Source organism: Spea bombifrons, chromosome 2, assembly GCF_027358695.1.
Source record: "Spea bombifrons isolate aSpeBom1 chromosome 2, aSpeBom1.2.pri, whole genome shotgun sequence".
NCBI lineage: Eukaryota > Metazoa > Chordata > Amphibia > Anura > Pelobatidae > Spea > Spea bombifrons.
Genome location: NC_071088.1, coordinates 133,913,630 through 133,970,211, shown reverse-complemented (window position 1 = coordinate 133,970,211; position 56,582 = coordinate 133,913,630). Strand labels below are relative to the sequence as shown.

The 56,582-nt window shown below is 40.5% G+C and overlaps 1 protein-coding gene across 1 annotated transcript; it reads left to right on the top strand.

Annotated features, from left to right (window-relative positions):
• Positions 1–22,405: 22,405 nt before the first annotated feature.
• Positions 22,406–35,418, top strand: PRSS23 (serine protease 23). Its single transcript, XM_053456568.1, has 2 exons — positions 22,406–22,775; positions 34,125–35,418. Exon 2 carries the CDS (start codon positions 34,138–34,140, stop codon positions 35,266–35,268), a length of 1,131 nt encoding a protein of 376 aa, XP_053312543.1. The 5' UTR covers positions 22,406–22,775; positions 34,125–34,137; the 3' UTR covers positions 35,269–35,418.
• The last annotated feature ends 21,164 nt before the right edge of the window (positions 35,419–56,582 follow it).

Here is a 56,582-nt window from a genome sequence, read left to right as displayed (position 1 = left end):
AGCAGCTCCTTGAAATTTAAGTTCTTTTCACTTTCCCTAACACAAACCCATTTAAAGAATAATTTACACATTTATTTCTTTTCTCAAAATGCGTAACTTTATATTTATCAACATTTAATCTCATGTGCCAAGTGGCTGCCCAATCCTCCAATTTAACCAGATCAGGGAAATTACTATACTATATTATCTTAACCAATTATCTAAGTATCTTAATTAACTATTTTGTGCTATTCGCATTCTATTGGAGAGTTTCAGTTTCATAATGTTACCCTTGCTAGATTGAGATAGAAAATCCCTATTATTATTATTATCCCTATAGTCTACTATTTAGTTTCAAAGTTTTACCACACCTGCTCCTGCATATGATGAGGTTGTGTGATCTTATGGATGTTGAATAATAGCGAGGCAGTGTAGTTATGAGTACAATTTACTAGATTTAAGATCTGGTGGGTAGTTTTAAAAAAAATGGGGGAAAAATGACATGAGACTCTTAGAATAAATTAAATAGATCAAAGACACTGTGTCCTTTGATCTATTTAAAAAACATGATATTAAGACCAGTGATTGAGTCTCCGTAAAATTTATATATGAGATTAAAAATAAAACTCAATGAAAAATATCATTGAGATATGTCAGTGAGCCATGACTCCCATGACACTCAGCCATGAATATAAAGCAGTAGCAAGAAATTGATTGGCTGTCCGTTGATCACATACCTTAAAATAAGAGCTTGAGACATTCTCGTAGAATGTACAGTTTTCTTCTGAAAAGACAAACTTAATTATGTATGATTTAAGAATGCAGACAAGACAGGATAAAGAGTTTAGATTTTCTGGCACTATTAACTGTTAAATGTAAAGCAAAAAAAAAGAAATGATTCACTGACTTGTTGTGGAGAAAATTAAAAAATTAGTCTGCAATGCACCAAATGTAATATAAGGACATTTTTTATGCAATTTAAAATTTTTTAGCCATTTTTGTTTCATAAAACCAATCCATATTTAAATGTGATCACATTGTAAGGTTTTTGTTATTACATTTTCCTGGCCTAATCCTATTTTTTTTTTACGTGTATATGTATTTGTTTTCTGTTATATTTTTCATGCCTCATTTAGGTAATTTAAAAGTTATTTCCATCTGGGCTTCCCAAATTACTTTGTTTATTAAGGGAAATTGCTGACATTTGACTACAAGTGCCGCCATATTGCCCTCAGTTAAAGTGAGGACAAAATGACGGAGGATAGGGGAGAGGAATCACCGCAAACACTGTCATTTTGGTGGGTTATGTCCGCAGAGGCGTGGATGAATATAGAAGATATCAGATTGAAGATAGAAGAGGAGAAGCGGAAGAGAAAGTGGTCGGCAGCGAAGGAAGGGAAACCTTTAGAGAGCGAACTAGAATGAGAGTGTGAGAGATTGAGAGTGTGAGTGAATTTGGAGCTTTTTCCCTCATTTTTGTGGGGATCTGGTCTAATTTTGCAATTCGTAAAAATCCGAATGCACAAGTCTACTTTCTATATAGGAAGGAATAAAAGGTGATCTTACACCTTAGCTTTTTATGTGCTGTCACTCAGTATGTTCTTACACAGAATCTGCACTGAGAAGTCCATGGATCCTCCCCATAGTATACAAATCTCCAGCACATGCGCACACCAGTACTGCAACTCTACCTGTGCATCACTGCAAGCAAATATGGAGTACCAACTATCTCCCACCTTATGCCGAGCACTGTCTCTACCTCCGCATGTGTTTTGTGCACATTTCAGGCCCCAGCTTCGTGTGAAGAGAGTAATCAGATCAGATGTACGTTCTATGAACCTAACTTTCGTACATTACTAGCCATATTGGCTCAGCGGGAACACTTTTGTCTGATTTATTGTCATAATTATGTATTATTCATTATATTGAAATGTATTGAGAAACAGGCAGTAATGGGTTTTTTGTGTATTTTAACATTTATATTTAATGATCTTTAGGTATTCATGTAGAAAATCACGGAAATTGTTTCAGTTATAACACATAATAGAGTTACTCTTACATAAAATTGAAAGTAAAATCTGTTCTCTACACAGAAATGTTCATTGTTCAGAAGGAAGTATATTGTATTCACTATTGTATTTCACTTTGAAGGTGGTCATGAACAACTGACATGGGAAGGACCCTAAAGCTCGGCTTGATTTTGACGGGTAGGACAACGGGCAAAAAGATCAGGGCTTCACTGAAAATGAAAAGGAGCCCTAGGACTTAAAGGCTAGGAGCCTTGTGTACTTGTGTACTGCGTGTTATGCTTTACGGCCATATATTGAAGCACCAGATCTGCTTCTCGAATGGCGGTAAAGGCAAGTGTGTGGCTCTATTGGCCACCAGCCCATCAAGCATCTGCTGGCTAGGTATAGCCCTTCCTAGTGTTACTCAACAAGGTCATCTGCCCTCGGTTTTGTTGGCAGAGTGGCTGTCATTGGCCACCAGCCCATCAAGCATCCGCCGGCTAGGTACAGCCCTTCCTAGTGTTACTCAACAAGGTCATCTGCCCTTGGTTTGATGGCAGAGTCATCCCCTGGACATCTCTCCCCGAACACACATCTGCATATAAGCGGTTCTTAAAGGTCTTCCACAGTAGAGGAATATAATGCATTATACTAAACTTCTCAAGGGGTTTAGCTTGGACACATTTTCTCAATCATAATGATAAAATATGGCCAACAGACTATTAGGAATCTCGCTGATGTTAGAAAGTTGTAATCGTCAACCATCGCAGTTATGCTAAAGTTCCATATTCCAGGCAGACACCTGAAACCTAGTGTATTGTATTGAGAAGTAATTGAACCTGAACGTTTCGTTTGGATGGCTGTCTTTGTTTTCATGGCTCCTGGGCAAATCAAATAAAAATCCCACGCTATGTACTTTAAGGATTCTTTCTTTAACCGGAAGATTTCTAGCCAACGACTGCATCAATGTAAAGCTCTTGACGGGAGATATCCAGGTTACATGGCGTGAAATGTAAGTACAATTCAACATCAAAGGACAGAAATATTACTGGTGGTATTTAACAAAAAAAGTTAAGGATGAAGCATATCACCTGTCTGTTCTTTTTTGTTGGGATAGAGCCTTAAGGAAAGCAAAGATATAGCGAATAAGGCATTTCTTTTGTTATCCTAATAATTGTAATTTCTATATTTCAAGGGGGTGTTCACCTACTGAGCTAAATGATGCAAAGTATTCTAGATGGCAAGTAAGATATCTACATATATGATAAAAGATCAGAGATGGAGGATCTTTAAGCAGGTTCATCTTAGTATCCGGTGGTGCTGCTACTATGTAAGCAGACTAAGCAGCTACTTAGAACCTCCACTTGGTCAAGTGACCCCCTAGTAGCCACTACGGCTAATCCATGAGTAGTTGTCAAATCCATTCTCACCCCCTGGCCCTTCCTTCCCCATTCCAAGGTTTTAATATACACTTTCAGTGCTTCGGCCACAGCCATTGCTAACAGGTGTATAAACCCAAGCCCATAGGCACCCATCTCTATTGACAATCATTGGAAGTAGAATGTCTAAAAACCCTGAGCTCAGTACAGCCCGCACTGAAGAGCTCAGTGATTTTAACCGTGGCGCTCTCATAGGATGCCACAATCAGTCCTAGAAACTTCTGCTCTGCTAGGTCTGCCCCAGTCCACTCCACTGGGTCCACTCCACTGGGCTCCTTTGGGATGAATGGGAATGTTGACTGCAACCCAAGCATGCTCATCCGACATCATAGGCTGACCTCACAAATGCTCTTTTGGCTGACGTCCCAATAAGATAGTCTTTGCTGGGACAACCGACAGCAGGGACACGTTTTGGTTGTCAGGACTGCCCTGGTGAATTCAGGACTGCTGTCAGCGAAGGGAAACAAAGTATACTTTTTTAACAGAGCTAAATAAACACAAATACATTCAAAATTTGTTACAGAAATATTATGTCAACCAATAGAGCATAACCTGTTTTGTAAAATGTTTTTAATTTAAATGTTTTTCATTTAGCTTTAATAATCAGTTTCTGGCTTTAATAATTAAATCGTAGCAAATGTTCAGCATGCGCTCACCCCTACCTTCACTGATAAGATCTGCATCATTTATCAAACCAATTACAAACATGAAAAAACAATCACAGAAGAAAGAAGGTCAGATAGATGCAGCCGCTAGACAATGTTAGTTTAAAAAAGACAGCTTGTAAAAATACCAGACTGAGACTGAGCAACCTTTGAAAAATGTATAACAAAATAAAACAATCCCTGCATTAAAAAAAATAACATAAATAAGAATTCAAAAAGTGCCTAACAGAAAAATCAGAGCAAAACAGAAAACATAAATAATTGAAAGAAAAATGTAACACAAACCCAGACCAAAGTAACCTAAAATATAAAAATAATATAACTACATCAAAAAAAAATGCAAGACCCCTAAAAGTCACAATATTCTTTATAAAAGTCACAATATTCTTTATATAAAATATATAATTTTCCCCTTTCACAGCTTACCTTTATGGCCATACTCTCTGATAAGTTTCTTCTCAGAAAGGCGCTGCTAAGGAAGGTTACTATACAATCTGTGTTGGCTAGGCCCCCCACCATCGCCGTGCCCTAGGAGCAAGCCTGGGAGCTCTCCAGCTACCCGGAGCCCCCACTAGAAGGATGCGGTAAGAGGTGCTGTTGAAGTCAGTGGGTGGTCCCACTGATGTCGGTGGGTGATCTTGCTAACATTGCGGGACAAACGCCATTGTTGGAGGGGACATGGGAGGGGAGTGAGATGTTTTGCAATGGCACTCCTACGACCCCGGGCAAAAGCTGGAACGTTCCCAGGTATCCCTAGGAGGTTCCCTAGTTTGTCTATATGCAGTGACGTATACTGGCCTAGGCCACTAGGACGGTGGCAGTCTTGGGCAATCAGCCCTCATACTGTCTTACTGCTCAGTGGGTCGGTTGCAGGGGAGATAGGCCAAAATTGTCTTATCTGACGTCAAATTCTGTGTTTCTATAATGGTGGCATAGGGACTCAGAGAAGGCAAGGAGGGCAATTACTGGCCACTTTCACAGATCTGCTCCATGGGCTAAATAATGCTTGCCATCCCCTGTATATGGTATATATAAGGTGGACATATCTCCAAATATCTCTCTTTTGACATCTGATTTACATGCAGAAGCTACAGGCTACACAAATCACACAATTCTCCACATCCAATTCGAGTTATGTGTTCCCTATTAGAGCAGGAAGCTACTAAACAGCAGAGCAGGAAGTTAAGAGTGCAGCGGGAAAAAGCTTCCCCCAATCTGTAGGATAACTATATCCAGAAGTTCAAATATTTCCTGTTTAAATATTTCTGTTAAAGTAGGACATATTCACACGTGTGTTTCTAAATATTCATAATTGGCTCCTTTCAAAATAGAAATCTTGTTTTGAACTATAATTAGTAAAATTTACCAGATGAAATGACAAGTAACTACTTCCATCTCGAATATGCAGAGGAGGATAATTTTGCATTAAAATCCCCTAAACTTTTCATAACCCTTCTCACAACTATTCTTTCTCATCAGTCTTTTATTTCCTCCTGCTATTACGTTACAATAATGATCTCCCTTGAGTTGGGAAATAAAATGTAATAACCTTTTATAATTAAAAAAAAAAAAATATATAAAATACTTATCTGTTATCTGGAAACAGCTGGAATTATAAATATTTTTGGCTTATTACTTGAGAAATATTCTGGGAACGTCTTCTTATTATCCACAAGGCAGGATATGTGATTCTTCCCAGAGCCGTTATGGGTTTGTGGGTGTGGGACTGATGAGTAAATTATACATAGAACAAAAATTTGATAAACCGTCATCATTGTAAGTATAAAAGGGGATTTAAATGGAACCACCATGTATTTTTTTGGAACATTTATTAAAAGTTCTTGTTTTCCTTTAAAAAAAATAAATAATTGGCCTCCTTAATAGTTTAACCAAATAAACGTAAGCAAGTATGGCATTCCATTCTTTCCTCTAACTTGTTAACCACATAAAAATAACACAGACAATATTATTATATTATTTATATAGCGCCATCATATTCTGTAGCGCTGTACAATGGGTAAATAGGACATGACAATTAGTACATCACATAACATTTTGGATTTAAAGAAACAAAAGGCCCTGCTCAAATGAGCTTACAATCCACAAGGGAATTTTTTTCCGGTTTCTATAGCAATGGCTTATCTGTGATTGACATAACTGGGAACTCTCTGGGTCCTCAGGGTCGCGGGAGCGGGGTCCCCGCCCAGTTCACCATTAAATGGGGGTATTTCCCATGATGTCACCGGGACCGCCCACCAACATCAGCGGGACCGCCCACCAACATCAGCGGGACCGCCCACTGACGTCATTGGGCAGTCCAGGCCGTTTTCCACAAGGGAAGACCCCGAGTAGCTGGAGCTCAGAAGTTCCCAGGTATGGTCATAATATATAATGTGACCACATATATACGTCAGCGGGCAGTCCAGCTGAAGTTGGTGGGCGGTCCCACTGATGTTGGTGGGTGGTCCCCCTGACATCATGGGAAATACACCCATTCAATGGGGAACTGGGTGGGGACCCCCGCGACCCTGAGGACCCAGAGAGTTCCCAGTTATGTCAATCGCAGATAGGCAATTGCTATAGAAACCGAAAAAATTCTCTTGTGGGCGGTCCCGGTGACAGTGGGCGTTCCCACTGACATCAGGGGTGTTCCCGCTGACGTCCGGGAGAGTTCTGGCTGATGTCGGGGGGCATTCCAATTTAAAGGAAAAATGAGAGGGGATCGAGGCGTGTCAAGACCCCGTTCCTGCGACCCGAAGGATTCGGTTCTTGACCCGGTGCACCAGAGGATCGGCGCTCACCCGACAATCTCCGTGTCAAACCCGGAGAGTTACCAGGTATGATTATGACCTCATGGCCAACCGTCTCTGTGGCACTCAGCTATGTCGAGGAGGCTGCAGTACCCAGTCCAGCCCTGGCTACGTCTATATATATGTATATATGTTGATGTACAAATCATTTTGGTTAAAGCACGCAGGGCAGACTCTGCTAATGTAACATCTAACATCATGGTATATATTGCACTTGCCAATATCTATCCACTGAATTATTGCCAAAACATTCTTGTGTTTTATAGAAAAAAAAATCTACAATAAGCCTTTATAACATTCTCAACAATACAATTACTGTTTGGCAAAATGAAGTGTGGAATCAGCAAAGTGCCCGGTACATTCAGGGGGCCAAAAACAGAGACATTTCCTGCTGCGGTCTACACTCCTGCCAAATAAACTCCCATTTAATAGTAAGTTCACCAGCCCTCTGCAAACCTCCCGACATTTCAAATGGACAAACTGGGGCACCGGGGCCGTCTTCCATATTGATTGGACCCCCGTACTTCCTAGCAGCATGGATGCTTTTCTCCCCATCTCTCTCATTTGTTCTAATGATCTCTCTCCTTTTTCTCTTCTCCACGCTATGTCTATCGCTGTTCTTTCTCTTTATTTCTCCCTTTTGCCCAATCTCTCCCCTTATTAATTTTCTCTCCTCTTTCTTTCTATCTCTCTCCCTTTCCACCATTTGTCTCCTTTCTCATTCTTTCAACCTTCTCACTATCTCTCCCTTTTCTCCCCATCTCTCATTTGTTCTAATGATCTCTCTCTCCTTTCTCTTTATCTAATATCTCCATTTTCTTTTTATCTCTCTTCTTTCACTCTCTTCTCCACGCTATGTCTGTCTCTGTTCTTTCTCTTTCTTCCTCCCTTTTGCCCAATCTCTCCCCTTCATTTTCTCTCTTCTTTCTTTCTATCTCCCACCCTTTCCACCATCTTTCACCTTTCTCATTATCTCCCCTTCTCTCTATCTCTCCCCAGGAGGGGATTCAACTCTTCAAATTGTTTTTTTACTTTTGTCATAATTTGGCAATAGCCCCTAATTTCCATGTGGGTCATTTTCAAAATTAGGACTATGATTAAAATATCTATTGACCATTACTACAATTTAGGCTTAGTTTTATACCCGGTAAGCTCACAGACCTGCCTAAAAACATCAATTTATGGACAATTATCCCTTCTATCCCCTCCAATTACATTTAGAGATAAAAGAGAAGATTTACGTTTCTGATCCCAAAATTTCTCGCAGTGTAATTGTGGGCTTTGAAATTGTAAAATAACCTGAAAGAACTGAAAGGTGACTCAGTCAGCTTCATCAGGGACAGAAACATAATCGGGACTGATACTCACAAAAGATTCTGGCTCCTAAAAAAAAAAAAAAAACATATATAAGGAAGACCAGAAACAGAGGTATTTATGCCCAAAGAGCAACCATCTCTCATAGAGTGACATCAGCGGAAAAACAGGGGAATTTGGGACTCAAAGATGCTCTTAAAGATAGATCTTTTTTATTGATATTTAATATTTATTATTATTTTATTATAGATTATATACAAATAAGGAATGCTGGTGCAAAATGGAATTTTTTTTTTGGTCCTTGAATTATTTTTGTATCTCTACTGAAAATACAATAATAAAGCTTGTTGATCTTTCCGCACATGATGCGTCTTATTCTTGCAGGTGTGGGGTTTACATGGAAGTACCTTCACTGGAGCGAGTTTGGGACTCGCTTTTCACTTTTGCTTTGATTTTGTGTTTCTTTGGATTGCCTTGCATTTAGGTAAATATTAAAAAAAAAAAACCTTTGATGGCCTTACCATAAAGTTTCAGGGTTTGTTAAAACATGACCGGCACTCGTTTCAAACTCCTGAATAGAACTAAAAGAATATAGAATTTGGGAACAAGATGAATTAAAAGTAGTTTGCATAATTTAGAGTAAGACCAGTCATTTTACTCACGGAGTAGTTGACCGGAACCTCTCAAAAATGCATATTAGAATAATATTTATTGGCGAGGACCTCTGTGTGCCCCATAGGTACAAAACACATTCTAAGCTCATGGGAAAAATAGAAATTTGGTATAAATATGGACTGTCCCATGAAAATATGTATTTTGGGATGGTACCGGTATCTGAAATAAAGTAATTTTTTTTTTAACAGCTACCGGGGTCAAAAAACATTGTAAGCCTTTAAATCTCTGGACCCAGAGGTCATAGATCTCACAATACACAATCCCGCTCGGGACACTTTCCCAAATCCATGGAAATGGATTCATTCCAAATAGTTTGCTTGAGCAAAAATCCAATTCTTTCTTTGACCTTTTACATGAATAAGAGTTCAATCAGTTTTAGCAGGCAAGTTCCACGTCGTGCAAGGAGATACTTTTTCCTTTGTGATACAGAGAACTATGGGGAAAATCCTTTAAAAAATATAAAATGGTATCAAAGACGAGATGGATCGCATCATGTTATAAAATAACAAGTCACGGATGTGATTTTAGAAGTAGTTAGATAACATATTTGTAAGTTTTTCTTACAGAATTACAGAAAGTTACATCATATAATTAATAACATCTGTGACATTAGGGAGGCATTTACTAACCACAGCAGAGCATTTTAGCTTTCAAAAATGGCCAACCCCAGGGAGCTTACGCACGAAGGTCCCTGTATTATTCATAGTAAGTGAGGGGAGAACATCATCTCAATGATTAAACTATTCATTGCACAGGGTCAGCCCAGCCCTTATACCAGACGAAACTCATTGGGGTTGGTGATTATCCGCAGCATACCCGCTCCAGCGCAGTTGTATGTTCGGTCTGTGTGTCCTCCGATGACGCACTGCTGTCTGTACCACACATAAGTGAGTGCTCAGGTTGTATTTTCTACCTGTTCTTTGCCTAGTTTCACCAGTCCTGCCCTACTGCTCGTTTCCCTACGTGCCCTGACCTGCCTAGAGCCCTCTTGGACTGACTGGTTTCCCCTTTCGCCAAAATTTTATAGAACGTTGGATGTCCTGTCACATGGAAACCTCTGTGCTACAGTCATGTTGTCGCATTGTAGGGTCACGGGTTCCATGACATCACGTGACCTCATGTGGCAGCTTGGGACATCATGGCACAAAACATTTGCAAACTGTAATGTTCTTGGGGAACAATCACAGAAGCAGGTGAAACTTTCCCCCACTGATTCCAAACGTACTATGGAAATTTGGCCATTAACCACACGAGAAGATGATCGCCAAAACATTCTAGAATTTAATGGAATGAGATGCCATGTCATATCTTAAGGGCACTTGGTTATTTAAGAGGGTCTGAACCTGAACTCTCCAATGCCCTACTGCCCTTCCTTCTGACTCTGTTACCTCTACCTGCTCCTGCTGCCCCTTTCCATCAGGCCTGGCCAGTGTTCTCCCATGGATTGGTTAACATTGCTCTAGATCCTACTCCAGTCAATTTAGAACTTGGCTTGTTAACTCTTGTTTGGACTAATTTTCTGTTTTTTTCACCTACTCCAAGTCTCAACCTTTGGCACCTCTTTCTCTATAATGCCTTCCTCCCATCCTCTGAGTTCTTCTGCCTGTCTCTCTAGCCCCAAGTTTTGTGCCTGTATTTCAGCTACTCTGTCTAGTTCAGAGTTGCGTTCCAATATACACTTCATCTGCTCGTATCTGAGTCCTGCTCCAGTACTTCTACACCCCTTCTACTCTCTACCTACACACCTACTTTGTGCATGAGTCAAGTGGACGATGGCCACCAGAAATAAGCCGGGGGGGTGAAAGTTGTGGTGATTCGGGCAATCGTCCACTCCAGTCATCGACAATGTTTTTTGTTTCATTCTTGACAGCCTCCTAGAGGGATGAGTGCAGCTTCAAGGTACCACAAGAAGAAGTAGTCTTGCAGCTCAGACCAGGTAGGTCCGTAACAAGTCCTTCAACCTCCACATACTTACTGATTGCTGATGCTTTGGTTTTTTTCCCGCACTGTTAAAGCTCGAGACACCAGACAATCACTTCTATATGTTTACTTAGCTGATTAAACCCTGCGCAATGTATTAATATTAAGGAGACATCGTTACCAATGTATTTCTGCCTCTCTCTAATCACAATTCTTCCATGTAAAGGGTTAAAGTTACAAAATATCAGCAATTTATTCACAAGGATAGGATTGTGAGGATTACTTAGATGTAGTGTAAGTATGCGAGTTGGTCTAGTCTTTGTATGACTTCGGTTGTGTCTGGGCACGCTGTTAAGCTGCTTTGTTGATTCAGAGATTAATGAACATCTGGAGATTTTTTTTGATTCTCGTTTTATTCTTTAGTCTGTAGACCAGCAGATACTTCGTAAGTGGAAAGACCTCATCGTGAGAAGTCTTTCTTTACAGGGAATTATTCCTGGAACACGTCTGTCTAAAACCAAGAGATAAAGGTTCCGAGCATCGAGAGGTTGGAGAGAGCCATGGAGTTCTCCTCTACCCACCCACAGCGACTACTCAAAAGTACGGTGACTCTTTAAAGAGCTTGGAGGTCTTGCCAAGTGAGCAGATACCTTTCACCCCCTGGCCATCAACGACAATCCTTGTGAACAGCGAAATAACTGACTTCAAGGGAATTTATCTTAAATTATTAGCTAACAAATCTCATCAGAACAATAACATGTGGACCTATATATAGGGGTACAATAGCAGATCATCCCATTTCCTAAGAACCGGTGACCAATGGACCAGATACAGGGTGTCCCATATTGCCCCTAGCCTGGATTCCATTCCATGACTTTAGTTCTTGTCGTCCAAAGCTTTGGTAAAGACAAAAATGATAACCTAACTCTAGCGCAATATAACCATTGAAGCACACGAAGCGGTGTTCTGGGACGTCTATGAACGATCCTGCCAAACCAAACATACACTTTAAATGCTAAAAAGGTTTTGTACCTGGAAGAGACCTAGCAACTTGGCCCGCAATTATACTCTCAGTTAGCCAATAAATGGTATCGTTTTAACTATACTTTTCTCATACTTTAAATGCAAAAATGGATAAATTTACCTTGGTTTAAGGAAACTAAAATCACTCCTGTATGTCATTAGGTTGGGAAAAGTGTTTTTTTTAATGTTTCATATAAGTGTTGTTGACATAACTGCAGTCTCTCTGTTGAGTGCGTCACTGACAAATATCGAGGCCTGCTAAATGTCACCATGAATGTGACAATTATGGATTCGCGCCATCGGCTGCAATTAGCCGCATTCTAAAGCAGCGGCTAGAATGTGCGTCCAGGTGGCCTTTCGGGGGGATGTGTTCCTCTCGCTGTATTCCCACAGCAATTTCCAGCTACAGAAATGTATAACGGTATCAGAAAACCAAAATAGGTCTTAAACTGCCCCAAACTGATTCTAAAAACAAGTCACGGGTATAAATCGAGGGATCTTCCTTATTATTATACAGTTACGCTTCATGCTTAGGGTGACAATTATTCCCCTTTAGCAATAAGTTTGCACATTATGTAGAAATCTCCTGTCCTTTGGGCTTCTAAATCTTAAAATTCCAAAAGAAAAAAAACGAGTTTTCTGAGAAGATATATCCTGTGCCTTTCACATGGAGCCCTGAAATTGGATGAAAAAAAAAAAGTGTATTTCTCATAAAATAGGAAACCAACAAATTTTAGCAATGAGTCAGAGGAATCCCAAATTACCGTTTGTGGAAAATGTAAGCGCGTAAAAAAAGGGCAGACGTGACCTTGATAAACTGCCCTACATGGGAACGTAAGAAAGCCGACAGCTGGGATTTCAATCGCCGCATTTTAGGGAACAAATAAGTAAAAAAAATATATTAAAAATAATAATAATAATAATTACCTCGATGACTCAACACGGTTATCATAAAAATAGGAAAAGACCGATGGGAAAAGAAAGATCAGACGGCTTTCTCTGAGTCATGCGAGAATCTGTTTTTTTGGACCCGGAAATCTCCAGTGGGATAACCTAATGGCCACAGCAGCTGATAAATCTATTACCCCGAACCGGAAAAATTGTTGTTCTGATTTAATCAGACATGGACGAGTTGTAACGTTGAGTCCCGCCGATTTATTTAGTGAACAATATTGTGCAGAAGTACCATCACCTATTCCGTAGGCTGCGTGCAGTTAAATCATTCATGTTCCGGGACACTTTTCTGTTCTTTTTTTTTAATTTATAGCCTCTAACACCCAGCAGCCGCCCCTGCTAGGATTACACGAAATGCAAATCGCATAAAGATGTAGACCATACATGCCAAGTGTCCACGTTTAGGAGACATGTCCCCCTTATTGGGAGGTAAATCAGTCTGCCACCTTCCAGCAGTATAACGCTTTACATTTTAACATTTCTGAGTAATTTTGAGGTTTTGCTCTGTACAGGGAGGGTTAACCCTGTATTATCTGGGGCATACGGCGCGAGCTTAACTTCCATGGGGCAACAGGGGCAGCTCCCCGGACAGGAACCAGCTTGAGCACCCTGGTGGTGATACCTGTTTGTCTCCTTCTGCTTGTAGAAGCTCAAGTGAACAAATAAGTAAAAAATAAATAAAAAATATAATAATCATCATAACTACCTCTATGACTCAACCCGGTCATCGTTCATCATAAAAATAGGAAAAGACCGTTGGGAAAAAAAAAAAAAGATCAGACGCTTTTCTCTGAGTCATACGAGAATCTGTTTTTTGGACCCGGAAATCTCCAGTGGGATAACCTAATGGCCGTAGCAGCTGATAAATCTATTACCCCCAACCGGAAAAATTATTGTTCCACATGCTTACTTCTGTTTAGTTCTGGCGGCCGGAAGGATCCTATTTATTCCAAAAAAATGTAGGTATCATTTTCCTGAATTTTCCTGTATATTGTGTGCAATTAACTGGCACATAACCAGAGGCTCAATAATCATTTGTCACATGGAAGGTATCGTAACTATACAGACATAAGAGAAACCTGCCCCATAAAGCTTGCAATCTAAATGTAAGTCATGCATGTGTTTGCGGGGGAGGAACAGAGAGGCACCTCCGCCGATGCTCCATTAACAAGATCCCCCAAAAGCCCACCCAGAAGACATAACAATATTTCTAACAAGACAAATTAAAGGTGCTGTTCCACTCCACTCAGACAACATATTAATTACATTTTCTAGAATATGAAGTAAATGAGCCTAAGCAGATCAATCATTTTATTCTTTCTTGAGAACTGAAGAAACCTAAAACTATAACATAAAACTCATCTGTGCATTTGCCGAGCGTTCGTTTTATCTTTTAACGGTGCATTTATTGCGTTTAGACCTGTCGGCAAATTTCTAGAGGCGGCGTTTGATCGTACAGAATATCCGACTAAATGGTGCCTATTTAGCATGCGCTATTTTTCTATAGACCGTTAAATAACTTAATAATAAATAACATAATAATGGCCATAATCTAGCTTCTACACCTATGACTCCAATGCCTCTTTATTATTAATTATTATAATCATTATTATTATTATTATTATAATATTTTATTTATATAGCTTTAAGGCCAGCAGCTTCCGATGCGGCTGACGGCTGGATATCCGCAGACGGATGCTACGATTTTATTATTTATTATTATTATTATCTTTTATTTATATAGCGCCAACAGTTTACGCAGCGCTTAATACAATACATATATTCAAGGGGTCTGACAAGACAAGAATTGACAGACTAAGACAAACCGATACATATGGTGGAGAGAACACGGCTCGCAAGCTTACAATTAAAATCACTTATGGTTTAGACGGGTCGCTGAATCGAGCCTAAAGCTTCTGGTGCACCGTTTAGTTATCAAAGTCTTAAATTCTGCAGAGCAGGTAGAACAGCGCCTTTAAAAAAAGAAGGTATATGAATAGAATAAAACTAGACAAAATCAAACAGAAAGAGAATCAGGAGAATTGTAATGAAATAAATCATCGTTCTAATCATAGGTTATATATAGTACCGGTATCTTACGTGGCAGCTGATGTCGGACCTCTCTCTCCGTGACAGTCCGTATCAGATGGTGAGGAATCTCTGCGCTGAGCGGAGCGTCTTGCTTTAATTAAACGATACACAGCGCGAGAGGTCAGCAGAAGTGCTTTACTTGAGAATGACAAGGACTAGGCAGCTCAGGCACGTTATCAGTGTCTCTGGGACAGAAAGCAGACCGGTACCAGACCTTCTCTTGACAGGGCAGATAAAGGGATTTTAGAGAGGGAAAGCGTTCAGCAAATTAATAAATCTGAGACGCGTGTTTACCAATACATGAAGGATCAGACGTTACGTCATTTCGATAATATTACCCGGCGTGACCTGGTACCGGATTTTCACTTATTTAATCTCAAAAATTCTGTCTGCAGATAATACACCACGTGGTCAAAAGTATTTGGACTGTAAGCTCTTCGTCATCATCATCAACAAACCAAGCAAGACCTAAAGAGAAAAGAATCTCCTTCCTAGGAGCTGTGTAACTTTAAGATGGGTGTCCCTGTCTGTTACATCTTTTGCCTTTCCCTTCCCCAAAGCACAAACTCGGTGTGTCCATTTAACTTTAACCCTTTGAGTGCCAGTTAGCGCAAGCAATCTGTCCTACCCGCTTAAGAATAAGAACTGTAATGAGATTGAAAGCTAAACAAAAAAGTTTTTACATCTGCCAATAAATAGGGATGACACAGAAAAAAAAAGCATTTACTGGTGAGAAAGTGTTCCCATTAAAAGGAATGAGAGCACTTTCTGCTCATCCGTACATCCAGTATCATTAGACTCCTCACTAAAATCTTGGAAGCCAGGAAGACGCGGTAAATAAATGTTGATTTAAAGGGGACACTTAGCATATACGATGTCTAGAGTGTCCCTTTAAACTTGACGATACGCTCTACAAAGCTCAGAGTTTTTTTTTATATATATTTTTTTATATAATTCCTATTTTAATAATTAAAAGAGAAGTAAGAGACATACAGTACAAGAAAATGTAATTGATTCTCAATGTGTTATCCAACTATAAGCAGCAGTCTGAAAGTTTCTGGAACAGCCTTCTTGTTTTCTGGAGACATGAGTCACAGGAGCTTTTTTTGGACTGTTGGCAGCTATGTTCATGGGATGTTATAAGATATAACCTGAATGTTAAAATGAAGCATTGGCGCATACATATCAGAACACAGCAAACCATGTCTATCCGTCATACAGGTCACCTCGGTAAAAACTAAAATCATGAAATTATACAGAATGGAAAAAACACGTTTTGCCACCCAATTTCAGGATTCCCAGAATGCCCAAAAATGTCTTTTTTATAGACCATTCAAGAAGTAAAATAGGAATACTATTGCTTGTAGTGTTGGTACGAGCCTCCACTTGCTCCATATGGCCAGAAGTGTCTTGTCTAGTTCAGAATTGTCCGCTTGGAACATTTCTTTTTTGCCAAGTGTTGATTTTTAGCCATGCGAGGTCCTTTTAAGTCATAACCTGGCAAGGGTTGCATTTAAAGGGTAACGCTGGAGAATCCTGTGAGCTCCGTTGGTCGTATCACATCCTATTGTTCCTGGGACATCAGTGTTTTGTGAGTTTTCCGGATAAATAATAATAGCCTTCCACTTTTTGATCCTGGACTTTTACGGAGCCAACAGGCCGATTTAACATTTTCCTAATTCTGTTTCCATTTATTTTTTTCTCGTTACCTTTTTGTACAATGACTGGTTGTCTCATTGCTTAGACTTGGCCTTGAGGAGGAACGCTGTGGATGATTTTCCTCGCTATTGCCTTGTCTTGCCAGACCACGGGTGTTGCATAAAAAATAACTTGCGTCACAAAAAATGTTTTACAATCAGACTTTTTGACCCCCTATTATTTGTGTAATCATTCTAATAATAAGAAAAACGAATATGATGAAGAAGTCACGTGACGTAATTAAGCAGCCAATCACTGGCAGGAAAGTGCTTCCGTTACGTAATCAACGTGAAGACAAGCGCCCAATGGGGTCTAAACAAACCCTTGGACATGACGTTCACCGGAGCCGACATCGGACATCTGTTGTCCGACCCGCTTATGGAGACTCTCAAATGGCTTCAGAGTTGGTGAATACACACCAGTATCCTTTGCGTTCCATCTACAAGTGAGGAATATCCGGATTCTTCCACATTTTTCCAATCGGCTCATTTTCAGTATGACTTTAGTAGTCTTAAGTTAATCATTTCCACCCCGGCCATTATCTCGTGATGTAGTCATTTGGTTTACACATTCCGTGGCAGGAACCACACAATACCCGCATTTATACTGAAGTCATCGCTATAAATAACACTGACAGGCTGCAACAATAGCCCAGGTGATTACCTGTACCATGGCTTCATTGTTACAAATATTTGGCAACGCGAAAGAAAATTGGGAAGAATAGGGCAAGTATTGGCAAGCGCCTCATGGCGGCGGATCTTGAATGCCGAGAAGACATGTCCCATGGAACCTCGGCTTGTTTTCACGAATTGCTCACATTTTTTAAGATTAATGCCAATTTTATTTTTTGGCTGGTATCTGATCATTTTCACCTGGATGATTTTATTCCATGCGATCTGTGAAACAAATTTCCTGGCAGATCCCGTGCATTATCCAGGGTAGCTAAACCCTTTTTGTTGATAAATTTACCAGACATGGCTCCTATAGTGTAACTCTGGGAGTTAAAACCGTAATTCTTCTGCTTTAGTAAATAAACCCATATTCATGAAAACCTAATGTTGTATTCAAGGGCATAACTAGAAACCACAGGACCCTAGTGCGAAAATTGCCCCAGGGACCCCCAACTGCTGGTCTGTGCCAACATACAACATAACTAAACACACAAATTACACACTCATACTCACTATCACACATCCATGCTCACACACACAATTGCACACGCATACTCACACACACAATTACACATCGGTGCTCATACTTCTAGAACAGTTGAAGGTGCTAACTGATGACAGATATACCGATGTACTAAGTTGTCATTACTCCGAATATAACCACGTGTTGTACATGTATGCAGTTCACATTTATCAACATCATTTCTGGGGCCAAGTTCTAGACTTTTCCTCCAGAAATGTTCTTTAGAAGTACAGCCCAGTGTATTAATGAATCCTTCCGGGACGGTGGGGTCAGTATAATAGTGTAACATTGTGTTATATTTTAGAGAAAGCTGGACTGATGGAAGATAGATATATTTTACATGGAGTGCGGTGAATTTTATTGTGTTCTTATATACTATTATTATATAGGGAATGAGAGTTCTGTCGTATTTTCCTCCTCTCCGCTTCTACACCTTCTGTGCCTGCGCATGGCGAGCAGTAATGCATGATAGCTCAACCGAAATGCATAGAGGTTCAATTTACATACCTGAGAGTCGAGAGGCATCCAGTAGAAGCAAGCAGGGGAGGAAAATAGGACATAAGACTCATTCTTTCGCTCTTATAAAAAGGAAGTGCATGCACCAAATTGCAATCACTACTATACATATATTTTTCACGAGTACCCAGCTAGGTTTATGGAGCTCCTGTCCAAGGTTCAGTAACTTAAGCTTCCTATGGATTACCGGACTCTATAAATTCCACAAAAACACATTTTTCAGCCTACACGTTACATCAGCATTATTCGTACAGTTTATCATTAACTCTACATTCTAAAGACGCCGCTCCTCTGCATAACCCACACATTAAACATTTTTTTTCTTGGAAAGCTATAAAATGTCATAGCTTTACGCTCATAGTTTCCGAAGTTCGGAATGACTTATAATTAAAGGGTGACCAGGTGGCTTTTTGAACCAGAAGCCCTTAAAAAAACGCATCATGCTGGTCCTTGAGGATTAGAATGGAGTGAACAATATGCATTTTACATGAGAATCCACAGTTTTCAATAACAATACCACATTTAACCCCCCCCCCCGAGTGCGGAAAGTACTCCCTGGGACATGTATTTCTAAAGCTGATCCCAATACTTGACACATTAAATGTAATAATGTTATAGTTTTTTTATGTTTGTTTAATACATATTATTAGCTTCAAAGGAATTTCTATACTTGACACAGGGATAAAGCAAAAAAACAGTACCGTACACGCTGTTCCATAATCATTACAATGAGCTTCTGCTGTGGCAATGACCTGCTCCTACGTCAATAGAAGTTTTCCTTTGATCTTATTAGACTTGGAGTGGTCGAAACATGGAAACGTCATCGACCGGACTGTGATTATGAGATACGCTTCCTAAAGGTGTATGTGCAGTTGAGCAGTTAGCAATCTTTTTTTGGATTTGTGTCCAGGTAGTTGGATTGCTTCAAATCCCTGGATGGGGGTCATCCTGGCCCCAAAGCCTGTAAGGTCCGAGTCCGTGTTAGGAGGCACTGAGGGCTTAGCCCGGAGCAGTAGGCTACGTGGGAGATCAGAGATGCTAGGACCCCTCCTTGCCCAGTCCTCATCCATTGGTAGTAGTAGTAGTAGCTACCTTGTGGTGACTCTAGCAGTAGGCATCTGCACAGAGAAGGGGCTTTTTCAGGTCTGACGAACAGGTAGATTAAGGTTGTGCTAGATACCTTAAACTGGCCTTTTCATAGGCTTTACCTGTCACCTGTGGATTCAGGTCCCATCATAACTACGTGAGATACGAGGGTATTATGTCTAGATAGAGCTGCAAAGCAGGATACGCTCTGCAAATTGCATGTAATACATCGTTTTGATTAATTTACAACGTGCCCGCATGTTCCGCAGGTGCAGAAGAATCGGGATCATGATACAAATCTCAATATATTCCAGAACTGTCATTTTTTTTTTTGCTTTGTTAAGAAGATGATTCTTACGTGTACGTAATTGTTCACCCGTGTTTGCTACGTAGTGTCATTGATCGTCGGACTCTGTATTTTGCAAAAGGGTGTTTTTCATGCCAAACGTGAGGTCAATAAAAAGCCAACTTTTCACATTCCAGAATAAACACTGATTTACCGCTAAACAAGAATTGGAGGGAAAGGGACAGAGAAACCACAAAAGCTCGCCGATTGCTAACAAAGGGCTAATCTCTGATGTTTATCCTTCATGCTTCTAGGTTCCAGAACACTCGAGGACAACTAAAGGCTTTCTTAATGTCAAATTTCCTTCGGTGTACCTTCCCAAGGAAAATATAATAATAATATAATACATTTAGTTTGACACATTGTACAAAAAAAAGTAAACATGTTTGGACCTCACAAACTCTTCCTGAAAAATCCACTTAGCACGGTGCTGCTCCTCGTACAGCTGGGAGAATTTAACCCATGCAAGTCCTTGACTTTCTAGTACTTGTTTTATCGTTTTAGAAGCAATCAATTTTTGGGGATAAAGGAACATTTGAGCCAGAAAACAATGACATGACTGTCTATTAAAGAGAGAGCTTTCATCTTCTGTGCTGACTGCGCTTTTCCTGGCTAGAGCTCATCTTATAGGTCTATGCAGATTAAAGAGGAATATTTAAGTCATTAGGGGCCGCAGGTAAAGCAAATATTAGAGTGTCATCCATGAGGAATGCTTACGCTTGACCTCTCGCTTCCAGAGAATCCGTCTCTCAAACATGTGGCCAGATGATGAGCCTCATAAATCAGCCACAGAAGCCACACAGGGTGGACTTTGCAGTTAACACCCCGGCTATGTTCATGGGGTCTTGCTACCACTTAACATTTAATCCCGATCACAGCGTGGGGCCTGCGGGCTATGTTTATGGGACCAGTGTCAAACAAATCAAGAGATTTAGTACATTAAATAAAGTAAGTGTCTACATGGAAGCTGCAGTTCCAGCTTGCATTATGCAGTATGAAGGGCCAGCCATTGCATGTTTTTTTCTTGAACAGGGAGGTGAGCTGGTCCTGCAACATGTATAGATCAAATAGTCAATTGACTTTTAGTTCCAGCTCAATAGGGCTGAATGAAGAAAGAGACTAACCTGACAATGTATAGGTTGGTGAATAATGCTACTTCTGGGTAAATGTGGTCACTTTCAGGGACTTTTCGAGCAACAGATCTGCTCTCCCATAAAAAGTCTAGACAGTTCCTTAATTCACATTTTATATGGACCCTGTGGTTGTGTGACAAAGCATGTTACCTCCAATAATACTCTCCCCAAATGCTCGATCTACACCTTCTCACAGCTTTCAAAGTAAACTCGGCTTCCATCATAAACATAATATGTACGATTTCCCCAGTTTTGGTTAAGCCAGCGTTTTCTTTCTACACTCTAGCCCATTTGTTTTAGAAATATACCTGTGTTCAAGCAGGGATTGCCACAGGGAAAATTCCTCTGGTGCAGATTTGCACCCTCTGCAATGCATCGATTATCCCTCCATGACTAATTGTTAGTTTAGTGTAATATTACTACTAATAATTATAATACAAATATTCACTAAAGTTTATGGGTTAATAACACTAGGGAAATTATTATTAGCAGGGGCAGGGTTGTTTTTCACATATAAGAGGACAACCTTTCCAACTGCCATAATTCTAGGTCATAAGCTTGTACCTTTTATATTGCGTGTTCCCATTGTACAGCGCTACGGAATATGATGGCGCTATACAAATCATTAATAATAATAAATAATTCTGTATTTAGTTGGTGTGGCTGTAATTATTTTGGCCACTTTCCTATTCCAGGCTAGGCTTGCCTCGCTGGATTAATACACTCCAGAAAATCTAACATATTCACTTTAAATCTACTAATTGTCCTTATTTCATATACTTTTGGTTTGGATTTATAAAGCCATTTATGGACTTTTTTTTCTTTTTTGTGGTTGTCATTAACACTTCATACTCAAACTGCATTAAAAACGTTCCACTGTTAGTATTTTAGGTAAGCAGACTTTCTTGGAATACGGCATCTGCCCCATATATCTAAAATGTAATAAACACAAAAATCACAAATTCTAGTGGATTTACTTTTTTTTGTTAGATTTTGTTACAGTTGACCACACTAGCATATAAAAGCCATTTATCACAGTACTGCGTAGTAACAATTGGTTAACTAAACTGTATTAACCCCCTAAAGACAAGCATGCATTTAAACCTCAGGACAAGTTCCTCTAGGAAAGCGGGATACTATATAAGGAAATCAAAATAGGGACTAGTCTCTAATGCCCTAGGAAGTTGGCAGGTATGGTGTGTATGTAAGATCCCAGTTTATGATGTGTGTTGTCTTTATATTCCATGTTTATATAGAAACAGAAAAGTTTTCTCTGTAGAAAGATCACTTAGCAGCCAGAATGAGCTCCCAAAGCCTGCTCTGCATTCTCTCCTGGAACAAAGCCCAGTGCATGGGTTTTTTCCATTGTGTGGCACTTTTTGCATAGTTTGGAAGGGGGGGGGGTATGCAGTGAATACATGACACAGCCAGAAGCCTTTCACTCAACAAGTTTTTTTGTGAGTCCAAGTGTCAGATTAAGTTAGAACAGCCCCTTCCAGGGACACAGCTCCCACTCCCACTCCCACTGGAGCTGTTTGTTCTGGGGCAGTAGCCTATGGGTGGGAGGGGTCACGTGATGCTGGAGCTGCTGCTGCTGCCTTGAAAGTGTTGGAGCTTCCTTACTCAGTGACTTAAACACAGGAAAAGTTCTCTGATCCCAGCAGAGAGAGAGAGAAGGGGAGAGAGAAGGGGAGAGAGAAGGGGAGAGAGAAAGGCACCTGCTCTGTGATACCTCCCAGCCCAGCCAATGCACAGCCCAGTGGGTGATGACAGGGTGAGCTGTGTCATGGAGAAGGAAGAGACAGCTCTGTGACCTGTGATAACCACCACCCTCCTGGCATAAGTTCATTTTGGAGTTATGATCCTGGCTGCCCAGCACAGTCTGGAGGAGGATCTGCAGCATTAACTGGTTACAGACATCTGGTAAGTGACACATTGTACCAAACTTATTGCTTTAAACACTTTCAACTATGTTACCAGATCACCTCCTGGAGCTGCTGAATAATAATAATAATTAATAATAATAATGATAATTAATAATACTAATAATAATTATATGATCTTTTATTTGCACCAGCAATGTATGCAGGGTCTTCTTGCTGATCTGTCTTTTAAATGTAAGGTTGGAGTCCCTGTTGCTGTGAAGCTAGGTAGTGATTATTAACTTGCAGAAGGAATCGCATTAATCCTGGACTGCGAGCGTTAAAAGATCTCAATGTGTCCGGCTTGGAGCAGGTATGATAGAAACATTTAAATACTTAAAGGGATTTAACAAAGTGCAGGAGGGAAGTGTATTTCCAAGGTGGAGAAAAAATAATCTAAAACTAGAAGGTCAGAGGGTTTAGATGGAATGTAAAGAAGATTTACTTTATTGGTAGGCAAGGAGGTAAGTGGAACAGCCTCCCAGCAGAAGTGGTAGAGGTTAATACAGTGAGGGAATTTAAACATGCATGGGACAGGGATATGACTCCTGAATCTAAGACGAGACCAACGACTGATTAAGGTTTGAGGCTTTACATCAGGAAAAATGGGCAGACTAGACGAGGCTGAATGGGTCTGATCTGACCTCAGATCCTCTCTATGTTTGTGTATTAATCACATTGGCAGAGCAGCCTGTAGGAGGCTTTACAAGGTGCGATTAGTTTGATGATTATGAGTCAATGTTGGCATTATATTTATGGACCTTGAGGAAGTAATAATAAGGTCTATTCACTAAAGAACGGATTTGCAGGTCCTATTTAATACATAGATAATTTGGTGACTTCTTAAAACTTTTCTTGGTCGTGTTGTTCAGGGTCAGTGCTTCTTGCAAGACGAGCAATTGAGTGACCCCAATGTCCGGGTGAGGGAATGGGGCAGTAGCTGGATATATCTGTATATGAGGAGCATTTGGCAGTAGATACTCGGCCATATGGGTTCTCTGTATGGGGACAGCTGGCAGGAATGAACCTGCATGTTGGAATCCAAGCAGCAGATGTGTTGTCCATGTGAAGGAATGTTGGCAGTACATGTGTGTGCATGATGAGAGTGAATAGTGCATGAATAAGTATATACAGTATGTGGCAAAATTAGCAATTCCCTATAAATACCAATTGATTATGGGGGGGGGGTTACTTCTTCTTGCCTGCAGATGCCCATGGACTTAATGGTCCAGAAAAGAAGTCAGTGATACCTTTAGTGACCCCAGATGTAGAGCCACATTCATGAGCTCAGAGGTCCCTTCTTCAGATGTTCCCTTAAGAATATAATTGGTCTATAAATGGTAGGCAGCAGATGATTGGCAGGTACTGTAGGACTGTGTACGAGACTGTTGGCAGTAGGTGAGTGACCAGCAGCTATAACTCAATGAAAAATAGTATGTGAATACCTGGGGATTTTTATAAGAATGAAAGTATATTGAAATATTTGTTGTAGTGTTAGATTAATTATAAACAAAGACTGTAATATAACTTAAACCTAGAGAGTCAGAGGTTTGCTATAATGTAAGGAAGTTTGATTTTACTGATAGGGTGGTATATAAAGGGAACAGCTTCCCAGCAGAGGTGGTAGAGGCTTATACAGTGAGGGAATTTAAACATGCATGGGATAGGCTCCTGAATCTAAGAGAAGACCATGAGCTAAAGTCTCTACGCCATGAAAAATGGGCAGACCGGATGGGCTTTATCTGCTGGCAAATTCTCTGTTTCGATGAAATGATAAAAAAGTAAAATGAAACGAGAAACCAACTTTTGTATTTTGATTTACAAAAGAAGTCTTGCTTCTCGCTGCTCCCGGACGGCTTGCGTTTGGTGTTTCGGTGCGGGGGAGCCCTGGGGTCTGCTCGTCGGTTTATCGGCGGCTCACAATATTGCTTTTCGAGCAAAAAGGAACGGCAGAGAAATAAGAACTGTTCTCTTCTCGGAAGCCTTTTCAATCTAGGTTAATCCGGTTTAGTTCTCAGTGCTGTGAAATGAAAAGTACTTGCCAGGGGTCATGTCTGCCGGACTGGGTGTAACATGACCCGCTACTGTATTATGTGGCTAATGAAGGTACTGTATGTCTTGAGGATGTGCTTTGGATACCTGTATTACAGCGTTATCCCCCCCCCAACATAATATTACCTTTCACAGGATAAACCACTTCCATAGAAGCCTCTTACGGCCTCTGTTCCTCTTAAATATGAGCCTTTGCCACTTCTGTTGGGTGGCTGTTCCACTTATCTACCAAAGTAAAGATTCCTTCCATTAAAACCTAGCTTTAGATCTTCGCATAACGGCAAAGCAAAATTATTTTAAGAAGCATTTTCAGTTGATATGGCAACAGCCTATCAACGCCTGCATTCGTTTCCCATGACAATTAAGCGTTCCGGGCACAAATAGCGAATCAAGCAAATGTTTAAAAGATTGAATAAATAGTTCAGGGCATTTGAAAGAAGTAGCAGTGATATTTCTAATAATTGCAAAAAAGTTCAATTCAGATGAGGAGGTGGAACAGCAGCTTTAATGGAGTCCAACACGGCAACAGAGCCATGCGTTACATTAACCCCTTAAGGACAACGGGCGGTCCCACAATGCATTTTGAGCCCGTACATGTACGGGCTTTGTCATTAAAGGGGTTAATGTCACAAATACACAACAATAAGGTTCCCCAGCCCACATTTTTAGTGACCATTTAATATTCCCATTACGTCTTCTTCATATACCACACTATTGTTATTATTTATTGATGGATATAGCGCCCCCATATGCCACGGTGCTGTACAAACAGTAAACGGGACATAAAAAAGTAGCGCGTCACATAACATGAACTCACAGAAACAAAAAGTGAAGCGAACGCTGCTCCGAGCAGCCAATAAAACAAGCGATACCCCTGCCTCTCAGTAAATAGTAACATAAATCTGTCTGACATGCTCAGTCCTCTGATGCAGGAGATCACGGATGTCTAATGGAGATCGGTGAGACTTTTGAGATAATGGGATCTGATTTTAACTCCTACACTTCGCTTTTTATCATGAAGCACCAATGCTGGTAGGTTTCTCCAGCAGGTAAGGGCTAACCTGGCCCTGTACAATGTGTAATTCAATGGACTTTAAAAGTTCTCACTGATCTAACTGCACGGAAGCTCACGGGGGTTGTTGGTCCCTCGAGCTGAAAGCCAACTTTCCTGCAAACCCTTTAGTTTCCACAAAGGACCATTTCACAGGAACCATCCCTTCAATTTAGAACTTCGATGGCTGTCGCTGTATTTTTTATCATCAGATCTCAGCTCGGCCTATAATTTGTCGCACGGTCTTCTTCTCCACATTCACCTTCTGACGTTGGCCTCCGACACCATCTTCCACAGGCTCGACGTACTTAAAACTTTATTCTTAAGTTCTTCACGCTACGCTTCAGTGGTTCTGATACCAAAGAAAGGCAAAAGGCCTCGGCATCTCACTCTTTTGTGCAAATGTCGTCTTTTGTGGCTTTTCTCTTGTTTATTCAGTTGGTTGGAGCTCTTCTACGTCATGTCAATCAATCTTAGCTCATTGAGGTTCTGTTTCTGTGATATCATTATAAAGTCTGAGCGCGTCACAATACAAAGTCTCGCCCAGAGGGGTAGATATACCGGCGTGCGCCTGCATAAAAACATCCTAAAATATAGTGTTAATGTTTTAGTATTCTATGGTATTTTTTAAATTATTATGTAATAAGAATGTTGAAATGTACCTGTAATATTTCATCTATACATGGTTCAAGATAATTGGCTAGCAAATGTATAGGTGGAAGGTTATTTAAAAAGGGTAAATTTGCGGAATAGTACAGAAGATGGCCTCGGAGGGTGAGCGGGCATCCCTCAGGCGGCCATATTGGAAATCTGGATGATGTATACATTAGTTGCCATGGTTACCTGTAGAGAACAGAATTGATTTGCGGTGCGGGGACACTTTTAGAACATCATTGTGAAGATATTTCTTTAGCATGTGGAATATTTTCAGGACCGAGAAGTGTTTTCTCATCTGCCTGTCCAAAGAACAGTGGTGGATTTACCATGGGTACGGACCTATGGCTGACCCAGGGCAGCCCTCCCTCCTGACGGTTGAGCGCTGAGATATGATGTCATATCCTGGCGCTTCGTGCCTTAAAGGTGCACAGGGCTTTTTATTCCGTGGCGCAGTCCTCCATAGTGTAAATGGGCCAGTTGGGAAGATTGGAGATCTCCCTTGTAACTGGCCCATTGAGTGAGGGGGCACCGCAGGTGGTCCCTCAGACTGCTGCCCCCTGGACCTGCCCTTCTAGACTCAGGCTCAGAGTTCATCGCTGCAAAGGAACCCTCTTTGATTTTGTTCTGTAAGGGTTTAGATCGAAACCATTTCAGCGAATGCAGCATATGATTAAGTCATGACCTCATAAGTGACCTTTGAAGCGTCTGAGAGATGGACAGGGACGCCTGTGTCAGTTCTGTTGCCATCTTAAAGGTGCCGTTCCACTGACACAAAATATGATTTGCATTCTCTAGGGTACTAAGCAAATAAACCTTAGCAGATCGACCATTTTAATCACATGTTTAATGTATGTTTAACCACATAAAAATAACACAGAAGCGTTTAAGAATCTTTTCCAGTTCTATGGCAACAGCCTATCAGCATCTGCCTTTCTGTCACATGACTAGCAGGCAAAAGAACGTTTTACATGATAGAAGCGTAATTCCTGGGGAGGGTACCGGACACTCAAGGGTACGAGGAATGATGTTTCTAATGCTGCATTTACATAACTCCCAACTTTTACCCCTGGCGGCGGAGCCTAGGAGGTGGAGTGTCCCTGGCAGCGCTGCGCATGCACGGTATGCGTTCTCCGGTGTCCTAGACACCGAAAAATGAAATTGGGACTGAATCGCACAGGGCTGCCGAGGTCTACCTTGGGACAGAGGTAGAGCTTGGCAGGACAACAGGATAGTGTGGCAAAATCGCGCCCAAATTGGGACAGTTGGGAGGTATGCATTTGGGTGGAACAGCACCTTTAATATCGTCTGTCCTCTGTTTACATATAAACAGTTGTCTCTGATTGTTTTTAATACATATTTTTCAGCCCCATGTTTTTCCATTCGATGTTTTTTTTTTAATAAAAACATATATTCATAACGGTATTAATATTTTATCGTCAGTCTATAGAATCGCTCGCACCCATTAACTGCGCTGTGAATGTTTATGGCCGGGCTGACCTTTATTACATGCTTTTTATGTGTATTTTGCAAGATCAGGGTAAGGGTTTAAGTGACACGAGATTAAAAGAATGTGAGGAATCTTTCCTTTTCTCAGAAGTTTAAAATCAATACGTCACTTTTTAGGTCCTTCATGTTCTATCCACTAAATACACAAACTTCACACAATAAATAAATGTGTATATATATATATATATATATATATATATATATATATATTAGAAACCCATGCTATGTGTATAACAATGGGAACAGCCATCAATATACTACAGAGATGTCCAAGATGACCTTAGCTCTCTTGGTCTGCTTTAAAACCATATATCATATATGTGGTTGTCATTGAAAGGGTTAAGCAGATCTCCTTGGGTTATGGTTTAGCCCCCATGTCTAGTTGCATCCCCCGGTGCTTTGTAGTCTTTTTTTTACAGACTCCCAGGGTCTTTTCATTTAAAAAGTCCCTGGGTGTCCATGTATCCAGATGTCCATGTATCGAGGCTGCATGAATATCCAGGGACCCTGGAGTGTCTTTCAATATTAACCCTTTACTACAAAGATTCTATTGTAGCGACTCAATAATGGTAACAACCAAATGGCTCTAATAACGGTCCTTATAAAAAGCCATGACTTGTCAGGAGGTAAATATATTCTGGATTAAGTCACCTGTATTCAAGCAGGAAATTTTAACGCTAATATAAAAGCAAGAAAACCACGGGATGCCTATTTTATCTTGAAATCAGATTAGAATATGGAGGAGTCAGCTCCAGACTGTGTGACCCTGAAAATCTGCCCATTCACCCTAAAAATCTGAGATTGGGGTAAAATCTCTGGAAATGCTCATTATAGCTATGGTTATGGTTACTTCCTCACTAATAATAGCAAAATTAAAGGAGACCTTTCAACGAAACATTCTATATTAAATTATAACATTTTTACACACCATATGGAGTCCGAACCATGGAATGTTTCACTCTTGAAACAAAGTAACTATGGACTTTCCTATTAAATCACAAGAACAGCCGGATCCTCCCTCTAGCTCTCTCCTGCTCCGTGTTTACCCTGATAAGGGGCAGGTTAGTCTGAAGATAAGGAAAATACAGGAGTGAGAAACACCTATTAGACACCTACTACTATAGAAGCACAGCTCATAGCATGTATGATTTACAGATCATCGCGGTGGCCCCCAACTCATTTCACAAGCCACACCAATGGTCCGGGTCTTGGAATGTCTCTATGGGAACAGAATGTGCTAATTACTAAATCCGGCACTGTTAGTGTGTCTCGAGGACATCAGCTCTATCTACATGCCTCTTATGACAGTATAAATCTGGTCTATTAGATCAGAAAACGTTTCTATGCTTTGTGTAGGGTCACCCGATATATGGGGGATTTACCTTATTCAGGCTAGCACCCCCAGCTTCCCCCTCTAGAACCGCTACTGAGGTCGCTACTGATCTCCCTGGGGTATGATATGATGTCGTATATTGATGGGGCTCACCTTTTAATGCTTCCTTGTATAGGAAGGGGGGCATCAAAGATCTTCCTTGTAACTGCCCCAGCAATGGCGCATCGGAGGGGGAGTCGGAGTGAGTGCACCCTGGATCTGCTGCCCATCAATGAGTGATTACCAACAGAAAGCACGTCTTTAAACTTCAGAGTACCCATGGGGAATATCCCATCCCAATTCAGCTATATGATGAAGCGGGCAATTTATAATGGCATATGACCCATAATATTGCCAAGGGGACTCTCTTACCAAAAAGACGCATATTTATCATTAACCCGTAGAGCATAAACAACGCTTGCGTTAGCATCTTGTAATACAGCACTCGGCAGCTCTTAACATATTTGCAATAAAAAAAGAAAAAATAAAGAAAATTTCTTTGGCATCGGACACCGTTCTAAAATGTTATAAAACTCGTAAATGAGCAGCCCCCAAAAAACGGGGGGTTTTTAATTAAAAGCGGGGATACCTTATATTCTCGGCGGAGAAGGCAGGAAGCGTAAGTGCAAATCTTTTATTGCAAATATCGTAAAAGCCCCCATATGGTGTGTTAACAAATAGTAACAGCACTTATGAATGCAAGTCGAGTTATTATTTTGTGTCAAAGTGGCCCCAACGTATCATCCTAACCATAGGTTGGCATCATGTTTCCATATATAGTTAAATTAAGGTACGTTTCCCCTTGGCATCATCTTCCCCGGGGGGGAAAAACCAAGAGGAAATACAAATTAATTATTGTCAAGAATGGTCCCTTTTTGTCAATGTCATTTTGAAAACCCTACAAAAACAATGTATATTGTCCCAAAACTTTTTATTTTTGTGCTTCTTTTTTTAATATAGTATACCAAATCTGATATTTATTATAATCAAATAATTAGAACAAATAAAAAAAAGTTGGAATAGACGCAGGTATGTGGGCTCTCTGTTTGCATTGGATTATATTTTCAGCTCATTATTATGATTTTTGTTAATGCATTAAAGGAGAAATATGACAAAAAATATATTTTTTTTCTTTAAATGAACAGTTTAATTGTACTTTCTATTTTTTAGCTGAATGTCAAAGTTACTTTGTCATGGATTCCAATCAGTGTGTGGTCAGGCATTTCAAGCCACTGGCCACACGCACCAGCATCCAACATGAACATAGGGCTAGAGTGCTCCTTTAATCAGTTTATAGCATGTGTTTTATAGCATGATGAAAGATCATGTTTCCTTTTGTACGGTAATTTTTAAGTTATCTGCATACCCAGAGGTCCCAGGGATAAAGTGTAGGTTTATATAAAGTACAAACACAACATATATATTGCTTATGTTAATTAGGAATCACCAATACATAGCTTTATTTAATGAATAGAATTCTAACATTTTGTACGATAAGTTTTTGTGCATATTTTAAATTGTACACGTGTGTTGTAGTGCGACACTAATACACAAATAAGATTGTAACTCACAAAAATAGGTGCGCTTTTTGGCTCCAAGGATTTGTTAGTCAGCTTTCTGAGGTCAGCACTTGACCCGTTACCCTTCGTCTATTAAGAAAGAACTACACAAGTACATAGCATTCTTCACATGCTACTGATAATACCGCTGGAGATAGGAGATGACCTTGGCTCACTTATTTGGTAAAAGTACTGCAGCAAAGGAACTTTTTTTTTTATATAATATATAATGATATCATATATATAATATTTACGTTTAATAATATGCGGCCACAGGCCACAGAAGCAGGGTCACCCCACATCTCCTGCCCGAAAAATAGGGGACACCATATCAATTTAAACGAGGCAGGCAAGGGAGAAACCAGAAAACTTTAAAGGGACCTCTCAGTCCTCATTTTCATTATGTATGGAGCGTCCCTTTAATATAAATTAAGTTCCTTACCATGAGAGGATCCCACAATTCATATGAGGACCACCTTTATTGTAAACTTTACACACCCATCTATGGAAAATGTGAAATCGAAAAACTGAGTCAAGTATTTACTATGGAACTTTTTATGAGTCTTCCATAATGGAAATATACCTTCTTTTCCCTGAAAACGTCATCGTTGGGGTTTTTTTTTTTAAACATCTGGGGGATTTTCCATTAATTTGTGAACTAACATGTTCTCATATTCTCCTGTGAATGATTCAGAGAATGAGTCATACCGGTAAAAAAAAAAGGGTGTTTTCTCCACATATTTAATTTCAAGTTCACCGACATTAAAGGTCTCTTGGGCAAAATGTGATGGAAATTATCCCCAAAGTGTGCATCCCTTTTAGAAATTAAGTGTTAATACTTTTCCGTCAGTTATACCCTGCTTTGTATTTGAGAATGAATGTTTTTTTTTTTTTCTATATCCATTAAATAATGTTAATTTAGGTTCTATTGCCAACCACATGGAGGATGTATCATATTCCGAATAAGTACTGTCAGCTTTTGGGTTGCAGTCTAGCAGGAAATTAGTGGATCTGTAAAATAAACCCTGTTTTTGCACGACTGATAACACAATAAGAGAAAAATAAAGTTTAAATTCATATAAAATATTAGAATATAAGTTCCTATAGGTAGAATTAAACATATATATATATATATATATATATATATATATATATATTACTGAGTTTTAGGCAGGTATGAACAAAGAACGCTTCCAGAAATAGACATGTTAATAGGTTTTATTTATTTCAAGATTGTAAGTATGTAAGCAGGGCATAACTAATGTATCGGTTTGTCAATACTAGTTTAGTCAGACCCCTTGAATATATGTATTGTAAGAAGCAATGCGTAAATTGTTTGCGCTATATAAATAAAAGATTATAATAAAACATTTACAAAATGCAAAGTAAGTAAACAGAAGAAAAATCTAAATGAATTAAATATTCGGTGTGATCACCCTTTGCCTTCAACAGCATCAATTCTTCCAGGTACACTCGCACACAGCCAGGGATTTAACAATTATACCAAACGAGTGCCAGTGATCATCAATTTAATATGTAAGTTGAAACACAATCATTAACTGAAGCAGAAACAGCTGTGAAGGAGGAATAAAATGGGGTGAGGAACAGTCAAACTCACCAACAAACTGAAGAAAGTTTACTGTCAAAAGTCATACACCATGGCAAGACTGAGCAGAGCAACAACCCACAAGGTAGCTACACCGTGTGAGGAACATCTCTCCCAGGCAGAAATTTCAAAGTAGATGGAGTTTTCGGATGTGATTAGAGATGTTAAAGGTAGGTGAGAAGCAAGTAGTGTTCTAACCCTTAGAACACCAGGTACAGAAGTAATCGGGCTTGGGCCGGCCATCTGGCAGACTGAGCAACTGCTTGGTGGGCTGCTGGCAGACAGCGCCCCATAGTCACCTGATCTGCCACTTCAGCAGCAGGTCAGGTGCAGCTGGATAAAATGGTAGCGTGTGGCTATGACATGATAGACGGCCATGTCTCCTTTTATTAAAAGTATCACAGATGGAAAAACTGCATGCGAAAGTTGTAGATATTCAGCCAGCGCACAAAGGCTTAAATGAACATTTCTATTGTTATAGCTGATCCTTAGACATGTGCCAAGTGCGTTCATTATTTTTTGTCTCTACATCCGATAAATAAAGCAATCGTAAATGTTGGTGCAGCATCGTTTATTTTTAATAGGAGAGTTCCTCGTTCATTAATTTCACAGAGCCCCAAGCACAATAAACAGCTGTGTCCTGAACTTTGGTATGCGGGATGACCCCGGGAAGAAAGAGAAATGGAAACGGCTTCGCTGCAAGTAATTCCAAGGGGCTCGGAACTTGCACAGAAAGAAGTCACTTCATTACTTGTGTGACTTAGATTTTCCATGCACTTGTTCTTGCGAAGGCCTAAATGCTAGAAGGGGGGGGGGCAGACTCTATTTATGCCATGGAATACTGCCCTCTGCTGGCTGAATTCAAAACCTATAGGTTACCATAGGTTACTTTGTATTATTATTATTATTATTATTATTATTATTATATTATATTATAATTATATTATAATATCATGTCGCATTATATTCAACCACAAACTGCATTAGAGCAAACAAACTATGCCAGGCACAAATAATAATAAAAAAAACGTTATTTTGGTGCGTAAAATTCAAAAAGGTAGAATAAAAACAGCCTTCAAGAAAGCAAAGGGATGGCCTCCAGCTGTAGATAATAAAATGCTAAATGTGAATGAAATTATATGAAATAACATAGAGCCTCCCACTTTTTACAGATTCCTTTTAGTTTTATACATCATAATTCTTTCCCAGTTGTGTTTTATTTGTAAAAAATGACTATATGCTGTGTTTTAACTATATTTAAAATAGAAGATTCCAATTTTCTGAGAAGCCGGGTTTCTTCTGAGGATTGTGGGCACTGATATTAATCTCTTCTTCTTTCCATTTTTCCACCACACCAATCAGCCATGTAGAAGAGGAGATGAAAGCCATGATGGTGCTCCTCAACCTTTCAGCAAACATCTTTAAAGCTTCTCTCTTGCGTATTAAAATATTAACAACCTATAGCCAATCAGGCGGATAATGAATGTAAAGTTTATAATTGGTTATATACTATTTATAATATTTGTTCTTTTTGTTTCTTCCCACAGTTTAACATCCACAATGTTGCCTGCAAGAATTCCTGCTCTTTGCCTTCTCCTGTTGGCAATATCCAACGTGGAACCTTACAGCCCTAACTGGAAACCAACCTGGCCAAATTTCAAAGTTCCAGTTGTCCTTCCCCAGTCTACGTCAGGTTTAGAGAAAGCCCAGTTTGACGCAGTGCCAAGGCTAGATGTGGCCTCATCTTGTGGCCCGGACTGCCACAAACATTCACCGATGCCAACATTTGAGGAACTTAAAGAGTACATGTCCTACGAAACGTTGTATTCTAACGGGAGCCGTACCTTAACCAATGTAGGCATTTATGTTCTTGCCAACAGGGTTGAATCGGAACAAAGCACTGGTAAATCCCGCACCAAGAGACAGATCTATGGATATGATAGCCGATTTAACATATACGGGAAAGACTTTCTGTTGAATTATCCTTTTTCAACATCGGTGAAACTATCCACCGGCTGCACTGGAACTCTGGTGGCCGAAAAGCATGTTCTCACGGCAGCTCACTGCATCCACGACGGCAAGAGTTATGTTAAAGGAGCACAGAAGCTGAGAGTGGGGTTCCTAAAACCCAAGTATAAAGACGGCGAAAAAGGACTTAATAAGACAAATTCGAGAACTCCTGATAAGATGAAGTTCCAATGGATACGTGTGAAAAGGACACATGTTCCGAAAGGTTGGATCAAAGGCAATGCGAATGATATCGGGATGGATTATGACTATGCTTTGTTGGAGCTCAAGAAACCCCACAAAAGAAAGTTCATGACGATCGGTGTCAGCCCCAGTGGTCGGCAGTTACCAGGCGGGAGGATCCATTTCTCTGGCTATGATAATGATAGACCAGGTAATCTAGTCTACCGGTTCTGCGACGTTAAGGATGAGACGTACGACCTTATGTACCAGCAGTGTGACGCTCAGCCCGGTGCTAGTGGATCGGGGGTCTACGTGAGGATGTGGAAGAGACAGAAGCAAAAATGGGAAAGAAAGATCATCGGAATATTTTCCGGGAACCAATGGGTTGACAAGGACGGCAACATGCAAGATTTTAATGTAGCCGTGCGTATCACGCCACTAAAATACGCACAGATATGTTTCTGGATCAAAGGGAACTACCTTGACTGTAGGGATGGATAGTCATCGGCTGTGTCCTTGCTCCAATCTAATCGGAAAGACCTCAAAACAATCAAGGTTGATGTTTTGATCTTGACAGTCCACATTTAAACCAGCAGGCAAATGCCTTCACTTACAAGAGATGAAAAGGTATAAAGAAAATGCAAACCAAAAGCCGATGAAAAACAACAGGGACTCGGGTCAACAAGTAGAAATGGAATAAGAAAGTGCAATTAAATGTATGTCTGCTGGGGGAATAGTTTGATACTGAATACCGATTTTAGGGACTGATAACCTGCCAGACTCGAGTTGCTCTCGTAATAACTTGCTATAACAAGTTGCTATAATACGGATATCCACCATTTTTCAAGAGTAAAAAATATGGGAGGGCGAACGGAAGGACTCAATGCTTTGATCTTGGCTTTACCTCTCCTTGGACACATTTCTGCAGACATAAATGACCTTGTGTTCCAATTATTTGAGCCGGAGGTACAAGAAACAAATCGATCCCTTGTGTTCCCATTCTTAATGCCTCTCACAGCCACCTTCGCAGAAGCGCTAATATCTATTTTCTATATAATTGCAATTCATGTCTGTTCTAGATATCAAGCATGTGGTTTCCTACCCACGAGGCATGAGTTTTCTATTGATTGTTTCCTGGTGGTGGGGAGACATAAATATTTAACAACTCGGGCTAGAGCAACCCTGAATAGACCGTGACATTCAAGTAATCAATGATCAGTCATAGCACCCAAAGGGTTAATAGTTTCTATCGCTTTTAACCTTTTCCTCTTTTTGAACTATACAGTTTACATGCAGCATGTCAACTAAATGACGCTGTTATCCCTTAATGTCTATATTAGGCAGATTAGTCAATGTTATCAGATTGTACAAGTTAATACGGTGTCTCTGTACTGGGCTTTATCACCCGGTAAAGGCTACTTTTAAGATTAAATCCATATTGGAACCAGAAACGATGGGCCTGTGTCAGAGGGTGCAGGGATAGACATACCAACAAGTGTGGTAAGCCACAGGTGGGCTAAATTGGAAGGGGGGGCAGAGATAAGAACCACCCCGTCCAGAACTGAAAAGGGTCCCCCCAAAAAAGCGATCATCTGCCATACCAAGAGCCACCAGGTATGCCCAGTTACGTTCCCAGTTTGGGAATCCTCAAATCAGCTGCTATTTTGCTGGAAAGACCCAAAAGAGTGGGGGGTGTTGTGTGTTTTCTGAAATCTTGCAGAGCTCTCCATAAATCGTATGTTTGGAAAGTCTGGACCCCAGAGCTCCTCCTCTCCAGCTCCTTGTGGGAGGGTTTAGGGTAAGCTGTAAGTGTGGGTGGGGCCAGCACCCAGTAGGTGGGAAGTTATGGGGTGGGGAAGTACAATTTGGAGAACAAAAGCTACCCCAGAGGTTCTGTAAATCTAGAGCGTTCCCAGGTATGAAAACTAGTATTTAATATCCCATCCACAAATGTCTTCAACATTATTTCTATACTACAACCCTACCTGTTTTGTAGTGAACACAACCTTCAATTACAGCTTCAGAAGACCTGTCAAGGGCCGGGTCAGTACTACCTATTTTAGGCTGACAAGTCATAGCAATTTATACAAATTGTCACCTCTGGGTTAGAAAAAGTATAATTTAGACATTTATTTTAAAATGCTCCTGAGTAGAATAATATATATACGTTGTAATATCTTGACGATGATTGACTACTAAATTAATATAAACCATTTCAATGAACATTTTCTAAACCTAAGAATGAATGCACTAAAAACAGAACTGTGGTTTTACATTAAACTATTTTAATCACTTAAATTTTATTATTTTTCTATATTTTTTTATTAAATTAAACAAAACAAAAAAAGTTGTTTTAAAACTTGCCTTTGATTTTGTGTCACCGGGTATTTCAAGGAAGATGTAGCGAATACCCCTATCCGTAATGATACCCATTCCTTAAATACGTTAAATAGTACCCCGCATATTTACCTTCCATGTGGCAGAGGGGTATAAAATAAACCGCACACATTTTACACAAATTTCACAAAATTGTAGTTTTTCTTAATGAAAATGTTTTTTTTTTAATCGTAAGAAGCTCGATAGAAGACCCTTTAGGAAGAGACTTCCGACAAATAATTACTAACAGTTGTAATCTATGTTTGTGAAAAAACTCTTCTAATTCTCTACCAACTTGGAACTGGTTATGTTTGCTCTACACAATTAATTTCGCAAGAACGCTTATCTCGGCAAGCAAATAAAACAGACACCTTCATACGACGTTATCGATTATTCACTGGATTCAGATCAGAATATAAGGTGCTTTGATGGGGCTTCAAATTTATTATCATTACAAACAAAAAAGCCTGCATGGGGATGGTAGATATAACTGATTTACAACATTTATTATGTTTTTCAAAATGTACTTTTGAAAAACAACCTCATTATCTTCAAGGATGAAATGCTGCCACCTCCACTAAAACCACATCCATTATGTTATATCGTGATATACTCGCGTTTTCATGCTCTCACACTCCCATTCGCTCTCTCTCTATGTCTTCCTACCTTCTCCATCTACTCCTTTCGTGACCCTGTCTACTTTCCTGCAGCTCTGCTTTTTCTCTTGCCTCTTCTTGTCTTCTTTCTTCGTTCACCTCTCCACAAATCTGGCCTCCCGGTGCACGTCAACAAAATGGTGGAGCGTCTGGGCGCACAGTCTTCCTCGATTGGAGCCTTTTTGGGGAAGTGCAGTGAGAGGCCAAAACAATGCAGATAGATTCACAGAAAAACACCCTTTCTCCATAAATATATACTTCAACATGAACAAGAACATGCCTTGGAGAGACAAATTGCCATCCTCGTAGGTGCCATGGACCCACCAGGACCCATGTAAAGCCAGCTCTGCCTCCAAGTCATATTTAGCTTCCACTATGTTTTATGGAACACTCTGTGCTCTCGGTGCTAGATTAACAAAATGACCACTAAGTTCATATAAATGACATCACACTGCCAATTCCAACATTGCCAAATATTATGCTAACTTGAGTCAAGAGGCTGAACTTGGACAATACTCCCTTGGGTCCCTCAGCTTCCTAATCCAAGCCAATCAAGCTTTCCAAGATGCTCAAATCAAGGGTAGCTTATCCTAATCCACCATCCGATTCTATTTCAGCCTCCATAAAGATCAGTAAGGTCTGTGCTCAGGGGAGCTCAAAACCGGTCGGTGAATACTGATTTACCAGGGGCTTCGCGATGGCATCCAGCAGAAAGCGTCAATACAAAAGCAAACTTTTTATGTAGTTTTGCTTGGTAGAATTTTTTATGGTGCTTTGTTTAGTGTCTTGCCAAAACTGTATCTAGTTGCAGTACACGTTATGTTCTTAATAATCGGTGCATTTATCGGAGTTCTCAACGAGAACCGGCTCTCTAAACTTGCACACTTACTACTTCTAGTTAATAACGACATGTTGCAATTTTTATTATGATGGACGTTTTGCCCACAGCACTTCTTTTGAATGTATAACACAGAACAAAAAAGTTACGAAATGCCAAAAAAAAATGGACCTTGTGTGTGTATTTTTTTTTTTTATTTAAATTTCTCAATGTCTCAAGATATAGCATTTTTTGTTCCGAATGTGTGTCCTTCCTGTAAGATATAATATTTGCTGACATAAGCAATTCTGTAATTCATTTTTTTTTTTATATATTTTTTGTTTTCATCCTGTTGGGGATAGAATAATAAAGATCTATTTAAGGCAAAAAAACGCGCAAAGTTCCATTAATGCAAATAAAAAATAATAGTTTGCTTACCCTGTAGTTTCATTGGCTCTTTCCTGGGGGATCTAGAAACCTTTTGAATGTAGACCTTGAAGACGGTGTCAAAACAAAGCATCTTTTTTTTTTCTATATCTGCATCTTCTGAAAAATACACATCAACAAATTCTTGTATTTTAACCACCGGAGCGTGAAAAACTGTCGGAATGCTGTTGGCATTTTGGTTAAGTATTTTTTTTTCCTTTTAAAGCAGATATATATTATTTTGGAACTCATTAAGCTAAAGTGGCTTAGGGCAAAGATCAAAAACAATTACTCGATCTCCTTGTTTTTCTTCCCGTTCTAAAACATTATAGAGTTTTAAGAAGAAGATAGAATATGAGCATCCAGCCAAGATTTGGGGATGAGGAATCCTATCCTGGACCCATCGGATGATAAGAATGAGGGTGTAGATAATATGAGTTCTCGTGTTTCACCCAATGTGGTGTCCGAGGCCTTCCATGGACCTCATTCCATGCTCCTCTCTTGGGTGACATTTAAACCTGGCGATGAAGTTGTATTAGTAGATGCCCCATTCCGTAGCCTCGTCCCACTGCATACAAAGCTCAAATGCGCTATAAAATTTGAAGAAGATGAATGAAATGCTCTATACAACCCATGCCCTAAGTCTAGGAACCACTTTCAAATGGCATTGGACCCCTAGGAAAAGTTATAGCTGAAGAAGATACTTTTGAGGGCTTCTCCAACTCGCGCCATCAAGCTTGCAGATAAAAAACAAAACAAAACAAAAAGGTTTTTGTGGAAAAAAGCCTCACCTACCATAACAACTATTACAATTGACACAAGGACCACATCGGTACATACAATTTGATAAACTAAGCCAAGTATCAGCCCGTACACAAGCATTCTTTTTGTTATTGAGTCTATTCTTAAGGTTGACAGATCTCTTGTAAGCCATAATAGGGTTTTTTTTTCTTCTAAATATATGGCCAAGCTGGTTGTCCAGCTGTAATAAATGCCAGTGTCTGTGTATAATATTTCTAACCTCCTGAGAGTTTTTCCTTGCTTAAGTAACTTGTTTCTCTTCGACCGAATCACCACATTGCTGTAATATATCATCACTATAATCCCTAAGGGAAGGAGCTCAACAGCTCGCTGCACAAAGACATTATCGTTAGAGACAATTCCACGGATACGCACCAGTTGGCTATATGGAAGACGTTCCTTCAATGACAGCGAGTGAAATTGTGTATGCTAGCACATTTGAGTGTTTTTTTAAGGTATTTATTGGATTGCCCCATGAGGATAACCCCTTGAGGTCACAGCGCCCTCTTTTCCTCTAGTTTGGGCATTTTTGTTGAATATGTGTCTTCATGCCCCATGGAGTCACCAACAATATAACCTCAAACAACAAATACTAAATAAAAGGGAAGAAGAAGGCTCGGAAGCTCGGGCGGATCAACTCTGTTGATGACCATTGAGTGGTGTCAATGGAAGGTGAATATACCGACGCTTAGTGTGGCAGATAACTAAAACTGTTATGTTAGACTCATTACCCTGCCTTTATTAAAAAGTCCAATTAGCAGGAACCTTAAACTTGTTTTTGATGGTGTTAAGACCACCTTTAGAACTTTGAACTGATATCATTGTTGATACATAAGACGCTTGAGTCCGGTACAATACCATACAATATAAAATACACGACAATACAAAACATTATACTGTAGTTCTAATCCATATAAATAATTTCATTATATGGTCTTGCGCTGAATACTTATTTACCTCCTGCGGGGCGATGATTGTAATTAACAGAAAATCTACTTTGCAATGACGTGGAAGGCATTTGTCTGCTAATAAAGCAATACAGGTAAATAAAAAAGTTAAAACATACATAAAAGCATTAAAAATGTAGAAAATATAATCAGACATTTGCGTAGTCTTTGTTATTAAAATAGAGATCTTGCTTAAAAATGCAAAGAATTTGTATTCTCTGTATAAAAAAAAAAAAGAAGATTGTGAAACTAGCCTTTAATTGGAAAGGTTGGGAGGGTACTTTCTTTTTGTGATCACCCCCGTGAAGTGTAAGGCATGCCTGGAATTTCTTCTCAATTCTTCATCTAATCTGCCTTTTCTTATCCCCCCCCCTTGGTGGAATTCCTATTGAAACTGTATGGAGTCTTTGTCAAGGAGTTTACAGGAGAGAAATGTGCCAGCGGGGCGGACAGAGGCATTTAGAACTATTATAGCCGGTCTTCCCCTGGGCGTAGTATCATCTTTCCAGTGATTTAATAAAAATACAAAACTACTATCAGAAATACCAAAAATAAATACAAACACATAATAGTTAATAAATGGTTCTAGAATCTTCTTAAAACTAGCATAATGTTCACCTTTAAATGCTTTCCCCATTAGCGGTAAAACAAAGAAACAGAATTTGCGGGTAGATCATTCCCATTCGGCGCCATGTTGTTGTTCCTGCACTAAAGACCTTAATTAGCCTTGAGCTTGCTTCTCGTGCTGCATTTAGTTCAGTAGGGTAGACGGAAGAGCAAAGGACAGCATATTGGTTCAGCTGTCCACCAGATCATTCTTAAATGATATTATACAAACTGATCAGAATTACCCCATTGGGAGCATCTCTTGACATATATTATAGCCGCTGGTGAGCCTTACCCTGCACCCGATGGAGCTACTGGGATCAATGTATCTGAAGAATAATTGCCATGGTTTACCTGTAGACCCCGTAACATCACCGGACCCTCTTTATCTCTTCTCCTATCTCCAAATACCCCCCCTCCCATCCTTAATTGATTGTAAGCTCTCTGGGTCTTTAGTACCAGCATGTCATATCATGTGTTAACCCCTTCGTGTCCAATGACATACCAGGTACGTCATGAGAAAAATGTCCCCCGCGGACCAGTGACGTACCTGGTACATCTTAGGAGTTAATGTTTGTCCCCTATAAGAGCGATCAATCAATTGCCATAGGCAGCTTCAGGGACACATCACTATAACTATTAATCCTCGGATATTATTTGTTGCTGTTTTTTGTCCCAGGTAACCCAATGTGCAGCATCCATCCCAAAATGTGCCTGAGGTGAAAAAATAGAGAAAAAAACCTACAAAATGCTGTGTTTCCATTAGATTTGTGTCTGCAGTGGGTCACCTAGAAAGGTAAGTGGGGTTTAGGATTAGTTTTACCCCCAAAAGCATGAGGTGCACCTTTCTGGTTCAACCGTAATCATGCACTCTCATGATTTGGGGGTCTCTTTTGAGTTAAGTGCTCAGGAGAAGTGGGAAATTACTCTTTTGTGTTATTTTTCTTTAATGTTCCAGCATGCAGCACCCATCCCCAAAAAGTAGTTGAAAGGTAAAAAGGTGCCGTGTGCCACCTAGAATGCCTAAATACATTTTGTTTGTATTTTCTTTTCATTTTCACCTGCTATGTGTGGTCTTTATAGACAAAACTGTGAGAAATATATTTTGTTCATTCTAAACCATGGCTTATGTACAATAATTAATATTTTTTTTAAAAGCCCCACTAGTCCTGGAAAATACAAACAATATATCATTTGTGGGGGTGCACTAAATTGGTTAGTGGGAATACATAGCACAAACATTAAAAATTCTCTTTTTTTTTTGCTTTTGGAAAACATTGTAAAATAACCTTGGTCCTTAAGGGGTTAATATTACAGTCGGTTTTGGGTGTTGCCAATATTAGTTTTGTGAATGTTCACTGTTCCTTATTGTAACAGCGCGACAGAACAGATCCGCACTCTTATCCCTCCATAAATAAAAGGTAATATTAATTGTTCCCATAAGTGGAGCTCATCCGACTTTCCAATTAAAAACCAAACTTACCTTTGGTACAAAAAAACCCAGTTATTTTCAATGCATTATGCATATATTTGCACAAAATACTGTTTTTCCTACCAGGGGAAGATTTGAAGCTTCATTTAAGTTTAGGTTCAGGAGACAAAGAGTTAATAGAGGCATGGTTAAGCGTATATGTTTTGTATGAATTATTTACTCTAGGGAACTTGGAAAAAAAATCATAATGAAAAATGCAAGTTATAGGTGCAATATAAAATTCATCATTTCGATAGATAAATTAGCTTCATAAATAATACATCACTTCTCATTTGTTAAATGTTTGTGTAAATTCCATATAAATCCGATAATTCCGATAAAAAAAATCATTTGAAAATTAAAAAAAAATCTGGAAGATCCATTGTGCTGGGAGGCCGTTCCACTTATCTATTACTACATAAGGATATTAGTAATTTAACAAATAAGACATCACTGATGCCTTGACAAAAATTAGCTTTGTTGTCCTCTTTTAAGGGGAACTGACACTGTTGAGGTAAAATCCTGACACTGGAACAAAAACATCAATTACCTTTGTTATCATTAGTTTTATTTAATGATCCATTTTAAGTTACACAGAGTCCCGTTTCATGAATGTAGTAGCGTCCAGTTTCGGTACCTCTTTACAAATAAAACAAGAGACACTTCTTTATTTTAAAAGCTTTATTAATGTCAGAATGGAATTATTTGTCCGCGGTGCGGACTTGAAATAACTACAGCACCGCGACACTCAACCTTTATTAACATGTTACAAAGTGTCAAATATTACCACAACCAATTTGACACAATATATATAAATAACATAACCAATTGTAAACATTTTAATAACCACTTAATAACCAAATTAATAACCACATAAGTAACCTGCTGGTATGGGCGTGTCCACCTGTATCCCTGCTGAAACTGCCGGCGTCCCCCAGCGCGGCAGTCACATGACCTTACGATTCACAGAGGCGCATGCCCCTGGAGTGTCCTGCACTTACACCTCTGTGCACCACAAGTAACCATACCTAGATGGTTAACTCCTGCACCGTACCAGCTTAAAACCAGAGTACCCGGCAGAATGCCAAAACAGGGGAGGGATGGGCGGGAAAATTTTCTTTAAAATGGTTGCCCCTATAGGCCACGACCCTTCCTTATATACCCCCCAAGGGAGGGTAATTACCCCCTCCCTTCTGGCCCTGCACGTGCCACTAGCTTAACACCTTCAGTGCCAAAATTTCCCTTAGTCATGCCTTAACCCCTTCAACAGGCCTGACCCTGGGTACCTTGTCCGCACTAAATTCATGTGGCCCCTCCGTCCAATTTCTTTTCCCTCCGGGGCTGTTCTGAACAAATGGTCTGCCTGCCCAAATGACCCCACACACCACCAGCATTTTCTCTTCTACTTGTCGTACTGATAAGGGGCAAAGATAGCACGGACAGGCTGTATGGGGGCATTGGCAAGCTGTTTAGGTACAAGTAAGGCACAGACAACTTGTTTGGGGACAAAGATTGCACAGGCAAGTTGTTTGGGGGAACTGACAAGCTGTCTGCAGACAAGGATGGCACAGAAAATATGTTTGGGGCACTGACAAGCGGTTTGGGGACAAAGATGGCACAGACAAGCTGTTTGGGGCCGCTATGAACTACAGTTGCCATGAAGCTCAGTAGACAGATCACTCACATAATGCTGAGAATCATATGAAAAGTGGTCAACAGTAGGTAAAATTACATATTTGCTGTGAACTACAGTCTCTATGGTTAGCCATTCTTATGCCTCATGTGTTGCTGTCTGAGCATTATGGGATTCATAGTACAGGGCATCATCTGTAGTAGTATATAAAGTATAACATATATATTAAAACAGCTTAAAGTCACCCTCACCAATTTCCCTACCTTGGGGGGATGATGCGCGCCTCCTTGGTGGCTCCAGTCATTGAAGCTGTGTTGGGATGAGACTCTGCTGGCATCACATCTGCCTCTAATACGGGTATCACCTGTGTATTACACGCTCGATTTCCAAAATGTGATAGCCGCCCTTTAATTTGACGGAGGAGGGTTCTCTCCTCATACAAATGGGGGCAATGAAATCAGAAACTTAGCTTCATTTATTAGAAAGGCATACCCAATCAGATCCTGAGAAGATTTAATATGTCTGCTCCCATGGTATACACACACGGTTGCTTTCTCATAAATATCTCTATGTTTTATTTAAATCAGTAAATGACATTACACGAGGTTATTAAGCGCACTGAACTATAAAATGCAGGATTCCGAAAAAGTGACAGATCTGCTTAACGTGACCCTGGTTCGGTAATTTAGACTTATCACGGAGTAGATATTAAAAAAGATTTTTCATATTAGAAGATGTTACGTTCTAACAAATTGGTGCAAATGATTAAAATAACTACAGCATGAAAGGAAATTAATGTTTTCGGTAGAGCCAGCAAGTTTGCCCTTTTTTGGATACATTAATTAAGAACAAAACAACAGGAAAACACACTTTACCTTCCGCTAGGAGAATAGAAACAGGATGTGATGGGGGAAAAAAAGAAATATTAAAATAAAATATTGTTGTATTTGACAAAGATACAAGGAAAACACGCAGTCTCGCCTGACCGCAGACCGGATTTTTATCTCGAACAAGGTTAAAATAATCATCTGGATCCCAGGACGAGGAGACAATGTGCTTGACTTAAAATAACAGGGAATTCTGTGCTTTATCAACCCGCATGCAGAGAAGCCAAACTCCTGTAAAATGTTTATTTGAACAGACGAGCGGGCTGCCAAGTTTTACTAGGTCCTGCATCGGTGGTGGGACTGGCTGAGCGATGGGTCATCACACATACTTTGAAGATGAGCAAATCCTGCCCGCTGTAGCCAAGCTGCTGTTAATGAGGTCCTCAAGGCCAATACTCTACAGAGAAGTTCTATATCCAGCACATGGCTTCCGAATTATACCGAGCGACATACGTGGAGGAGGAACAAGATCAGGCCAGAATTCTACACATGACCGACTGAGCATACCTGGGAACATCCAGGCTTGGTCTTAAGTGCCAAGTTTTTTCTTTACCCCCAATCTTAGGGTGAGTGACATCTGAGCATTCCAATTAGGGCTTTGCTTACCGCTATATCACAGAGGAAATCCCTGCTTTAATTCAAGCGACTTAATTCAGAATATCTTTACATCCTCACAGGGGTTGTTGGAACCATTTTTCCCCACCGTCGGTAAGTTACCGCAGTAGAGTCTTTGTGATGGACCAAGACAGGCTCATGGTCAGCTCAGTTAGAAAGTTCACATGTGTACCGGAATGTACATTTTCCGACGACCATGTCCCTGTCTCTTTTTTGCAGCTCTGTGTAAGGCAGTCTGGAGGTGAAGAGCCCAGTATGCAGGGTAAGGCACAGGGTATAGCAAAGGACAACTAAAGTTAGCTGAGGTGGACACCAGAAAAACAGCAAAATGGTAAAACAGTCCCAAGGTCAGGGGCAACAGGCAAACAAGCAAAAATCAAACGCTACGTGGTCAGCAACAAATATCCAGTAAATAGATAAGGAAACGCTAGGTACTGCAGGACAACAAGGAGAAGGAGAAGGGCTCGTGTCTGAGTAGTCGGGTTGTGACGTCACTGGGGAGGCACGCGTGACTGATCCAGGCAGATGTGAATAGAAGGAGAGAGTGGCGAATGCCTAAGGATCCATCTCTGACACTGCGGAGTTAAGTAGTTGGGACAGGTCCCCACGCACAGGTATTGGGTAGAGGTGCTCCAAACAGGTGTCTGTCAGGTTCTCTTCTTTCTTCATCTGCTGTACCACTGTCTGTGTCTGGATCATTAAATAATTATAGGAGTCAAGCTGTACCACTGTCTGTGTCAGAATCACTATATAATGATAAGAGTCATGCTGTACCACTATTTGGGTCTGGATCACTATATAATGATAGGACTCAAGCTGTACCACCCCCTTTGTCTGGCTCACTATGTAATGACAGGAGTCATGCAGTACCACTGTCTCTGTCTATATCAATATATAATGATATGAGCTATGCTGTACCACTGTCTGTATTACTATATAATGACAGGAGTCATGGTGTACCACTGTCTGTGTCTATATCAATATATAATGATAGGAGTAATGCTGTACCACTGTCTGTATTACTATATAATGATAGGAGTTATGCTGTACCACTGTCTGTGTCTATATCAAAATTAAATTTGTTGTCCGAAAATGAAAATGAAATGCAAAATTTGTCCAGATAATTTTGGCCCATTTGCACAAGCCTAATACATATTGCATACATACACACATATTGATGATTTCATGGAAGTTTATTTCAAACTACTTATTCGGAAATAAGTGCAACTTCACCATTTTCAATGTAAGTGAGCGGTTTTATTTTTTGTATTAAAGGCTTTTGTTTTTTTTATTTTTAAACTGCAGATAAAGTTCCTGGATTTATGACATTAAGAATTCCAATTGGAGATTTTACGTATGTGGACTATCTGGGATTTAATTGTTCATTGACGTTTTTTTCGGATTTCATCCGTCTGGTTGTAAGCATTTTATATTCAATATACCCCTCACTGGTTATATTTGTTATTAAAACATTTAAGTAGTTCACTATTTTAACTCCGTAGGCTCAGCACTATCCATTCCTTTTATCAGTTACTTGCATATACTGGGTAGGTGGATACCAATTACTAGTGCTTTCAGACAGTTTTTTTTTTTTCTTTAGTTTTTAATTTATGTTACTAATATATTACACTATATTAATTAGATAATTTGATTCATTATTAAATACTTTTTTTTCTCTGGAACCTGTCACTTTACCTTTTTGATATTCTTCTCAATATAAAATATTACACCATAAGGGCAAATTCATGCAGGCTTTGTTAGAAAAAATAAAATAAATTGTTAAATACGCTTATTTTAAATTAAAATTTTTTAAATAAAAATGTTTATTTTTTTTTTATATTTCCTAAGCCCCTTTTCAATAGAGATCCGTAGCAATGGATTGGACTTTCTTAGCAGATTCGCAAATTCTGATGCAGAACGGTCTCTAGCATAATTATATACAATACCCCGCATTACAAAAAGTGGGGAAACTTCCACTTCTGGTGACCTTGGGAAAACAAAAGGCATTTTTTTTTGTGTGACTTCACAAAAGTTTTACTCAGTACAGTTGAGGGTGGGAGGCAAATGTCACCATTAAGGACTCAAATATTACAAAATGCCACAAGTCACAAGAGCTCACTTCATCTTCAAAGGCCACCAGCGCTGAGACAAGGAACATACTCCGGGGCGAATTTTGAACATTTTTCTAACATTACAAAAAGTCGATAATGGGATTTTGCAAATGGCTTTCATCATTGGAGGAGAATTTATACTAAAAATCTGTCAACTCCTATCTGGGATATATTACCGTTCCTAATTATAAATTTAATGGGGGATATAAATTAATATTTTCATATCTTAGAAATGCATTGCAGATTAATTAAAATCTGACGTGTTGACTTTTAGAGTGTTTTTCATGAAATAAAAAATAATGTAGAAAAAAGCAATTTCTGGTCTGTACTTCTGTAGACTAAAGAACTCCTATCATAGGCAGCCAGCCAGCGGTGTGACGGGTGTCCAAATATTCATTATTCACTCTAGGCACATGCCTAGGTACCGCAAGCTCTGGGGCCACCGAGGGGTTAAAGAGATATGATCACATATAACTAGAATGCCTATGGGCCCCTTGAGGGTCTAAATCCACCACGTCAGTGGATCCAAATGTTTCCAAGGATGTCTTTTTATACATGCTTGAATTTGCTACTTCCTTAGCGCATCTCTGTTATTAGGCAAATAAACCCATTTTTTAATATTTTTTTTAAAAAACACAATTTCGTTCTTGTTTTTTTTTTTTTTTTGTTTAAAGTAGGCATGGGGGAATAAAATTCTTTTTTTTAATTACATGTGGCGAACGATTGCCTATAGCGTTCACCAGCGGGATTTTTCAGCATTGTGAATCCACACATCAGTAAAAAAAAAAAGCCGAAAACCGTTTTCCAGGAGAATCCGATAAGAGTTTGATTTACTGAGCTGACACCTATCGATGCCAGCAGGGCTGTGATATATTGGCGACGCTCACCCTCGGGCACATTCAACAGACCATCTCATTATTGTCTAGCGTTTAATCTCCAGCAAGTCCTTGATCCTTCAGGTGAATGAAGAACAACATCCGTTCGACAACTACCAAGAGACACGGACACGCTGTGCTCACGGAGCAAGCCAGACACCAATGATTGTTTATGATTTCTTAAAGGTCGTCGCTAAAAGGTGATAGAACCCCGTCTACACGTCAACAGCCCTCTGCTTTTGGGGTAACGTCCGGTTTGCATGAAATACAACAGTTACGTGAGATATTTTGCTGGAATAAAGGCCGTACGATGCAGTCCGCTATGTTCTCATTTTCTCTGCCCTCTGATTATTTTTACTGCCATGCCATATCTTACTCCGAAGAGATTTTGTTACGGGGTCTAATCGTCCGTCGTTATATCCCGCGTCACAACGTAGCAACGTTTCAGGAGAATGGCTACAATGGGACATCAAGCGTGGCGCCTGTTAGGGAGAGAAACGCTTGGTTCTCCGGTCATAAGGTCGAGGTTCAGTAACTTGAACTTGATTTTTAAGCAAACATTATCGGTTAAACCTAAACACCGTATTTTACAAAGGTCAACTTTGGCACGTTGAGGGTGTCTGTGCAGCTTATTGACTTGAACAAAATGTTCTCGGAAAGGAATAACAGAAGATAAATGGAAGATCTCCCGCATCACCGTGCGGAAACAATGTTTAAAGAAATCAATTTTCGGTTTAACGGAAAGTTTTTTTATAAATTTTACACAAAGGCGTCCGAACTGTGCCGTATCCGATCAGCACCCTCGTGATAGAGAGAGCTCAAAAGGGACGAGGTGGCAAAGGGATTAACCAAACATTCAATAAGTTACTCAGTGAGCAAAACTGAAACCTGCGTTTTTTTTTTTAATGTAAAAAAAAGAATTGAGGATAACGGAAAGGTAGAAAAAAATGTTATTTAAAAATTCGTATAAAATCTAGAAAACCATGAAAACAGGGTAGGCAGCGATTGTATAAAAAGTTGATTGGTTATTTAAGAGCTGCCTGCTGCAGTGGTATAATTTATACATATTTTAAAAGCAATATTGGGAAAAAATACCTTTTTAACCCAGAATCACACTACGCACACAACTACCAGTACAATAAATTTGGACACCATGGATTTTCCATCCCAGGCTACATATTCTACCTCTAACTTCTTTCCTTCCTTCCTTCCTTCCTTCCTTCCTCCCTTCTTTCCTTCCTTCCTTCCTTCCTTCCTTCTTTCCTTCCTTCCTTCCTTCCTTCCTTCCTTCCTTCCTTCCTTCCTTCCTTCCTTCCTTCCTTCCTTCCTTCCTTCTTTCCTTCCTTCCTTCTTCCTTCTTCCTTCCTTCCTCCTTTTTCCTTTGGAGATCTTACAATCATACTGTGCATTAAACACTGCTGTTTTCTTTGAGATTTTTTTTTTTTGTAAATTATTGAAGATAAAAGATATTTTAATGCTCCCTACAGTCCTGGAATGAAGGCCTAGTCCCAACAAGTGTTTTTGTCCCGCTATTAGGACTGTCGACGGTTTAGCATACTCAGCGTCTGAATCGAGCACCAGGCCTACGAAAACGAAGCCGAGATGGGGTTCTTTGGGTGAAATACCCAGTAACATCCAGTTGCTGCCCACCTAACAACCTGTGATGATGGAGCCGTCACAGAATCCAGTTATGCATTTTGTACAGATGCCAACATTTAGGTCTTTCAAACAATATAACTACATTCTGTGAAAAGTAATTAATAAAACAGAAAACCGATCCGTATCAAGGCAAGAGATTCAGCGGCACAAAAGGTTATTGTATATAAAAAAACGTCGGAATGAATACGAAATGCCCCAAACTGGACAATTAGGTTATTAGAATTAAAAATGTTCCTCCAGGAACTCTATGAGGAACTATTAACCCCTTAAGGACAATGGGCGGTCCCTAAACCCATTGAAAACAATGCATTTTGAGCCCGTACATGTACGGCCTTTGTCATTAAGGGGTTAAAAACCATAAGTACATATTTTGTTAAGAAGAAAGCACGCCTGCCCACCCACTCGTTGAGATTACGTTTTAAGGCATTTGTTGCCTACACAGCACGCTGAATTTACCCAAACAGCCAGCAGGACGCGGGGTCCGCAGCAAAATAAGTATTCCTGCAAAACATTTTGTTCTAGCACAAGTAACCTAAGATATACTTTTATGTTGTTAAATTAATTGGTTGGAAATTAAGCTATTTGGTGGAAATATTATTATCTGAGGCATGCTGACACTCCACGTTTTTTTTTTTCTGTGGTTTTCTTCTTAAGGAGAACATATTTGAAGAAAACCCAGCGCCCCTGTAAATGTGTTCCATCTAATTAGAGATACATTCGGCAACTTAGAACGTAATTTCCGACGGTAATTTCTTAAGCCATTCAACGTCTATTTATACTCGCCATTTCTGTTCCATTAGAACAGTTTCGTACGCTCCCTTTTTATGCACAGTCGTATTCAACTGCAGGGGATAATAGGGCTAAGTCACTATCATTCTCAAGTTCCACCATTCCCCAAGTTTAATCATGCCTATATTCTGTATAACTTAAAAACTAAGTCATATAACCTTCTTGAGCCTCTGTGGTCTCTTCTTAAGAGGATACTTGGGAAGGTTCCCCTTTTGCCCTTGTGCTAAAGAGAGCCTTGACCTTGTCCATTCCATGTGACTACATGGAGCCAAGATGGCGGACCACTGGAAGAGGAGACCTGTGAAGTTCAAAAACATCTGAACCGATGTTTGGCTTCAAAGGGACAGGCTTATGTCTCTAATATTTTAATTTTTAAAATTCATCCTGTAGGGAAAAAAGTACTTGCCTTTAACCAATAACCCAATACTAGTGGGGTACCTCAGGGATCAGTACTGGGACCCACAATTATTAGTGTCTTTATTAGCAATGTTACAAAAGGTCTCAAAGGTAAGGCATGTATATTTGCAGACAATACAAAGGTCTGTAATAGGGCAGACATACCTGGTGAAATGAGCCAAATGACTAAAGATTGAACTACATCCGAAGAATTGGTTGAATATGGCAGCAGATCTCTGGCCAGACCTCACGGGAATATTGGGTATGGATCTGGAGACATTCAGTTGAATGGTTTGCAGGATAAACATTATCAGGAAAGACAAAGGGATCTCACTATGTCCGGCTTGGGGGAAAGAAGAGGGAGAGATGGGAGATGTGGTAAAAATATTTCAATACTTAAAGGGATTGAACAAAGTACAGGAGGGAAGTTTATTTCAAAAGGATGAGAAATATTAGAACAAGAGGCCATCAACTATAACTAGAGGGTCAGAGGTTTTGGTGTGATGTAAGGAAATTTTACTTTACTTAAAGAGTGGTGGGTAAGTGTAACAGCCTCATAGCAGAAGTGGTAGGGGCTAATAGAGTAAAGGAGTTTAAACATGCATGGGATAGACATGTGGCTCCAGACTCTGAGACGACTGATTAAGAATGGGTCTTTACATCATTAAAACAAGCAGACTAGATGGGCCAAATGGTTCTAAACTACTGTCAAAACCTATGTTTCTACTAAAATATAATCTGTGTAACTATTATTCTTCAATAACTCTACAAGTCTCTGAGCAATGTAACAAAACAGAACCCTCTTGTTTGGTTCTCTTGGCTTAATATAAAATAGGGGGTCATAGCCATCATCATCATCAGTATAATGCTTGCAGTTGACCCTGTTGTCCTCTTTGGCTATGGTTGCAAGGTATTAGTCTAGATTCCCTGTGTGTATAATTTAAATACCTTCATTAGACGACAGGAAAGACCAATTTGCCCATCTAGTCTGCCCACTTTTCTTGATGTAAAGAACCCAACTTAAATCAGTCCTTGGTTTCGCAAACATCTACAGAGTCCCTGCCATCGGAGTTACTTTTCTTTCTTATAGCAGAAAAACATATCTCCAGAGAGAACATTAAATTGGACTTTCATGATTAATAAATCAAGGATTTCAGATGATCCATACAGTATTTATTTAACAAAAGCTCCATCTGAGTTCTTTCTTGTTTAGCACACAACAGACGCCCCACGTAATCATAGAAAATTAGGTGCAGCGTATAATAAAAACCTCACAAAAGACAAAGTAGCAGGGACGGAATTCAAGCGTTTCTTTATTATTCTCTATAAGCGACAACACGAATCACGCCTCGGATACCGAGCTCAGCAGAAAAAGTTCTTTGATTGGAAGCTAACGTTCCTTCCCTGATTAAGTGCATCTTTGTTGTACTAAGTTCCTGAATAGAATCCTCTCAGAACACTAAGTTCCAGGAACCAAAAGATCAATTGTATATTCTGAGCATTAAAAGGTCGCTTTATCACAGATTGAAGATAAATGCTGTAAATACAGTGAGTTCTCTTTGGAGAATAAGGTTTCTATAAACCCAACATTTCAGGCGTCCAAACGAGGACATTGACACCATTGTGTTAGGGTGTGTGAGAAGTGGTAGGGATGGGGTCACTGTCAGAGGTTGGCAGGGTCTGGGATGGCCACCTGATCACCATACCTGGGAAAAATCCGGGTTTGGTTCGGAGTACTCTGGGAGAATTGCCACGTCTCTTGTTCTCTGGGTCAATACTCGAATCCTCAAGGTCGTGAAAGCGGGGTCCTGATGCCCCACCCCCTACCTATTTCCCCATTAAATGGTGGTGTTTCCCCACGATGTCAGTGGGATGGCCACTGAGGTCAACAAGAGTGCCCACTAACGTTGGTGGGAATTCCCACTGACATCAGCAAGATCACCCACCGGCGTAAGGAGAGATCGTCAGGAGACATCGAACATGGACTGTTTGGAAGACTGGGCTTCATTGGGTAGCAGGGGCGGGCTGGGCCGGGGGGCAGGGGGGCAATTGCCCCTCAGGCCGCCCTAAATCCGGGCCGGTGGGCCGGACGGACGAGCATTCAATGCGGCTGCGGCCGCAAAGTTAAAAACTTAGCGGCCGCGAGCAGGATTGAATGCGGCCGTCATGCGTACCTGGCGGGGGGGGGGGGCGGTCCGCCCCGGCTGCCGCTCATCTGAGGGGTGCCACCATGCCGGCACGCCTTCAGAAATGATGCGCGCGGCTGTGCGCCGGGACTTGATGTCAAATCCCGGCGCACAACACTGAAGCCACGCCCACCGTCTTCAGTGCACCGGAAGGACAGGAAGAAGAAGAAGAAGAAGTAGAAGAAGAAGAAGAGGGGGAGGAGGAAAAGTGAGCGTGAAAGAAGAAAAGGTAGGAGAGAGTGGATTAGTAAGTGTGTGAGAGTGATGGGTGTTATGCTGAATGTAAGTGTGTGAGAGTGATGGGTGTTATGCTAAATGTAAGTGTGTGAGAGTGATGGGTGTTATGCTGAATGTTTGTGAATGAGGGTTTCAGATAGCATGGATGTGTAAGTGTTGGGGGATAACTTGGCATAGGGAGTCCGTAATCACATTCCTTTCATGCCCAGATTCCAGCATGTAGTGGCTGCCTAGGCATGATAGGAGTGTGATTGCTGTTATAAATTATTTTTTGGTCCTACTTCGGTGTGTTAACACTTTTATTGGACAGAATAATTCAATGACAGTATTAATATATATATATATATATATATATATATAATTGCAAACAGCAATCACACTCCTATCATGCTAAGTCAACCAGCACATGCTAGAACCTGGGCATGATAGGATTGTGATTGTTGTTATATACCGTATTGGCTCGGATATAGGCCGCCCCCGTATATAGGCCGCACCCTAAAAGTTTGGTGCTTTTTTAAAGAAAAAGTTTTTTTTCTTTAAAAAAGCACCAAAAAAAACATGCTGCCACTCTGTCCCCCCCCCCGAGATATGCTGCCACTGTCCCCCCCCGGAGATATGCTACCACTGTCCTCCCCCCCCCGGAGATATGCTACCACTGTCCTCCCTCCCCGAGATACGCTGCCACTCTGTCCTCCCTCCCCGAGATACGCTGCCACTGTCCTCCCTCCCCGAGATACGCTGCCGCTGTCCTCCCTCCCCGAGATCCGCTGCCGCTGTCCTCCCTCCCCGAGATCCGCTGTCCTCCCTCCCCGCGATACGCTGCCGCTGTCCTCCCTCCCCGCGATACGCTGCCGCTGTCCTCCCTCCCCGCGATACGCTGCCGCTGTCCTCCCTCCCCGCGATACGCTGCCGCTGTCCTCCTCTGCCCCCCCCTCCTCGACTTACCGGAGCAGACTCCCGGGTGTCTTGCGGGGCCGGCGAGGGACATCTACGCAATACGCGTATGCAACTTCCGGTACCGGAAGTTGCATGCGCGTATTGCGTAAATGTCTCCCGCCGGCCCCGCAAGACACCCGGGAGTCTGCTCCGGTAAGTCGAGGAGGGGGGGGCAGAGGTAAAACGCTTAGATAACCTCCCGTGCCGGCACCCCCCCCCGTGGGAAGTGCTGGCAGGGGAGGCTGTCTGAGCGTATCGGGGAGAAGGATGCAGGTCCCCTGCACCGCTGCGGGGGATCTGTATCTTAACCCCGCTGCCTGCCCGGCGCCCGGGACTGCATGTCCCGGGCGTCGGGCGCTAGAGCCCGAATATAGGCCGCACCCCCACTTTAAAAACTTAAAGTGGGGGAAAAAAGTGCGGCCTATATTCGAGCCAATACGGTATATGTGTGTATATATATATATATATATATATATATATATATATATATATATATGTTAATATTGTTGTTGATTTTTTTGTCTAATTTTGGTGTTACTTTTAATAAAGTATTTTAAAGTTTTTTTTTGTTTTGTTTTTTTCAGTTTTGGCCAAGTGAATGCTGAATTTTTAGTTTCAGTCCAGAATTTTCATTTCGGTGCATCCCTACTATATACTATGCCAGTCACTAAAGTGGTAAGCCTACACCACATCAATGTTTGGCTTAGTATATAGTGATAGGGGTTGTCAGTGTCTGGCTCAAGGTATAGGCACACATTGACGGTGGTGCTGCGTAATCCCTAAGTATATAATGATAACAGTTATGCTGTACCCCTGTCAATGTTTGCCTAACCATAGAAACTATGCAGTTTTAAAGTGTGTGTGTGTGGGGGGGGTGCCACATACAGGGTCTGCCACAGGTGCCAAATACTCTAGGTACGCCCCTGCATCATGCGGCTGTCAGACCCAACGGCCATGCCTCAGCTCCTCTTCCCACGTCTTAAAAGGGGTGTAATGAAGAGCTGAGGCATGCGGTGTGTGCACGCCGGCCACTTTAATTTCATTAGGCGCTGGTGGAGTGACTGCCGCACGACGGCCGCTTTCAATGTCGCTCGCAGCCGCTTTGATGGTGCAATGGGCCAGTTGACTAGACTTGCCCCCCAGGCCTTAGGCTGCCAGCCCTCCCCTGTTGGGTAGTCAACTCAGGAAAACGTTCAGAAACTGGGATTTGCACCGTGAACGATGGGTTCTCACCTTAGGTTAGTGCCCTGTGAGATAGCCATTCATTGAGCATATGCTGAACCTGACAGATTAGTGAATACACCTTTGCAGACAAAATATTGCCTGGTACAACGGTGTCCAACCTGCGGCCCTCCAGCTGCTGCAGGACTACATCTCCCATAATTCTCTTC

What these genes read in the sequence shown, in the direction of transcription:
- PRSS23 (XM_053456568.1), top strand. Translation starts at nt 34,138, where the DNA reads ATGTTGCCTGCAAGAATTCCTGCTCTTTGCCTTCTCCTGTTGGCAATA.